The sequence below is a fragment of the Periophthalmus magnuspinnatus genome, chromosome 19 (assembly GCF_009829125.3).
Source record: "Periophthalmus magnuspinnatus isolate fPerMag1 chromosome 19, fPerMag1.2.pri, whole genome shotgun sequence".
NCBI lineage: Eukaryota > Metazoa > Chordata > Actinopteri > Gobiiformes > Gobiidae > Periophthalmus > Periophthalmus magnuspinnatus.
The window spans coordinates 19490637-19562337 of NC_047144.1; the positions used below are offsets into that span (position 1 = coordinate 19490637).

Genomic DNA, 71701 nt, shown 5'->3' on the forward strand with positions numbered 1-71701 from the left:
ATGAGTGTGTGTTGTATTTGTGTGTTACGTGTGTGTGTGTGTGTTACATGAGTGTGTGTTGTATTTGTGTGTTAAATGAGTGTGTGTTACATGAGTGTGTGTTGTATTTGTGTGTAGGGCTCAGCCGTGTTCTGGTATAACCTGTTCCCCAGTGGAGAAGGAGACTATCGCACTCGACATGCTGCGTGTCCAGTTCTGCTCGGGAACAAGTGGGGTCAGTCTCATCTTTACACATTTATCAGTTTAATCTATAATATAAACACAATTTACACTTAAGAAACATCTATTTTAAAACCTGCAAAGAGAAAATAAAAAAGCTCTGCTGCGTAACTTTCAAACAAAATATACAGTGATATTTGTGCTTTTGTGTTTCATGTCACTTTTCTAATATGACTGTTCATACTTCCCTCGTGCTCTTGAGCAACACACTTCAAATTTTATTATTAATTCTGCAAACTGAGGTTTTGTTCCTCTTTTTTTTCTTCCAGTTTCTAATAAATGGATCCATGAACGTGGACAAGAGTTCAGACGACGCTGTGGACTCAGAGAAACAGACTGACCTTCTCCTCCAAAATCATACACTCCTGTGTTACTGTAACAATGGTCAACCTGGACTAAGAGAGGACTAAACCGGGACTAAACCAGGAATGAACCGGGACTGAACTGGGACTAAACCGGGACTGAACCGGGACTGAACCGGGACTGAACCGGGACTGAACCGGGACTAAACCGGGACTAAACCGGGACTAAAGCGGGACTAAAGCGGGACTAAAGCGGGACTAAACCGGGACTAAACCGGGACTACACCAGGAATGAACTGGGACTAAACCGGGACTAAACTGGTACTAAACCAGGACTAAAGCAGGACTAAAGCAGGACTAAACCGGGACTAAACCAGGACTAAACCTGGACTAAACCTGGACTAAACCTGGACTAAACCAGGAATGAACTGGGACTAAACCGGGACTAAACCGGGAATGAACCGGGACTAAACCGGGACTAAACCGGGACTAAACCGGGACTAAACCGGGACTAAACCGGGACTAAACTGGTACTAAACCAGGACTAAAGCAGGACTAAAGCAGGATTAAACCGGGACTAAACCGGGACTAAACCAGGACTAAACCTGGACTAAACCAGGAATGAACTGGGACTAAAGCAGGACTAAACCGGGACTAAACCAGGAATGAACCGAGACTAAACCGGGACTAAACCGGGACTAAAGCGGGACTAAAGCGGGACTAAAGCGGGACTAAAGCGGGACTAAAGCGGGACTGAAGCTGGACTGAACCAGGGCTAAATCAAAACTAAACCAGGACTAAACCGGGACTGAACCGGGACTGAACCAGGACTGAACCAGGACTGAACCAGGACTGAACCAGGGCTAAATCAAGACTAAACCAGGACTAAACCGGGACTGAACCAGGGCTAAATCAAGACTGAACCAGGACTGAACCAGGGCTAAATCAAGTCTAAACCAGGACTAAACCAGGACTAAACCAGGACTAAACCAGGACTAAACCAGGACTGAACCAGGACTGAACCAGGACTGAACCAGGACTGAACCAGGACTGAACCAGGTCTAAACCAGGACTAAACCAAGTCTAACCCAAACCTCTCTTAAAGTCCATAGAGGAACCAGACCGCATGAATTTATAGAGAACAGACACTCCACATTTAAATCCTTGTGCCTTTAAGTGTCTCACTGCAGATTTATATTTTATCTATTACACGTTTGTCAATGACTGAATGTGAAACTGTTTTATGAACCCGGTTTTGTTAAAAGTTGCTGCAAAAACCAATGCAAAAGTATTAACCGCACTCCTTTAGTTTGTTAAAATCATATGAAATTTGACTGAATAAACGACATTTTTCACTGGATCTGTTGAGAAATTATTTGGGGATGAAATCAGACAGTGTTGTTCAGATAATCACATTTAAAACTCGATATCGATACTAAGGAATCGACTCAATACCAGTTCCAATACCATAGTGATAATAAACACACTAGTTATTCAGGAAAGGTTCTTTTCTGTCCTCTGAATGCGACTTTTTCGTATCGATACCTCCTCAAATAAACATCTAGTTTTAGTATCGATTAGTATCAGACTTTCAGGATTTTTGACAACCCTAGTCTGGAATGTTCCAAAGTACAGCATTACATTTAAACTGCTCAATTAGACGTGTTTTATTGCATATACATTCATGTTTCTTATTGTGATCTGGTCGCTTGTGAACCCTCTATCAGAAAAGTTCCACAGTGCATTATTTTGAGTAACTTTTTAAAGAAATTCTACTTTTCCAGCAGCATGTTTTTACTCCTAGTTCAGTCATATATTTATTGAAGTAACTAGTCTTAGTTGAGTAAAAGTTCTGGTTATTTTTCCCTCTGTGAGTAAGTTTACAAGTGACAAAAGCTTTATGTTGATTTAGTTTCTCTTGTTTTTATGTCTGTCCTTTGAAAATACCAGTTTATTTTGTGCATTATTTAATATTTTGTCCTTCCACTTACATTCTTTTCAAATTATAAATTATAAATCAGATATTGCGTTACTTTCTTACTTGAGTAGTACTTTTTCAAATAGTTTTTACTGTCAATTGAGTCATTTCTTGGGCCACTACTTTGTACTTCTACTAGTATTATTTTAAAGTAACATTACTCTTAGTTGAGTTCATTTTTTTGGCTGTTCTTCCACTTCTGACAAAGTTGAATAATGACCCATTGTAATTCTGCATGTCTCTGGCGCCCTCTTGTGGTTATTCAGCTCCAGTTCAGGCATAAATCATCACTAAAGTTTATAGAGAAACAAAATGTTGCTGCAAAAACTGTCAAAGTAGATGATGTAGAGGGGTTTTATCTCTGAACAAATAACATTTACTACTAGTCAGCAGTTCAATCCTGTGCGCTGTTGTCCTTGGGCAAGACACTTCACTTTGCCTCGTGTAAAAGTAGCGAGCGATCGAGCGAACACAAAAACGAGAAAAAACTAAATCATATCTGAAGAAACGGTGCAAGAAACACAAATGTTCCAATCATTTCAACTCAAAGCTTTTACTTGTATCTATCGCCGTGGAGAGCGGAGACAAACATGGAGATACACAGGTCAAACTACAGAGGTGCGATCTGTGGAGAGGCGAGCCCACTCACAGTAAGAATGAGTGTTTTTCAGTGTTTTTGAGCAATAAAAACACATGAAATAAATAAGATAATGGAGAAGTTTAATACCATATTGTGGAAAATTCCTTCACGTGATGGATATCCACCAAAAAAGTGACAAAAAGCACATTTAAAAAGCGTTAATTTTGTGTATTATGAACAGTTAGTAGCAGCTGATTTGGGTTTGAAAATACACGCACGACGTTCAGACCTAAACCGGACGTACAGATAATATTTCACCTGCTGCATTGTGTTATTTATCGCTGCGTTTCAGACAGTGTCACAGCATTCTACAGGCCAACGGATACTTTGCAGCTGATGCTATCCACATTCCCTGGAGGTGTGATGCTAACTGTGGGCACTGCTCTGTCTGAAGCTCTGCCACTCAAGTGAGACTTTAACTTTAGCTTTCAGTCTAACCGTAAAGAACTGACTGAGGCGGAGCTACGACACGTGAGCTGATTTGTGCTGTTAAACAAATCCCTCTCAAATAACGTTACAATCACAAGCTAGCTAGCGTTAGCCAACATTTTTCAGTTAGTTACTTTCATCTTTTTATTGAAAACGGCAGGACGATGAACCGCTGATCACAGGCTCCTGAAAATGTGCTGTATTTTGTATTTTTTCTTGAGTTTCAGACCATCTAAACACTTTTTTTTGCTTTTTCGTTTGTGTGCATTGTGTTTCCATGATAGCTGCTGAACATTACGCCATAGACATACACGTAGAACACCCCCAACATGATTTTACTGCAAAGCATCGATCATATTTAATACAGATGGAGGCAGCTAAAGCGAATATTGTTCAAAAGCAGCGAGTTCTTGGGTCAAGTCACTAATAAAAATGATCAGGTTCAACATTTATAAATAAACTTAAACTTAAAATAACTTCACTTAAACTTAAAATAAACTATATTTCAAGGTAAAGTACCACGTGATCAATGGGGAAATCTGCCCCAGTCTCGGAAATGCAGACCCCCCCCCCCCCCAGCGTCACTGAAAGCGTTCTGCATGGTTGTCTATGGCAGAATGTTCAGCGGTTACCATGGCGACACGGCGCACATGTTAGCAGCCAAAAAACAGTCTTAAGATGGTCTGAAAACTCAAGGAAAAAAATACAAAATGGATTAAAACTGGTCCTGTTTAGGTGTTTGATTTTCAACAGAAACGTGAGAGTCCGAGGTTCTGGTTTGTACTTTAGACAGAGCAGTGCCTCCAGTTAGCATCACACCCCCTAGAGAGCATTGTTGACATCATCCGCAAAGTACCAATACCTATGACTCTCAGGGTGTTTGTAAACTACGATGTACTTTTCTTGGATTGTTTTGCTGCAGTTTTGTGTCCTTCAGAATCTCGTCCGGTTTCGAAGGATGTGAAAATAAATAAACACGTCCTACTGGAGGAAGTGCGTCACTACAACAGGTGCTCTGCTATTTTCACACCGGGTCATCGAGGTTGCGGGTTACTCTCCCAGTGTGCGAGTGCCCCCCCGGTGTGGCTGTGGCAGAGTGGTTATCCTGAGGTTGTGGGTTAGACTCCTGATGTCTCTGAGTGGAGTGTGTAAAGTCCTCACTGTGTTACTGTGGCAGATCGGTTATTTATCCTGAGGTTGCGGGTTAGATTCCTGCACCCCGGTTTGGAGACAGGTGGTCTAAACGAGGTGCAAATCTGTTTTAATTTAAATCTTTTGGCGCAAAGTGAAACCGGAGCTGTTCACGTGTGAGTTATTTATGAAGACGACATTTGAAAAGAAACAAAACAACGTACGTGACAACAGATCCGCCCCCGGAGTCTAAGCACAAGGAGGCCGAGATATTTACTTACAACGGTGCACAAAAGGTATTTAAACAGCTGCTTCATGGACAGTTTGTGCAAAGAGATTTAGTTTAAAGAGGGAAAAATCATGCTCAAAATCAGGTACAGAGACTTTAAGTTTGTGTGAAATAAACAAATGACGTCAGAGAATTTCACTGAGTTTGACCCAGAGACACGTGTGACCTCGGCCTTCAACCCCGAGAGGAAGAGTTTACCACTAGAGACCGAAATAAGTCCAGGGGTTTCCCAAGTCCTGGTCCAGACCTGGTTTAGTCCCTGTCCAGATTTGGTTTAGTGCTGGTTTAGACCTTGTTCCGTCCTAGTTCAGTCCTGGTTTAGTCCTGGTTTAGTCCTCGATTTGTCCTGGTTTAGTCTTAGTTTTTGTCCTGGTTTAGTCCCGGTCCAGACTTGGTTTAGTCCCGGTCCAGACCTGATGTAGTCTTGGTTTAGACCTTGTTCAGTCCTAGTTTAGTCCTGGTTTAGTCCTGGTTTAGTTGTGGTTTAATCCTGATTTAGTCTTGGTTTAGTCCTGTTTTTTGTCCTGGTTTAGTTCTAATTCAGTCCTAGTTTAGTTTTATCCTGATTCAACCTGGTTTAATCCTGATTTAGTTTAGGGTTTGTCCCGATTTAGTCCTGGTTTAGACCTGGTTCTTGTCGTGGTTTAGTTATAATTTAGTCCTAGTTTGGACCTGTTTATTGTCCTGGTTTAGTCCTAGTTTAGTCCTGGTTTAATCCCGGTTTAGACCTGGTTTTGTCCTGATTTAGTTTTGGTTTGGTCCTGGTTTAGACCTGTTATTTGTCCAGGGTTAGTCCTAGTTTAGTCTTAGTTTAGTCCTGGTTCAGTCCTAGTTTAGTCCTGGTTCAGTCCTGGTTTAGTCCTGGTTTAGTCCTAGTTCTGTCCTGGTTCAGTCCTAGTTTAGTCCTGGTTTAGTCCTAGTTCAGTCCTGGTTCAGTCCTGGTTCAGTCCTGGTTTAGTCCTGGTTTAGTCCTGGTTTAGTCCTAGTTCAGTCCTGGTTCAGTCCTAGTTTAGTCCTGGTTTAGTCCTGGTTTAGGCCTGGTTTAGTCCTAGTTTAGTCCTGGTTCTGTCCTAGTTTAGTCCTGCTTTAGACCTGTTTTTTGTCCTGGTTTAGTCCTAGTTTAGTCCTGGTTTAGTCCTGGTTTAGTCCTGGCTGAATTAGGGTATATCCCATCGTTGATTAAATTGCATTAAAAAAAAAACCTGATTCTGTTTAATCTTTGGAAAATATATTATTTTTAAATCTCTGTCCCTGAAGTCTCGTGAGCTCATAATCCGACAACGTAACTATTCACAACACTGGAATAATCTGTTTTACCGTCAGCTGTCTCCAGTCTGAGGCTTTTTTTCCACTGGACTTTAGCCTGATGGGAACCACAGCGTTTAACCCACAACCTCCAGCAACACACTCCAATCACACACATCAGGAGTCTAACCCACAACCTCCAGCAACACACTCCACACACACACACATCAAGAGTCTAACCCACAACCTCCAGCAACACACTCCACTCACACACATCAGGAGTCTAACCCACAACCTCCAGCAACACACTCCACTCACACACATCAAGAGTCTAACCCACAACCTCCAGCAACACACTCCACTCACACACATCAGCAGTCTAACCCACAACCTCCAGCAACACACTCCACTCACACACACACATCAGGAGTCTAACCCACAACCTCCAGCAACACACTCCACTCACACACATCAGGAGTCTAACCCACAACCTCCAGCAACACACTCCACACACACACACACATCAGGAGTCAAACCCACAACCTCCTTACTGGAAGCAGGGTCCAGGATAAACATTCTGCTACAGTATGATGAGCTCACTGTGACCCTTGACCCCTGTATATAATGTGTTTAACCTTTGCCCTCTGTCGCCGGGCAGATTTCATCTTGTTGTGAAACTTGAACTTTAAGATGGACAGAGTCGGGTTTTATTATTCCTGGCTCAAGAGACACAGAGGTGAACCCGGATTTCCCAGCACAGGGACGATGAATTATTAATAAATGATCTATTCAAAATATTTAACTATTTTATGTTTTTTTGTAATAACGACTATTATTATTATTATTATTATTGCGTTTATTTTTTATTTATTTATTTTTTATTATTTTATTTTTTTCTGCACAACACAAGTGAGAGTAGCAGATTTTTTTTTTGTCATTTGTACCAAAAACAACCACGCTGCTGAATCCTATGTGTATCACTGATTAAGAAAATAAAACTGGAGAGCAAAGTAAGCACAGAGCAGTGGGGCGTATGTTGGTGGCGGTGAAAAAGAGCGTAGATCGGCAAAATGGCGTCTTGAAAATAAGCGAATAAAGATGCACGATGTAAGATTGCAACATGCACGAATCACTCAAAATGTAACTTTGGGTGAATACATAGAAAAACAGCTGTGACATGGTTAAAACCTCTGAAAAGTCAATTTTGTAGAATATGTCTCTTTTAATAAATAAATCCAGATATAACTTTTTCATAATTTCTCTGAGCATTGATGTGGGAGCGTTTGGACCAATCAGAAGAGGCGCTGTGGGGATGCTGCGCTCTGATTGGACAGCGCCTCAGTTTCAGCTGTTTCCAAACAAAAGGAGTGTGAAAGCTATAATTAGCTCCACAAATACAATGAGCTAAAGACTAACGCTAAAGCTAAGGCTAACAGGGCTAAGTTTAGAGCAGGGTTTTTATAGAAGCGCACAGCTGTGTTTTTCCAGCAGGTGGAGTCTCGAGCCGCGTCACTGAGGGGGATTCCGGTCTGAGAGGAGTCACTGAGTTTGACCCAGTGTCTCTGGGTTAAACCTGTATTTGACCCATTGTTCAGTGTCTCTGGGTTAAATTTGACCCGTCTTTCAGTGTATCTGGGTGAAACAATCAGGAGCAGGGGAACCGTCTCCAGATCTTGAGCTACTCTTTGTCAGGAGTACCTCACCTGGAGGATTTGACCTGTAAAGCGTTTGAATAACCTTGTGTATGAACTGCGCAGTACAAATAAACTCGCCTTGCTTTGCTTTGCCAACTGTGCATGTTTTGAACCCACTCAGACACAGGGAGAACATGCAAACTCCACCCAGACACGGGGAAAATGTGCAAACTCCACCCAGACACAGGGAAAATGTGCAAACTCCACTCAGACACAGGGAAAATGTGCAAACTCCACTCAGACACAGGGAAAATGTGCAAACTCCACTCAGACACAGGGAAAATGTGCAAACTCCACTCAGACACAGGGAAAATGTGCAAACTCCACCCAGACACAGGACGAACATGCAAACTCCACCCAGACACAGGGAAAATGTGCAAACTCCACCCAGACACAGGACGAACATGCAAACTCCACCCAGACACAGGGAAAATGTGCAAACTCCACCCAGATACAGGGAAAATGTGCAAACTCCACCTAGACACAGGGAAAATGTGCAAACTCCACCTAGACGCAGGGAAAACATGCAAACTCCACTCAGACACAATGAAAATGTGCAAACTCCACCCAGACACAGGGGAAATGTGCAAACTCCACCTAGACACAGGGAAAATGTGCAAACTCCACTCAGACACAGGGAAAATGTGCAAACTCCACCTAGACACAGGAAAAATGTGTAAACTCCATCTAAACTCAGGGAAAACATGCAAACTCCACCCAGACACAGTGAAAATAGAGATAGAGATGGACCTGGAAGACATCGAGGCCTGCCATCCACTGCCCACTGGAAATGGGAGATCACCAGCCGTCATTATGCGGTTCGTCAACCGAAAAAACAAGCTCGCCCTTCTGAAACAAGGACGGAAATTAAAAGGAACGAACGTCTTCATGAACGACCACCTGACGAGGAGAAATGCTGAAATTGCCAAGAAGGCACGACTGCTAAGAAGAGAGCACAAAATACAACACACTTGGGTAAGGAACTGCAAGATCTTTATTAAACTTAATGGGACTCCGGAGGAAGCAAAAGTCTTAATGGTGAGGAGTAAAGAAGAACTTGATAAATACTGACATGAACGCAAGGTAACTCACTACACATCCCATGCTCACTACACCAAGTAGTTTTTCACACTCAGTTGTAACTGAAAGCAATGGCATGGACACATCGCAAGAACTCCTTCAATTGGATCTGGACACTTTTGTAAATGAAGAAGACACAATTGATCCAGCTGCAGATATAGACCCAGATGCACATTTTCTCTCTTCTGTGTTTAATAAATGTAGTTATATTGATCAAGAACAGTTTGAAAACAATGTGGAAATAGAGGGCAAATTATCAATCATACATGTTAACAGCAGAAGTATGTATGCAAATTTTCCCTCTATCAGAGAATATTTGCAACATTTTAATTATCCCTTTAGTATTATAGCAATAACTGAAACATGGTTCAATATTGATAAAGGCATAGACTTTGATCTTGAAGAGTACAAACTTGTGTACAAAAATAGGGAAAATAAAACTGGGGGTGGGGTTGCTCTCTATATTCATAACTCACTCAGATATGTGGAATTAACCAACATGACACTTGCATTAGATGGAATCATGGAATGCTTAACTGTTGAACTGCTAAATGGAAAAAAGAAAAACATTCTGGTGAGCGTTGTTTATCGAGCACCCGGTTCAAATATTGACATTTTTAATGAATGGATAGAGAAACTTTTTTCCACTGCCAATCAAAAAACATTATTCATCTGTGGCGATTACAACATAGACTTATTAAATCCAACCAGACAGAAAAGTATAGAGGACTTCACAAATACTATGTTCTCCATGTCCCTCTACCCAACAATAACTAGACCAAGCAGAATAACTTCGCACAGTGCTACAGTCATTGATAATATCTTCACAAATGTCATGGATAATCAAATATCCAGTGGCATCTTTATCTGTGATATTACTGACCATTTACCTGTTTTTGCTGTTTACGATTATGATATAAAAAAAATGAGACGTGAGAGTAAATTAGTCTGTAAAAGAATTATAACCGAAGAAGCAACAAATGAATTGAATAATAGTTTATTGCTCCAAGATTGGAGCTCAGTCTTCAATGAAACAGATGTTGATAAAGCATATACTACTTTTTTGGATATATTCATGGTTTTGTATAAGAAACATTGTCCTGTTAAGGAATTTAAAACAAAAAGCAAAAACGCAGACAACCCTTGGTTGACAAAAGGAATAATGAATGCTTGTAAAAAGAAAAATAATTTGTATAGGAAATTTGTCAATTCTAAAACAAAAGAAGATGAAGAGAGATATAAGAAATATAAAAACAAATTAACAGACATAATTAGAACGAGTAAGAAGTTATATTATAGAAAACAGTTATATGAAAATAGAAGTAATATGAAAGGAATGTGGAAGACATTGAATAGTCTAATTAAACAAGAAGCTAGAAAGTCTGTATATCCGGATTACTTTAACAATACAAATGGTGAAATTCATAACATGAGTGATGTAACCAATAGCTTTAATCATTTCTTTATTAACGTGGGTTCACAGCTGGCTGCAAAAATTCATGATAATAAAGCTTGTCAGTGTAGGATAAGTATTGATCAAAATCCACATTCTATGTTTTTATCTGCAACAAATGTTCAGGAGGTGACAAGCATTGTTCTCAAGTGTAAAGGTAAGACATCCAGAGATTGTCATGATATTGATATGGCATTAATAAAAAAGGTAATAGATAACATAGCAAAACCTCTGACGCATATCTGCAACTTATCATTTCAGTCAGGTCAGTTCCCCCAAAAAATGAAAACCGCAAAAGTAATTCCAATATTCAAAAGTGACAACAAACACTGCTTTACGAATTACAGACCAATCTCTTTACTACCACAGTTTTCAAAAATTCTTGAAAAACTGTTTAATTCACGTCTCGAAACATTTTTAGATAAGCATCAAATTATCAACGAGAGACAATACGGGTTTAGAGCAAAAAGAACAACTTCAATGGCAATCATTGATGCAACAGAGGAAATCACAAATGCATTGGACCAAAAACAATATGCTATTGGTATCTTCATAGACCTGAAAAAAGCTTTCGATACCATCAATCATGATATTTTACTAAAAAAGCTTGAACGATATGGGATCAGAGGACTAGCCGGTAACTGGTTACGAACGTATCTCACAAAGAGAGAACAATTTGTACAGATGGGAGTGCACACTTCTGATATGCTTGGTATTGCTTGTGGAGTTCCCCAGGGCTCCGTTTTGGGGCCAAAACTGTTTAATATATACATAAATGATATCTTTAATGTATCCCCGTCATTAAAACTTATCTTATTTGCGGATGATACTAACATATTTTACAGTAGTCCAAATTACAATGAACTCATTTGTACTGTAAACAAGGAACTTGATAAAATAAAAAAGTGGATGGATTGCAACAAATTATCGCTTAATTTAAAGAAGACAAAAGTTATGCTTTTTGGAAATTTAAAAATTAATACAGAGCTACCAATCCTGATTGATGATGTTCAAATTGAAAGTGTAAATGAGATAAAATTTTTGGGTGTTATAATAGACAATAAATTATCATGGAAAGCCCATATTAGACAAATAAAAAGCAAAATCTCAAAAAGCCTCGCAATAATAAATAAAGCAAAAAACTACCTTGATCAAAATGCCCCACGTACTTTATACTGTTCCTTAGTACTCCCATACCTCACTTATTGTGTTGAAGTGTGGGGGAATACTTACCAATCTACACTTAATCCACTAGTTGTATTACAGAAACGTGCTTTGCGAATCATCCATAAAGTCGGATACTTGGAGCACACACATGCTTTGTTCATATATTCAAAGCTCCTAAAAATTCCTGATCTTGTAAAATATGTTACATTAACTATACTATTTAAAGCTTCCATAAACGTGTTACCGAGTAAGCTGCAAGTTTTGTTTACAGCCAAAGAGAGAACATACAATCATAGAGAATATGAGAAATTCAAATTGCCTAAAGTTAGAACTACTCGAAAAAGTTTCTGTGTATCGGTATGTGGTGTTAAACTTTGGAACAGTCTGGATATACACATCAAGCAATGCCATAGTATCAGTACGTTCAAGCATCGATATAAAAATATGATCTGGTCGCAGTATCTAGAGGAAGAGTCTTAATATAATTTCAGTAATCTTGTAATGCTGGCTTGTATCTGCCATTTCTTTACCATTGTTGGTATCTGTTGTCCATTACCATTGTTGGTATTGTTGTCCATTACCATTGTTGTATTTTGCTGTCCATTACTATTGTCGTATTTATTGTCCATTACTATTGCTGTATTGCTGTCCGTTACCATTGTTGGTATTAATAACTTTCCTTACCATTGTTGGCACCTTATCCAATATGATGTAACACATAAATTGCATGAGTTTAACTCATAGTCCCCAATGTAATCATGTAATACAATCATGAAAAGGAAGTAAAGTATGCTAAAATTAAGAAATAATAGCAGAGGGGGTGGGATTAAATAAGTTTTCTTCTTCCCACTCCTTTTTGGGCAATCGGAGATACTCTTTTTTTTGGTGTGTGTTTTGCTGTCTGTTTTTGTTTATTTTTCCTTGTCTCTTGTATCATGTTGATTGACATCGATTGTGGCTGCCTAGGCTATGCAAGAGAAAAGATGTCTATTTGCCCAAGACAAATAATAAAAAATAAAAAATAAAAAAAATAAAAATGTGCAAACTCCACCTAGACACAGGGAGAACATCCAAACTCCACCCAGACACAGGGAAAATGTGCAAACTCCACCTAGACACAGGGAAAATGTGCAAACTCCACTCAGACACAGGAAAAATGTGCAAACTCCACCTAGACACAGGAAAAATGTGTAAACTCCATCTAAACACAGGGAAAACATGCAAACTCCACCCAGACACAGTGAAAATGTGCAAACTCCACCTAGACACAAGGAAAATGTGCAAACTCCACCTAGACGCAGGGAAAACATGCAAACTCCACTCAGACACAAGGAAAATGTGCAAACTCCACCTAGACACAGGAAAAATGTGCAAACTCCACTCAGACACAGGGAAAATGTGCAAACTCCACCTAGACACAGGAAAAATGTGTAAACTCCATCTAAACACAGGGAAAACATGCAAACTCCACCCAGACACAGTGAAAATGTGCAAACTCCACCCAGACACAGGGAGAACATGCAAACTCCACCTAGGCACAGGAGAAAATGCAAACTCCACACCAATAATCTCAGACTCAGGTAAAAGTAGTGACACAGTGAATGTATTATTATTATTATTCATAATAATAATAATAATAATAATAATAATAATAATAATAATAATAATAATAATAACAATTAATTTTATTTTTCTTAGTTTTTTTCTCCTTTTTCTTCCCATCTATATTCTCTATATCTTCCTTTCTCACTTACATATGACTAGTACTAGCTCTGTCCTCTCACAAAATAAAATAAAATAAAATAAAATAAAATAAAATAGAATAGAATAGAATAGAATAGATTATTACTGATTATGTTTAGGGCAACTCCCATTGGGGACCGTCGTTTTCTAAAGCGGACGTCAGGGGGCTTGTTTCTTTTATTAAATCGTTTTAGATCAATATTGTGATTTAAAATGTCCAAATTAAAACGTAACAATCTGCGGGTGTCATAGATTATAACTATACAGCACAAAGAATAACAATATCTCCACTTTGACCAATCAGCCTCAAGTATTTTTGTCTTTTACTGGGAGAAATGCCAGATTAATAATGTGTAGACCTCCAATCCCTTGCAAATGCGTCATCTAGGTACTCCTGGATCCTGGCTCAGACTCTGCAGGTTGAATAGTACTCGAGTATTTGGTGACGTACTTTTGGACTTTTCTTGACTGCATTACAAACTCTGCTCATGACTGTCACAGAAATATGAATCAGACTTTCCCATCATCTGTAGGTCTAAAATAAACCACTTCCTCTGGACTCCAATCCTTTTTTTAATCCAACTACTTCCTGTCAGAGTAGCTTCACTTCCTGTGTGTCAAACATGGCCGCCGCCGCTCCTGACTCAGCACTTTTCAAAACTCTCACGTCCGACTCCGTGCTGCAGGAAGCAAACAGGAAATTATGGGATTATCTACGAAGAAAACAGCAACATAAAAACAGTTCAGTCCGTCCTTTAAAAGTGTCCCCGGGTCAAACCTGAGGAACTGTTGTGGTTTGGAGAGTTTCTGACCTGACCTTTGACCCTTGGAAAATGAGGTTGTTCTTGGGTTTTAGTTGGTTTGAGGTTTAGGCTCTTCTTGCGTGAACTTCGAAACGTCTTTGCCAGGACGCTACTGTGATTTTTTTTTTTTTTTTTTTTAATTCGGAAAATTGGCTGTGCACAGTGAGGTGTGTGCACGTTCCTGAGCGCACACGTGTCTGCCGGGCGTGGGTTATGTATTTGTGAGTGTGTGTGTTACAGTGTGTGTGTGTGGGGGGGGGTGTGGGGGTGTGTTGGAGTGTGTGTGTGTGTGTGTGTGTGCGTTTGTGCTTGTGCAGCTGGTTCCTCTGATTGTTGAACTGAAGATTTTCTCACACCTCTCACTGTACAGTCACTGCTCCTGCTCTCCTCCCTCTCCTCCTCTTCCTCCTCCTTTGCCCTTTCTCTTCTCCAACTCTCTTCATTCTAAAAAAAAATAAAATAAATAAATAATAATAATAGTAGTAATAAAAGAGTACATTTAAAAAACAAGGTAAACAGGCAAATACAGGCACAGTTATAAAAGCAGGTTAAACATTAAAAGCTCTTCTAAATGGATGTGTTTTGAGTCATTTCTCGAAGGTGGAGAGGTCAGCACAGTCTTGGTTTTGCTGAGGTAGGAAGTTCCAGAGGGTGGGGCGGCGATGGAGAAGGTGGTGTCTCCCCTAGTTCGCAGCTTGGTCCTGCAGAGGAGGGATAAGAGCAGAGACCGGAGCAGAGGAGGGGCAGGACGCGGAGGGAGAAGGGACGGACTTTGGTTTTGCAAGGATAGTTTTTTTTAATTCTCTTCTGCTCGTGTCTCCCTGCCTCTGCCTTCACTTGCCTCTTGGGCTACAAAGCCTAAAGGCATGATGGGAAACACAGTGCTGTAACACATGAGGGACAGTGGACTGACAGCTGATTTCCTCTTTCTTCATCTCATCTACAGTTGAAACCAGAAGTTTACACACACAGTTCATCCTTAGGTGCAATCTCCAGATGCTGAAGGTTCCACGTTCATCTGTTCAAACAATTATATGCAAGAATAAACACCATGGGAATATTAAAAGCCAAAAGTAAAATCTGTCAATTCGGCAAAAAGTTGTAGAAGTGAAGATGTTTTGCTGCTCATCCAGGCCGCTTCTTCAGTTCTGGTCAGATTACTGGTCACTGGACACAGTCTTATATCTGTCTGAAGGGAGGAGCTAGAAACACTGGAAACAGCTATTGTCTACAGTTTCTGTAAGTAGGCTAGATCTACTGAGCTACAGTAAGTGTGCACTGCACCTGAGTCATACTTATCACACTCCTTCAGCTCTTAATGGGCACTTTCACACCTACTGGCATCCTGGCCTGATCAATTGTTCTCTTTGTTTCATTTGTTTGCTTTGGATCTGAGGATGAAGTTATAGATGCGGGAAAGATGATGACTAAGCCCCACATTCCTGTTCAAGGAAGGATGGTCTCTCCTAACAAAAATTGCTCAAATTTTTTTTTTCTCTAGCTAAGATCTGTAGCTAACTATCTTCAAAAGAGTGGTTAGAGAATGAAGCTGTAGATGTAGGAGTCTGGGGGTTCAGAGGAGCTCTCACGACGATGGGAATGTCCAGCCATCACACCCCTCACAAAGGAGACAGGTTCTGTGTCCCAGAAATGAACGTGCTTTGGTCCAAAATGTGAAGATCAATCCAAAAACAAATCAAAAGACCTTGTGAAGATGCTGCTGAAGCTGGTGAGAGTGTGTCATTATCCACAGTGAAACTGGAGGACTGAACCGATATGGACTGAAAGGACACTCTGCCAGGAAGAAGACATTACTCCAAAAGAAATATAAAAAATGCAGATTACAGTTTACAAATGCAAACAAGGACAAAGACCTTACATTTTGGAGACATGTCCTGTGGTCTGACCAAACTAAAATCATTTCTTTGGCCATAATGAGCATTGTTATGTTTGGATGGAAAAGGGGGAAGCTTGTAAGCCCGAGAACACCATCCCAGCTGTGTAATACGGGGGTGTCAACATCATGTTGTGGGGTCGTTTTGCTGCAGGAGGGACTGGTGCACTTCACAAAATAGATGCATCATGTGGAAAAAAACATCATATGGAAATACTGAAGGTTAAAGCTTTGGGTGCAAATGGGTCTTCCAAATGGACAATGACCTGAAGCATATAGCCAAACTGGTGACAAAGTGGCTTAAGGATAACAAAGTCAATGTTTTGGAGTGGCCATCACAAAGCTCTGATCTCAATCCTGCTGAAAATTTATGCTCAGACCTGAAAAGGCATGTGCGAGCAAGGCGGCCTACAAACTTGGCTCAGTTACACCAATTCTTTCTGGAGGAATGGGCCAAAATTCCTGCTAACTACTGTGAGAAGCTTGTGGAAGGAAATCCAAAATGTTTTTGGGCAATGGGACCAAATACTAATGAAATGTATATAAACAACTGACTGTAATCCTGAGTGACCTAAAATGGGAAAAGTTTAGTCTGATTTCACGTGAGACAGTGAGAAAAAAAAAGTCTATGTGTCTTTGTATAGTGTCTTGATGTCAACTTTATTTATTACATCATCATCACATAAGTGTACAGCCGACATTTTGTGTTTTTGTCTGTGTAGTGTCAGTCTGTGGTAGGTGGGAAACAGGAGAATGCATTCATAAAATATGTTCTGTCACGTACTGATTGTGTTGTGATATCGCTCTGAAGGAGGAGCGACTCAGCGCGGGGAGCAACAGGAGGGAAGACTCAGAGCATTAGAGCAAAAGTGTTGACAGTTAATACCCCATAGAAGTAAAATACCCCCTCTTTAAAGACATCTATAATACCATTTTCACCTGTTTAGCGCCTCCCGCCGTAACTATTGTCCTATCAGCTTCAAAAGTGAGAGCGCTCCTGACCTCTGACCTCCAGCTTCACGTTAGCGTCCTGTTAGCTTCCCTTTGGCCGTGAGTGCTTCCTGTTAGCGTTGTTGTTGTTGTTAGCGCCGAACAGCTGTGAGGTTAAATTTAACCAGAATCCTCCAGGAAACGACAGACTACTTCCTCCCGAAACAGGAAGCTGATGCTACTGGAGTTTTTATGAATCAGAGCCGTGCACTTGTCTCTGAAGGACAAACACAAGATAAGACACTGAGATCATCCACATTTTACGAGGCTGCGGTAAAAATAATTCCACTTTTGTTTGTGTATGCGGACAGGGAAGACATTGAACTTTGTGCCAGTTTTTGTTTCATGCGGATAGGCCTAGTAATCATAGAGATACTGCCTCTTTTCTACAGGTTTTTGGGTTCATTTCTCAGCTTGGCGTGGTAGAGTTATGGTTTAAGGTGGATGCAGGCCTGTCACGATAACTACTATAGCTACTCATCATTTAATAAATGTGAAATGGTGACATATTTATACAGTTTTTCCACTTTCAAGGCACTTAAAGCGCTTACACAGACAGGTATTTGACTTGACAATCTTCGTATCAGAGGGAAAACACTCTACCGACTGTGCTAACGTTGCTTGATAGGTGATGATTTGATGGAACAATAATTTTTGGGCGTCAATATTCATCATTTTTGTACGAGTGGGCACATTTTGGTTATTTTTCTTCATTTGGTTAAAATTTGAACTGTGGAGGGTTGAATTATGAGCTACGACAAAATACCTACCTAAGTGCTGCATTCTGGACATAGCTAACCTGCTAGCTGCCGCGTTATAAACAATAGGAAGTGGTTATGGGGATGCTGTCCGACTGTCGCCCCTTTCTCTATAACTGCTGTTGTCAGACTTGTCATTTTGGTCTTTAACCGTTTGTATTAACCCGCTCTACGTGATCCTGGTGTTTTTATTTCATTATTGCGTCCGTAACTCAAGATAATAACAGACAAATCTTGCGCGTTCTTTCCCTTATTTTTGAGGAGGATTCTAGTTCATGGTTTGGTTTCATTATTATTGTTTATCATTTACGTAAAGAGCGGTACCTCAAGGTTTCACTGCTGTAACACAGACCGACACAGTTTTAAGAGGAAGCTGGCTGTGCGCCCGGGAGGTGGCAGTTTCCGCGGGAGGCCAGGTTATTTGGCGAAGCTACATGTGTGCGCAGTTGGTCGAAGTTATTGGTTAGTTTTTTTAATCGTTTTGCACCATTGTGAATGTTTTAATCGTGTTTTCTCTGTTCGATTGCCCACGCTGCTTGACCGTGGAGTTCCGTATGAGGCTCATGACCGTAGACTGTATATATAAACGGACAAAGCTAACCATGTTTCAAATAGGAAGTGAGCATGGGCGCGCTTTTGGCTCCCGCACTTTTGGCTCTAGTTCACGATGCACTGAGCCCCTCTCTGTAACTGCTGCTGTCAGGCTCGTCATTTTTTGGTCTTAAAATGTTCGTATTAACCCGCTCTACGTGATCCCAGTGTCTTTATGTCGCTATTGTTTCCGTAAATCAAGATATGAACATTAATAACAGACACCTTCTTTCCCTGAGATCGCTCCTGCTAGCATCAGCGATAAGTTTGATTGACAGTGTCGTTAGCTCCTTCAACCGTCTCGCTCCAAATTGGCTCTTTGTTTGCTATGATTATAATTCCAACTATCAAACTTGTCTCCAAATCCGCCCCTTTAACCTCTCTCGCCTCGATGAGCTTCATTTGACTGGAGCCGAACGCTGTGGGCGACGTCATACTCACTTAGTACTTAGTCCACTTCTTTATACAGTCTATACTCATGACGCATAGATAGCTTATATTTTTTAACAGTTTTAGCTTTTAAAATGTCTCCCAAGTATTTTTTTTTTTTTGATAATTTTGTATCTTTATGTTTGCAGTGATGGTCATTGCTACCTGTCGTCCTTCCGATGTGCGCGTGTTGTAAAGGCGGACTAACTGCATTATCCCTTTTTTATTTGTTTGTCCTTTGTTTTTTGGTCTCTTCCTTCCAAACCATCGAAAGTCCATGTACGAGAGAAAATTTATTGGAACCTGATCGTTTGCAGTTTTCAGTTGTGGTGATATTTACAGTGGTTATGTCTACGTGATTTCAGTGAGTCTGCCGTTTTGGTTTTGTGGTTTTGGCCACCGTACAACACCGGTCTCCGTGTATTGTATATCCATATAACCAACCTTTTTCATGTTTAATGGATAATTCAGGCTCATTATCCTTATTAGTCTGGCTATTGCATCTATATTTACTTAAGCTGAATGTCGCTCTTCAAAATTTGTTACCGTGACTCATTCAAAAACATGCACCAAACCCAAACGGTATTAAATATAAATTACTTGACTAAATGTGTTGAATCAATCATCGTCTTTCAGCTCAACAGAGGAAAAAACAAATAATCTAGACAACAACAAAAAAAAGTTGCCACCTGGATTGATTGATTGACGGATTTATTTATTTAAAGGACAATGTGCAGTTACATTAAAAAGATGGCTGCAGCAGATTTAGCATAATGCTACTTTCCATCTGTAGTCCTAAAGCAACAATTAACAATTAAACAACAATTGAAACAACAATTAATACGTACAATGTAAAAACAATACAAAACAAATCGGTGCAAGAATTCAAAAATACAAATTATTCAGTGTTCAGTACGGACTAATAAAACAAGTAATACAGCAACAATAAAATAGTAAAATAAAATTGCAGCAGTTACTTAAAGTGCAAGGGGTCAGTATTATTTAGAGTGCAAGAGGTAAGTAAAGTAAATTTAACTAAGCAAATATGTTGGTGTTGCTGCAGTTGGTCCGGTCTAGGTTCAGCAGAATGAGGTCAGCTGACACCTGAATATACTGAATGACCAGGTTATTCCATCAGTGGATTTTTTCTTCCCTGATGGCACAGGCATATTCCAAGATGACAATGCCAGGATTCATCGGGCTCAAATTGTGACAGAGTTGTTTCAGGAGCATGAGACATCATTTTCACACATGGATTGTCCACCACCGAGTCCAGACCTTAAGCCCACTGAGAATCTTTGGGATGTGCTGGAGAAGCTTTGTGCAGCGTCAGACTCAACCAGTATCAATGCAACATCTTGGTGGAAAATTAATGCGACACTGGATGGAAATAAATCTTGTGACGTTGCAGAAGTGAAATCGAAACAATGACACAGAAAATGTTCAATAGCTAAAGGCGGAACAACGAAATATTCAACTAACAACGACTTTTTTTGGGGGCCAGGCAGTGTATTTTGTGTCTGACTCTCGACATAAACATCATCGGTTGAGCGATCACATCCATTGACCCACAGATTGTCGGTGTGATTCCAGCTCCCACAGATGAATACTGTTGTGTGTTTCTTGAGCAAAGCATTTTGAGGTCCTTGAAGGTGGAAAGGTGCTGTATAAAAATGCATCTAATGTCACCAGAGCGCAAGGCAAATAATTAAAAGACCGTAACCTCTTCTTGTGCACCAACGCTACAATAATCATCCAGTTCTTTATACACGTGTTTAATAACATCAGATATTTAAATATAAAAGGTCATATTCATCTCAAGTGTGTCTTCACGTGACTGTCATTCAAACTGATGTTGTTTGTGAGACAAAGCACAAAGAACCAATCGGCCAATCCGACAGCAGCGGGGCAGGTGGTCACGGGTCACGGCCTGATCGCATTACCCATTTTGCCGAGGGTCAGCTAATCACAGAGTAGGAAGTGCTCACCTCTCGCCCAAATAAGGCCACGTATCCCGTGACTCCGGTTTCACGCAATCTGATTGAACACGAGAGCTCCTCAGTCACAGCAGCTCAGTGAGACACGAGGAATCACAAATATCACGAGGTTAGGGTCGCCTTTACGCAGATTTGACCTGTAACTTGACCTGGCGGACGACCTTATGACAGAAAAGTTACATTGCGGAACATTAAAGTCTCTGTATCTGATTGTTACTGTCTTAAAAAAACGTGAAAAAACAGATTTGCAGTGGCCCAAAGTTATTCCTCACTTACCTTATGCATCCCGAGCATCCTAATTATTCCCCTTGATGAGTTTATAAGCACTTTTTACAACTCTCAAAGGCAAGAGCGGAGTTTTGCCTTTACTGTGAACAACTAATAGCATGCTAACAGCGCACTTCCTAATTATCAGACAACAAAATGCTTTATTATTAGATGCAGACAGTCCACAGTAGACTTATTTTGACCTATTTTGATCATAAACAAAATTAGTAAACGACTTTTTTGGCACCTTATAAATTTGATGGACACTGTATGAGGAATTATGGGAGATGTGTTTATTATTATATTATGAGTTGTTTTTGTTGTCTTAAAGGTCCTCTATTATGCAAAATTAACTCTTGTGAGCTTTAAATCATGTTATAACGCTGTTACCTCCTCAAAAACATACCGTATTTTTCCAGCTGCACTTTTTTCATAGTTTGGCCAGGGGTGCGACTTATACTCAGATGCGATTTATGTGTGAAATATGTTTTTTTTCTTCATTATTATGCATTTTTGGCTGGTGCAACTTATACTCCAGTGCGACTTACTGTATAGTCCAAAAAATACGGTACTTGGAGTAACACTTTATTAGTCTGTCTACTTTGCAAAAACATAGTTTGACATTTTGGAAGCTTTGTTTGTGTCATCCAGCTCAAACCAGGGCTGTTGTTGTGTCCTTTGGCAAGACACTTCACCAACCTTCCTTGTGTATAAATCAGAATCTGAAGACTTTTACTGTCATTGTCAGTGAACAAACACAGCTCACAAACTAAGAACTTAAACATAAAAACACTGAATAAGCACAAATAAGGGCATGCATAAAGTTCAAAAAGATATGCTTAAAAATAAAATAAAATACTTATACTGTGGTGGTCCGAGAGTTTGATGGTGCAGATTACAGCCTCACTTGTGTCCATCTGTCCCAAGGCAGCTCTGGCTTGAAAATCGAAAAATAAAATTAATGTAATGAAACTTTGCTCGTGCAGGAAAGAACATTATTACATGAAATCACATCTATTCTGCAAACTGGACTTTTCAGAGCTTATAGTTAAAGTTGTTTCCTTCTCGTTGGCCCTGTGACATTTTATTTAAAGTGATTTGTAGATGTTTGAGTGATATTTATTCTCCCGTATTCAAGACGTCATTGCTCCGATCTACCTCTGTTTCACCCACTCTGACATACACACTTCCTTCTCCAGTTTTATTTAAGTCAGTGATACGCCTGGGATTCGGGAGCGTCACATAGTTGTTTTAGATCAATATTGTGATTTAAAATGTCCAAATTATAACATAATGATCCACAAAACAAACACAAGCACCATATGTCTGCTTTAAATGTATTACAATTTACATCTAATTAAGAGTAGAGCGGACGTGCTACATGTCGCTGCTGTTGTTTTGGAGCTGTTCTGTAACTGTTCCCGTCTCTCTCTCTCTCTCTCGCTGTGTTTACCTGTGAGGCGTTTCTATGGTGACCACAGGTGCGCTCCATTAGCCGCCGTAACGAGCCTGGTGTGAGGTCATCAATCAGGGACGTGTCAGCGGTGAGAAGCTAAAGAGGAGACACCGACCGAGGATAATGCACAAGCCAGTGACAAACAGAGCAAAGATGCAAGTGTGGGAGGGCATCTGACCCACGGGGATATAAGTGTGGGAGGGCATCTGACCCATGGGGATATAAGTGTGGGAGGGCATCTGACCCACGGGGATATAAGTGTGGGAGGGCATCTGACCCACGGGGATATAAGTGTGGGAGGGCATCTGATCCACGGGGATAAAAGTGTGGGAGGGCATCTGACCCACAGGGATACAAATGTGGGGGAGGGCATCTAACACATGGGGAGGGCATCTGGCGCACAGGGATACAAGTGTGGGAGGGCATCTGACACATGGGGAGGGCATCTGACGCATAGGGATAGCCTGGTGATGTAATCTTATGTAACTTTGGACAGATGTGTTTGTGCCATTTTGAGAATTGTGATTTTAGAGTCAGTTTGACGATATATTTGTATTATGAATATTAAGATACATTTCACAATGACAAGACAAACTAGTCATAAATTAAAAAAAATTAAAAAAAAGTCAAACATAAACTAGGATTGTAAAGGTCCACTATGTAACTTTTGCCACTAACTGCTTGTGTCCATGGAGATAGATAAGTTTAATACCATAATGTGCAACATTCCAGATTAAGCAAAATCATCCATGGAGACAAGCAGGTGATGGACGTTCCGCCAAAGTTACACAGTGCAGCTTTAATGACACCAGTTTGAATGTGGATTTATTCAACATAATGACTTTATAATGTTGAAATAACGTAAAAATCATACACTTCTCTGAACAGGAGTTTAGGGGGACAAGATTTTGGCTCTTGTACTTTGGCAGGTGCAGACGTCTGAACGACTGTCACGATACTCACATTTCAAACTCGATTTCGATACTAAGCAAAACACTCGATACTCAATACTCGTTCTGATCCAACTCAAGATCACTTTAAAGCTTTTCAGAAAAGGTTTATTTGTGTCTTGTGAATGTGCCTTTTTTGGTATCGATACCTGCTCAAATGAGTATCTAGTTTCGATACTAGTTTTAGCACCGATTTTCGATACATTTGACAACCCACGTCTGCAGGACCTTTGGCAGGAGCAGACAGGAGCACACGGGTGTAATGTGATATCATCTTCTTCTTCTTCCCTGGCACTTCCTGTTTTCCCTGTGGAGTGTTTTAGCTCTAAACATTAGCGCTGCGTTGCTAGCGGCTGCCTCAGGTGAGTGTGACTGTGTGTGTGTGTCTCCACGGCGACGGCAGGTAAACAACATGTGAGAACACGGCTCACCTACAGGAGCACCGAGCCGCTCATGTTATGTCACAGGGACTTTGCTTTGTGCCGGCTCAGAGTGTGTAAGAAGAAATACAAATCTTCATACGAGTTAGACAGAAATACATGATGAAAACAGATGGAATTGTTTGAATATTTTTGATAGATTTGACTTGTCGCTTCAAAAATTCAAAAAGCAGCACAATAGATTTTCTGTGCAAATGTTACGTTGTTAGGAAAACTTTAGAAAAAGTTGCATTTATTGCACTGAAAAACAATACTTTCTTATTGAGCCTGGAGAAGTGCCTCCTCCTGCGTGGTTCCATGGAAATGTTGTTGCTTTGGCTGTAATATTCCACAGTGTGGCATAAAATGTATCTCCATGAAGTCTGGTTTTAACTTTTTTTTTCCACAGAATCATGCAGCTGATGCACCGCCTCCAGAAAGTTGCACATTGTAGCTTTAAGTGGGATAAATTTGACTACTAATGCTGCATTTCAGACATTCTATAGTCCAGGGGTGCCCAAAGTATGGCCCATGGTCCAAATGCGGCCCTCAGAACAATTTTTATTGTCCCTCAGGCCTTCGAGTGAACTGGGCCTATCTATCTATCCATTTATCTATCTATTTATTTATATATATATATATATATATATATATATATATATATATATATATATATATATATATATATATATATATATATATATATATATATATATATATATATATATATATATATATATATATATATATATATATTTTATGTATTTATTTATTTATATATATATATATATTTTTGTATGTATTTATGTATTTATATATATATATATATATATATATATATTTTTTTTTTTTTTTTTTTTATTAGGACAGTGCATATTAATCAACATGTCAACAAACAGCATCAATGTAAATATGCCGGAATCAGCACAATAGCTACTTTACATCCGTTGTCCTAAGGCAGGTCAGAAACAGACAACATTTAAAATTGATCATAATAATCCTACCAATATAACCTAAATAACACCACATTGTATTGTCAAATAGACCCAAAATTGTATTGACCACTGTCTCTCCATGTCAAATATTTTTAAAGAAATGGCCCTCAGTGAAAAGAGTTCGGGCGCCCCTGATATAGGTCAATAATAATTAATACACATGGGAGCAGCCAAAGTGAAAAAAGTATTGTTCAAATGCAGATGTTTGTTATGATATAAAGAGTTCTTGGATCTAGTCACTAATCAAAATAATCAGGTTCAACATTTGTGAATAGTCTCCGTGCACGTGTGTTCATCGCCCGGCAACCCCACTGTTAGCGTCACTACTTCCTGTTTAATTTTATCTCTATGACTGTGTCCAGATGTCCACACTGATCCCAACTTAGGATGCTATTTAGGGATCACGCCGTTTTTAGCGCTGACCGAACGATCGAGAAGTGAAAAAGTAGTGCACACAAAATTTCCCAGCATGCACCTTGAAAAGCGGTGCGTGTCGGTGGCCAATATAGACCACAATGCATTGCGAGAGTCAGAAAAGCAACAACGTGGCAACAGGTTTTTAACTGGAAACGACACGGCTAAATGAAAGCAGAGAGAAGCGCCGGTTTATCGCACTGTTGATCCTCATTAAAACACTATTAAATAAGCCGTTGCTCCGTAAAGTTGCTAATGTTAGCCGCTTATCTTAGCATGAGCTGTTAAAAGAGCGATAATTTCCACATTTCAGACAAAAAGTTTAAATATCCAGTCCGTTCCAGCTTGACAAAAACTTGCACAGTTATTATTAGTCCATAAATACATGTGTGCCAGTCTGATTTGATCATTATTGAAAGTATAAATCAAGTTTTAGTGGATTTTAGCGGACTTTTTTTCATCTGATCCAAGTGTCCGCTAAAGAGTGAGGGTTTTAGGGACTAGGGTGGACATTCGGACACAGTCTATGAGGATAAACTGCGGGTAAATGTCACTGAAAACATGTTAAAAACTACACAAATAAAAAAAATACTTGACTTCAGTGTATCTTTTGTATGTTTCATGGTAAAGTACAGTGTAATCAATAGAGAAAACTGTCTCTGATCCCGTCTAAAAGTATAATATCATCACGTTTCTGGAGCAGGTTTCAGTGAAGTACTTAAGTGAGGTACTCCTGATCCTGGCTCAGACGTAGATTTCACACGTGGGACAGGAAGTTAATGGGCGTCACTTCCTGTTGTGTCGGTTTGGTTCAAATAAAAGTCTTTTATAAAAAACTGTGATTGTTTAGTCTGAGAAAGATCCGGTTTCACACGACACAACAACAAAAGGACTAAACCGGGTCTAATGCACGTCTAAAGCAGGATGAAAGTAGGACTGAACCAGGTCTAAACCAGGTCTAAAGCAGGTATAAAGCAGGATGAAAGTAGGACTGAACCAGGTCTAAACCAGGTCTAAACTGGGTCTAAATCAGATCTAAACCAGGTCTAAACAAGGTCTAAACTGGGTCTAAACCAGGTCTAAACCAGGTCTAAACTGGGTCTAATGCACGTCTAAAGCAGGATGAAAGTAGAACAGAACCAGGTCCAAACCAGGTCTAAACCAGATTTATCCCAAGGTCTAATCAGGTCTATCCTAGGGTCTAAAAATGTCTAAACAAGGGCTAAATCAGGTCTAAACCAGGTCTAAACCAGGTCTAAACCAGGTCTAAACCGGGTCTAATGCACGTCTAAAGCAGGATGAAAGTAGGACTGAACCAGGTCTAAACCAGGTCTAAACCAGGTCTAAAGCAGGTATAAAGCAGGATGAAAGTAGGACTGAACCAGGTCTAAACCAGGTCTAAACTGGGTCTAAATCAGATCTAAACCAGGTCTAAACAAGGTCTAAACCGGGTCTAAACCAGGTCTAAACCAGGTCTAAACCAGGTCTAAACTGGGTCTAATGCACGTCTAAAGCAGGATGAAAGTAGGACTGAACCAGGTCTAAACCAGGTCTAAAGCAGGTATAAAGCAGGATGAAAGTAGGACTGAACCAGGTCTAAACCAGGTCTAAACTGGGTCTAAATCAGATCTAAACCAGGTCTAAACAAGGTCTAAACTGGGTCTAAACCAGGTCTAAACCAGGTCTAAACTGGGTCTAATGCACGTCTAAAGCAGGATGAAAGTAGAACAGAACCAGGTCCAAACCAGGTCTAAACCAGATTTATCCCAAGGTCTAATCAGGTCTATCCTAGGGTCTAAAAATGTCTAAACAAGGGCTAAACCAGGTCTAAACCAGGTCTAAACCAGGTCTAAACCAGGTCTAAACCGGGTCTAATGCACGTCTAAAGCAGGATGAAAGTAGGACTGAACCAGGTCTAAACCAGGTCTAAACCAGGTCTAAAGCAGGTATAAAGCAGGATGAAAGTAGGACTGAACCAGGTCTAAACCAGGTCTAAACTGGGTCTAAATCAGATCTAAACCAGGTCTAAACAAGGTCTAAACCGGGTCTAAACCAGGTCTAAACCAGGTCTAAACCAGGTCTAAACTGGGTCTAATGCACGTCTAAAGCAGGATGAAAGTAGAACAGAACCAGGTCCAAACCAGGTCTAAACCAGATTTATCCCAAGGTCTAATCAGGTCTATCCTAGGGTCTAAAAATGTCTAAACAAGGGCTAAACCAGGTCTAAACCAGGTCTAAACCAGGTCTAAACCAGGTCTAAACCAGGTCTAAACCGGGTCTAATGCACGTCTAAAGCAGGATGAAAGTAGGACTGAACCAGGTCTAAACCAGGTCTAAACTGGGTTTAAACCAGGTCTAAACCAGGTCTAAACTGGGTCTAAATCAGGTCTAAACCAGGTTTAAACCAGGTCTAAACCAGGTCTAAACCAGATTTATCCCAAGGTCTAAATCATGTCTATCCTTGGGTCTAAAAAGGTCTAAACAAGGGCTAAACCAGGTCTAAACAAGAGCTAAATCAGGTCCAAACTCGGTGTAAATGAGGTCTAAACTCGGTCTAAGCCAGGTCTAAACTTGGTCTAAGCCAGGTCTAAGCCCGCCCCTCTGGACCAGCTGCATTAGTAACATGTTTGGCTCAGGTCTGGACTCTATTTGTGTCAAGTTCAATGTCAAAACCAAGGTCCCGCACACAACAAACAAACAAACAACAAATCACCAACTGTACACAGCCAACTGTCCTCACGCTCAGTCTGCAGTCACGTTATTTTAAAAACTACAATAAACAACAATAAAAACAGTTATACACTTTTAAAGAAATTGTACTTTTCAGAGTACTTTTCCGGCACCATACTTTAACTCATACTTGAATACTCTTTTTATTGAAGTAACAGTACTCTTACTTGAGTAAAAGTTGTGGTTCCTTTTCCCACTGTGAGTAAATCTGCAAGTGACAAGAGCTTTATGTCGACAATACGAACCGATTTGAACATTTGTGTTTCTTGCGTCGCTCCTTCAGATTTGATTTTGTCTCATTTGTGTGTCTATCCTTTGAAAATTCCAGTTTTTATTTAAGTTTTATTTAATATTTTTAAATTTAAAACCAGATGTTACGTCTCGATAGTTACTCTTTAAGTTACTCTTACGTGAATAAACATTTTTTGGGATAATTTTTTTTGGATATCCACATCTGCCCAGCTCCCAAAATTCTACAAACACAAAACCGATGGGTGGACAGGTGGACATCAATATTTAGTTGAAAACAATTTAATAATGTCACTTTTTATACAGACTACATGATGAATGAGTGTATTTATTTTTATTGACATTAAATACATATATAGTTAGTCATTTGGAGTTAAGTTAGAGAAGCCTAGTCCTGTCTGGGCTATTTGTTTCTTCACAGATTTGTCCGACTTCTACACCTCATTTATAGACTTTAGACTTAGACCAGGGGCGTCAAACTCATTTTCACAAAGGGCCGTATCAACAAAATTGTGACTCTCAAAGGGCCAGATGTAACTAACTGTAAGATAAATGTCACTAAATGTAACCAAATTTAATTTAAAATAAATGCAACTACTTTTGAATCGTGTTAATTAACCGTTTCTATATTTATTATTTATTCAAGTTACAAATACTGCAGATGGATTTGTATAGATATGAAAAAATGGCTGTTTAACTGTGTATCTAATGATAAACTGACATTTTAAAACAGTCATACCTTTTAATTTACTTTGTCACGGGCCACATAAAATGATGTGGCGGGCCGCATTTGGCCCACGGGCCTTGAGTTTGACACATGTGACTGTGACATGTGATTCCTTTCCACATACACAGAGCTTATTTGACATATACACAGATAAACATCAAACATCACAGTCACATAAACACATTACAAAACAGACATTATACCTCAGCGGGGCCTGTTAATAATAATAATAATAATAATAATAATAATAATAATAATAATAATAATAATAATAATAATAATAATAATAATAATAATAATGCATTTTATTTATAAGCGCCTTTCAAAACACCCAAGGACACTGAACAACAATAAAACATGACAAAAAACTGATTGATAAAAGATGTGTGATTGGTTACAAGAGACAGGACAGTCTGAACAGGTGAGTTTTGAGTCTGGATTTGAAGAGTGGAAGAGAGTCTAAGGTGCGGAGATCAGGAGGGAGAGAGTTCCAGAGCTCAGGGGCAGAGCAGCTGAAAGCCCTGTTCCCCATGGTCACAAGTCGGGCAGAGGGTACAGTGAGCTGGGGAGAGGAGGAGGAGGAGCGGAGAGTGAGGTCAGATATGTATGAAGGGGCGAGGTTGTGTGTTGCTTTGAAGGTGGTAATTAGTATTTTGAAGTTAATTCTCTGTTTTATGGGGAGCCAGTGGAGTTGTTGTAGGACGGGGGTGATGTGGTGGATAGCGGGGGTCCGTGTTATCACCCGGGCTGCAGAGTTCTGAAGGAGCTGCAGTTTCTGGAGGGATTTATTGCGGAGACCAAAGAGAAGAGAGTTAAGAAGGCAATGGCTGCTGGGATCAGGCTTCTACCAAACCGTGCCCTCCTGCCCCTGTACCTGTACCCTGTACCTCCGTCCTGAGGGCAGAGGGATTAGGTGGTCCTGGAGGGGGTGAGTGGAGTCCTGTATTATGGCGAGTGCGAAGCATCCAACAGCCCGATTATTTAGATCTGTGAGATTGGGTGTGGGGAGTCCTATGATTTTAGCAGCTGTGTGTGTTACGTTTATGAGTTTGGTCCGATTTTTAACAGTAAGCGTGTTATAGAAGCAGGTGGAACAGTACAGTAGGATGGGCTGAATGATAGATTTATACAGCAGTAATAACAGGCGTGGAGAAACATAGAGTCCAATGTGTATCTGGAAGCCGTATGAGTGACATATGACAGCTCTGCAGATGTGTAACGCACTTACTACACAAAATCTACATTCAGGAAGAGGACAGCAACGGTGCACTGGTCTGACAGGTGCACTGGTCAGACCGTCGTGCGTGTAAGAATGTTTGTTTGGAAATGTTGTTGCTTTGGCTGCAATATTCCACAGTATGGCATAAAATGTATCTCCATGAAGTCTGGTTTTAACTTTATTTTTCCACAGAATCATGCAACTGATGCACCGCCTCCAGAAAGTTGCACATTGTAGCTTTAAGTGGGATAAATTTGACTACTACTGCTGCATTTCAGACATTTTATAGTCCAGGGGTGCCCAAAGTATGGCCCATGGTCCAAATGCGGCCCTCAGAACAATTTTTCTTGTCCCTCAGGCCTTCCAGTGAACTGGGCCTATTTATTTATTTATGTATTTATTTATTTATTTATTTAAATTAGGACAATTCATTTTTAAATTAGTTTCTGTTATAAGTGTCACCAAGAGTCTGAAACATAAAGTCAGAAGGGTTTTAATGAGTTTCACACAGGTAAACAAACAATGAAGCAACAATGAAGCATCTTCGTGAGCCTCCACACATCCACACGTTTTTCCACTAACGCTTTGGCTTCATAAACAGACGGGCTCCTCTCCAGCCGCTGTCGCTCCACCGCTCCGTCCAGATCCTCCATTTCCTCCACCAGGCTCACTGTTTGACTAAATGATTGTTTGTATTTGTAATTTAACATCTAATCCGTACAAATGAAGCTAAAAGTGAGTTATTTCAGTCACTCGTGTTAAAAGTCGGTGCTGCTGTCGTCGTCTCCTACACTCACTATGTTTGATTCGTCCATGTGTTTATTATGGGGTTTATTCAGCGCTGTTTGAGCCTCTGAAACGACCTGCTGCCCTCTCCGGTTATGATGGAGTTTCTTGAGTATCCTGGTTTTGTGTGTGTCCATGTTTACACTGTGTCCTGATTTCAGTATCCTGGATAAAACAGCATCCAGGTTATGAGAAACCAGGATACTCTCACTGGGATATTCTGATAATATCCAGGATACTGTGGTATGTTCACGCAGTATCCTGATTTCTCACAGTGGTGCTGTACTGAGCATGTGTGAACTGAAGTAACAGACACAGTAAGAGAAGCAACAAAACAACTCAACAACGTTCAATTCTAAAGAAAAAAAACAGGTAAAATCAGTGAAGTATCAGCGTTATTTTTTTTTAAACATTTTTTGCAATTATTCGATATGTTTTTGGCTGTAAAACCCCTCACCACACACTTTATACACTTTTCTCACACAGGCGTTAACACTTTCTCTGGGTGAGGTGCAAGTCTGTGAAGGACAAGGAACTTCAACCATGCTTCAAATAGGCACACGGGAAGGAAAACGCTATTATTTGGATATATTTCGTAACTATTTAATGATACTTTTGACACGTAATGATTTTAGATTTTACTGGAAAAGCACTGCTCGCCTCGATTGAAAAGTTCTTTACAGCCGCTCAGTTCAGATAATTAATAAAGCTAACCCTAACCCATAGAAATAGGAAGTTAAACGCATACTTCGGAACATTCTCCATAAAGATAGATTTTGTGTGCCGTACTGTGGAAATGTCTAGGTTTAAGGAGCAGCGAGGCCTCACAATAAGGATGTTTTTGTATGTTTTTCAGTGCAATAACATCCAGAAGGAAAAACAAAAACTAAACATGCTTTTATTTTAGTCTTTAAACATTCCAAATTCTTGTTAGAATATGGAAATGTGACTAAAAATGTGTTACCTGACTAACTCTATGAACCTGTTATGTCCACACACTTTAGACTTTAGTGAAAAAATAACTTGACTTTTATTTATTTGTCCCTCGTGTGCTCCTCCCGGTCGAGTTATGTTGAGTTATGACCATAGAATAACATTATTTATTTTTTTTTTTTTATCATTTTGGGCTCTATTTCAGCCTGACGTCAGACTAATGCACTGATGCCACATTTACATTTATATATTTAGTGAAAATAGGCCTTGATTCTGTGAAAAAGTCAAGTAAAATGTTATTTTACATTATAAGGCCCTGTAACACTGAAACTGACTGCACTTGGACAAAAATATCTGTTGAATTAGACGATGGGAGGAGTCTAAATTTAGTGTGGGGACTGTTTTTAAATATGTGAGATTTTTTTAGTGACACTAAAGTTCCAGTGACCCCAGTCATTTTCTCATTTTTATTTAGCTAAATGGTGTTTTTTTTCCTCACAAATCCACATTTATATTTGAAAAAAAAAAAAAAAAGGTTTTTAGGTCCATTTTTTTCTCTTTTTTTTTGCCTGTTAATGTGTGATGTTTGAGTAAATTATTGAATGTTCAGATCCATTTAACTCTGTAGATAAACAGACCAGCTTGTGTTTGGGGCCATGTAAGTTTATGGACAGTGGAACGAGGGTTTGTCTAAAACAGGATCAGGACTAACACAGGATCAAATCTCACTCTAAATTTGTGACTGGAGCTTTAGATAAACTAAAAACACACTATTCAAGCCCATGGACAGAGCTCCTCCTCTGGTCATCAGCAATGTTTGAAAAACAAAACTCCAAACAGTTTTTCTCAACAGCATCAGCTCCTGTATTACAAACTTTTTCTTTTACAGGTTTTTATGAGTTTATCAACATTTATTTAGTTTTTGAGTTATTTGTGTAGAACCTCAGTGTTTCTGACCATAATTACACATTCTGAGCCTGTGTTCTCATCACACACAAACCACTGTGTGTGAGACAAACAGCTGTTTACCAGCAGAGTCAAACGGCTCTAAACGTTCGATCATTTCACCTCAGATCATAAATTCTGCTCAGAATAATGTCTGAACAGATTATCATAAAAAACATAATTTTTCAGAAATACTTTTTCATTTAACCTGAATTTGGAAGAAGAATCTGTCCAATGACAAAGGAATTTGTTTTTCAATCTAAGGAGTCAATCATAGGAAGGTTAGTTTTCAATTTTTACATAAAACACATATGTATTTATATTTTACTTATTACGTGAACAAAATGGTTCTGTAGGACATGTCTCTGTAGGACATGTCTCTGTAGGACATGTCTTATGGAGGTACTTTATGGCTGTTCTACTGTGACAAAGTGGCTTTTGGGTCATAAATGACTCCAGGACAACATAAAGTTTAAACTCACAGAGAAAACGTTGACAGTTTTTGTTTCATGTGGATCAGAGACTTTAACCATAAACAGGTCACACATCTTTTAAATCTATAATTCTAAAATATTCATTTGACACTAGAGAAATAAAGAAACACAAAATTACATTTGTTCCTATTTTATTGGAAAAGCAAAGTACTTTACAAACAGTTGATATAAAATCTGTACATGTGACGTTTGGAAGACTGAAAAACAGAGGCACAAAAACCTCAAAAGCAGAAAGTGAGAGTGCAACTCCTCTGTCTGCGCGACTTTACTCCAGACATATTTAAACTAAAACATGAGGCGAAAACATGAGACCAAACCCAGCGCCGCCACGTAACACCGGGGACAAAGACCACTCAGCTGCGTCAGGTTTAACGAGGGGGTATTTGACTTTCAGGAGGTGTTAAATACAAACACATAACAGATTTAGATCATCATGTTGCTTTTAATTGTTTTGAAAATGCTATAACTGCCCAAATCAACGTGTTAACAGAGCGACATCACAACACAATCAGCGCAGAATGATACCCCCTCTTTAAACAGATTCTCCACTGAAAACAAGCTCATTAACACTTCTGGCATTTAATATTTTCAGCAATTTAAAACATTACATTTTTGTCTAGAAAAATATTTTTAAAATGCATGAAACAGATGGTGATTTGTTTATAGTTTGTCTTTTCAGCGGCTCAGTTCAGATAATTAAAGGGCTCATATTACGTGGTTTTCTGATCTGTGTTATAATGCTTCCTCATCACAAACAGACCTGGAGTTGTGTTTTGTTTCATATTTAAACAGAAAACGCTCAGTTCCACTTCGTGATGTCATCGTGTGGTGATACAGGAAGTGCTCTGCTGTGTTTTTAAACTTCACTCACCTTCGCTAGAATCATTTGGATGATTTCAGCCCAGGTTTTGTGCATCTGAACGGCACTAAAGGTAAAAGAAGGTGAAAACTACCACTCGATGACATCACAAGGTGGAACAGAGCATTTTGAGGTTTGGACAGACTAATAATAAAGGGTTAATCAAACATATGTGAATGAAACAAAACACAGCTGGAGAATTTGAGGAGGTAACAGCATTATTACACAACTTAAAGCTCACGAGTCAGTTTTATGTAACATGAGCCCTTTAATAAATATTCCAAATAACTCGCTGTCCGAACGTTTATGACTTTGTTGTTTGCAGAATTCATGAGTTTTAATTTCAAACTTCACTCGTCTGCGCTGTTTTTCGTTGCCGTTACATTTAAGGCTTGAATTTTTTTTTAAACATCCAAAATAAACGTTACAATAAAAACATTAAAGCCATAAAAACTGTACAAACTCCGTACCAGAAGTCGTCAGCCTTTGTTATAAACGCTAAAATGACATTAATAATAATAATAATAATAATAATAATACTGTTTGGCGACAGCATTAGCAGCACAAAAGCTCCTATAATCTACACGCTTTAGGATTCTGCGTTAGGGCAGGGCATCTGGAGTAAAGGCGTGGTGTAAAGAGCTCGTCTGGACTGTGTGGAGCTCCGTGCGTTACACCCGAGACGTTCACAGATGCTAAATTCTGTCTCTACGACGTGATCACGCAACACGAACGTTCCCCCCAGAGACGAACGAACGGTGAAGCCAGTCCCCGAGTTAAAGTAAATGTCACATGTAAAAGAGGAGGTTTAGTGTCACCAGATGTTCACTAGAGCCACACAAGTTCACAAATCTCACCTGAAAGTGTCACGATTATGAGCTAAAATAAAGATTTACACACTCAATGCTTTAAACGAGGCTCCGTCCGAGGGTTGGTACCAGCCGACACCCTCTGGATTATTCAACAGCTCGCCTGATTTTTCGCTAATATCTATATGAAACAACACAGGGGACTGGCTCCAGTGTTCTGAAATCTTCCCGGACTCGCCGTGAAGCTGAGATGGACGATAGCATTAGCATCAAACGCGGCGTCTATTGATTATAGGTCTATGGATTCCACCTGCACACGTGTACCAGCGGGGGGCAGTCTAAATCCACTTTAAAAGAGCTTTAAAACATTCAACTGAAACGTTAAAATTCAAAGTTTGACCCTGATGTCAGTTTGCAGCGTGCTTCTGTCAAAATCTGCTGTTTCACGTGAAAAAGAATCATTTTGGAGCATTTTAAAACACGGAAAGCAATGGAATTTAAAGGTTTTTTGGAGTGAATTTGTGAGACCTGCTCAGAAGAAACTGAAAATATTTGGTATTTTGACGGATGAGGATTTACAACAAACAAGATTTGTAAATTGCAGTGTACTTTTTAAACTCTTTACAATCCTACGTCATCAGAATGTTAAAAAATTCCAGATTGGAGGCGACTGGAGGCAAAATGAAATGAGATCAAAATACAAATAGTTTTAAATCTTTATAGCAAAAAAGAAGCTAAAATCCATTTTAAAATATAAACTACTTTCTAGCCTCAAAATTGTACTTAAGCTGCACAAAAAGTATAATTTGTGGAAACTGGTGAGGGTTTTTTTTTCTATAATAATCTGAGAATAATCTGAGTTTCTCCAGTGAAATTCCATAATTCTCATTTCACTTTTGCCCCAATTCTGTATTTTTTTTTTTATGTTTTTGGTTTTAAAGTTCTATTATTCATTGTTTTGTCTGCACCAAACCACCACAGGTAAGTTTCTAGTTTGTTTTTACTGATAGAAAATGGCAAAAAAAACCCAAAAAAAACCCCAACAAAAACAGTTATTCTGATCCTGACAACCCGCTAAAAAGAGAGTATAGATTCAAAATGTCCGCCTAAAAGCGCTCATCAGTTATGGTTGGAAATCTGTGTTTGTGTGTGACCCACGGCCTCCAGGTGACCTTTGACCTGCGCTTAGGGGAGGTCCAGACTGTAGACGGATGAGGCCACAGTCACATATCTACTGCGCATCCTGTAAAGTCTTTGAGTCATTTAACCAGTTGATAGATCGTAGAGATAGTTGATTATTTGAGAGCTTTTGTCACACCCCCTTTTTAGTCGACGAATCGATGAGCAGCTCGACTTTAGTCCAACGAGAATTAATTTAGTCGAATACAGAATTAGCGCCACAGATCTGCTTCTGTCCAGAGACACTTTTAGAGCAGAATTTAAGGTATTTTGCATCAAACAGGTGCTCGTCCATGACCCCTCCCCCTTCTGTGTGTGTGTGTGTGCATGTGTGAGGAAGGGAGGAGTGTTTCTGTGTGTGTGCGTGAGTGTGTATCTGAAAGGCGGGGGCGAAGGAGTCCAACTGTTCAACAACTGCTGCTGAAGAGACCCAAAGACTCAGGACTCGCTCTTGAATAAACTGCATTAAAATATAGAGTTGTACTTTTTTAACAGGTTAAACTAAAAACTGAACGCTAAAGTTGTGGTTTGGTGTGACTCAGATCAGGTTGGCAGATTAACCCTGTCTCTTGTGTAATAAAACATGAGACTGTGCTCACTTTGACTTAAAGCTGCACTAGGTAACTTTTCTGGTGAAGAAGTGAGTCTGTTCGCTTTAAGAATCCTGTTTTTCAAAGTATGTCTGAGCAATAGACGCACTTGTTAAATAAAGGCACGTAGATACTTTTAATGCCATACTGTGGAACCTGCCAGGCAGAGCACCAACATCTCCATCCACCAACCACCAGAAGTCACGCATTGCAACTTTAAGCAACAAGCTCCAACAGTAAAACAGATTTTCTCCATGTGAAACAGTGACAGAAGCATGGCCCCGCCCCCTTTTTCTCAGGCTCCGCCCTCTCATCTTAGACCCTGCTCCATTAACTCAGGCTCCGCCCCCTCATTGAGCCGTACCGTCAAACGCCCCTTTAAGAGCTTGCCGCCCCTTTAAGAGGCAGAATTTTATTTAAACAGTCTGAAACAGTCTTTAAACGTCAAATCTGTGATTCCCTCCGCAGTGACCGTGGGCTGGGGTCAGAGGTCAGGTCTGTGTTTGGGGTGCTCTCTGGTGCCCCCTCTGACACAGTGTCTGTTTGACCCTCTGTCTCCTCCCCCTCATCTGTCTCTCTTTCCTCCCTCTCCTCCCTCTCCCCTTTTTCCTCTGATTCCTCTGGTCCCTCCCTCTCCTCCGTCTCCTCAGGCTCCATCTCATTCTCGTAGCAGAAGCTCGGCTCGTGGAGGAGGTACTTGCCCTGGGCCAGGTCTTGGTCCAGGTCCCGGGCGCTGCAGTGGGGGGTGCTGGGGACTTCGTAGGTCTTATGAAACCTGGAGTAGTCCACTCTGTAACAGTTTTTGTCCTCAAAGAGCACCGGCTCAAAGCGCTGCCCCCAGAGGATCTCGTGTGCGAGGTAGGAGCTCCTACACTGTGTGGTCATCGCTGTGGCCTCCACCATCCCCTCCAGAATAACCACCACCTCAAAGTCCGCCCCTTGGAGGCCGGCGCGGCTCAGTGCGTACAGCGGGCTGTTCTCGTCAATTACATGCACCACGGTGATGGGCGACACGAGGAAGAGTCTGTCCACTCCACTGTCAAAGCCCACGTTTATGTCACTCTGATCCAGAGGGATGAACTCTCCCTCCTCCGTCACACGCGAGCGCAGCAGCTGCGCACGCACGTGCGCTTCCACTAGGTGGCTCCTGCGCAGGTTCCCCACTCTCCACATCAGACAGAGCCGACCATCACGCAGTGCGATCACCGCGTTCTCGCTGAACACCAACGTCTCGTTGCGCTTCTTGGGTTTGGCCATCTTAGCCATGACGGCACCGATGATGAAGGCGTCGATGATGCATCCCAGAATGCTTTGCAGTACTACGGCGAACACAGCCAGCGGGCACTCGTCCGTCACATACCTGTAGCCGTAGCCAATAGTCGTCTGCGTCTCCACGGAGAACAGAAACGCGGCGGTGAAGGTGGTCACATTAGACACACACTTCCTGTGATCTCCGTCCTCCAGATCGCCATGGAGCAACGCCAGGAGCCAAAAGATAACGCCGAAGAGGAGCCAGGACAGGACGAAGGCCAGGCAGAAAATGAGCAACATGTACCTCCAGCGCACGTCCACACAGGTGGTGAACAGGTCCGCCAGGTACCGCTGGCCCTTCTCGCTCACGTTTACGAAGTGCACATTACAGTGGCCGTCCTTTTTCACGAAGCGGCTGTGCAGCTGTGCGGGTTTAGCTTTACCATTAGCCATATTAGTGGTTAGCTTCATCTCGTCCGAGGACACGGTGCTGTAGCGACTGTTGCTAACGTGTCGACTGTTGACTCGGGCGCTTCCCATCCCCTCAACCTGGAGCTTCTGAAGGAAGCGCTGCGCCACCTGCCCCAGAGCGAAGTTTAAGAGTCTGCCACAGAGAGAGAAACAAGATGTCCGACGAAGGAGGGGGGGTCACTGAGGGGCACTAGTCATCTGTGAAGAGAGAGAGAGAGAGAGAGAGAGAGAGAGAGAAGGGGAGAGGGTAAATATATCTGTGAGTGTTTGTGTTAAGAGTTTATGAAAACCCTACTTAAAGCAGAATAAGACCCACATGGGAACAACAAAGTGAACCTGAGTGTGACCAGTGTCACTGATCTCCTCACCTGCTCAAGTCAGGTCTTTGTCCTGGGTCAGTCCTGGTTCAGTCCTGGTTTAGTCCTGGTCTAGTCCTGGTCCAGTTTGTTTTGGCCTGGTTCCTGGTCTAGAGCAGGTCTCATGAACTCCTGTGAAAGTTCATATCTGAGTCTTTACATAAGAAACATGATGTTATGTAATCATCATTCATAAATGTTTCTCACAGAATATACTGCACTGTGTTTACTCAGATCTACTCGGATTGTAACCGGACTATAATCAGATCATAAATGGATTATAATCAACTCCACTTTGGGGTCCTGGACATCACAGAAATAACTGAGAAGTCAAAACAGCAAAGTTCTGGGTTAGTCCTTGCACCTGGTTTAATTCTGGGTTAGGTCTCAAGCCTGGTTGAGTTCTGGATTATTTCTCAGACCTGGGTCAGTTCTGAGTTAGTCCTCAGACCTGGTTCAGTTCTGGGTTAGTCCTTAGACTTCTGGGTTCATCCTTGTTTTGGTCTTGGTCTTCGGAGGTTCGATCTCTGCAGAGAATTTCCTCATTAGAACTGTTGTCTAGAAACACCTCTGTTTACTCCAGAGAAAAGTACTATTCCTACTACTGCTACTATTGCTACTACTACTGCTAGTACTACTGATAATACTATTAGTAATATTACTGCTAATAATAATATGCCTTACACTTTACAGGCTTCAAAGAGCTAAAGTGCATTCTTCATTCACGCCACACTCAGTGAGTTACTGTTGTAGCCACAGCTGCCCTGGGACAGGCTGACATAAGTGAGGCTCCCAATCTGCACCATCAGTCCCTCCACCAACATTCACACACCACATTCTCACACGTGACCACCGCCGCCCTGCTACTGTTAATGAACCAGGACTAAACCAGGACTGAACCAGGACTAAACCAGGACTAAAGGAGGACTGAAGCAGGACTAAACCAGGACTGAACCAGGATTAAACCAGGACTAAAGGAGGACTGAAGCAGGACTAAACCAGGACTGAACCAGGATTAAACCAGGACTGAACCAGGACTAAAGGAGGACTGAACCAGGACTAAACCAGGACTGAACCAGGACTAAACCAGGACTAAACCAGGACTGAACCAGGACTGAACCAGGACTAAAGGAGGACTGAACCAGGACTAAACCAGGACTGAACCAGGACTGAACCAGAACTAAAGGAGGACTGAACCAGGACTAAACCAGGACTAAAGGAGGACTGAACCAGGACTAAACCAGGACTGAACCAGAACTGAACCAGGACTGAAGGAGGACTGAACCAGGACTGAGCAGGACTGAACCAGGACTAAACCAGGACTAAACCAGGACTAAACCATTGCTAACCAAGTACTAAACCAGGACTGAGCCGAGACAAAATCAAGACTAAACCAGAACCAAACCAGTGCTAATGTAAGACTAAACTAGGAGTAAGTCAGAACTAAACCCTGACTAAACCAGTGATAATGCAGGACTAAACCAGGACTGAGCTAGGACTAAACAAGGACTGAACCAGCATTAAACCAGCGCTAAACCGGGACTGAGCCTGGAATAAACCAGGATTAAACCGGAGATCCAGAGCAATCAGGGTTTTGAGGAGCAGACAGGAGCAGACAGGAGCTGCAGCTGAAGTGAACGAGACAAATGTGTAACAGGTGCAGAGCTAAAACAGAGCCTCTAAATCCAACAACAGGCTCTGTATACCAGGCATATGCACGTACACGAGTGCACGAGAGACGGGGCATACGCACAAATACGAGCGCGCACGAGGGACGGGGTGTGCACGAGGCCGGGGGCGTGCACGTGTGTGTAATAGAGACATTGTGTGTTGAGATTTAGCTTCTGTTGTTGGGTATTAGACTCTTGGACCTACTGCAGAGAGAGCGTGCTGAGCTGGAGGAGACCAGTGCCCTGAAGAGAGGTCAGAGGTCACCCAGGCTCGCCACAGGTACCAGCGCACACGGGGCCAGGTGCGTGCACTAGAGATCGTCCAGTATGGGTATTTTCATGGCCGATACTGATTGTTTACCGATTGCAAAATAATTAGCGTCCTCATTTTAGATACGTGAAACAATGACACTTTATGGAAGAGTATTGTCTTTGTACCGCTATGATACAGAAATGCACTGTCAGATGGTTTATTCTGGCCCGATAAGCTCTGCCGATTATTTTGGGTGATATGTAGGGACCAATTTTGATTATTTTCCTCAAATAATGTCATTTTGATTTACTATAAAGTCACCCACAGCTGTTTTTTTACCACAAACCTTTAAAAGAACTGTGTAAATGTGTTTTGCGTGGTGTTTTCTTCTCACTAAAGTGTTCAAATAAAGCATTACAAGTATTCTTCAGGCAGCTGGTTGAGCCAAAACTAAATATCGGCAATTTAAGGCTGTTAGTCAATACGTTAAAAAGTGCAAATATCGGTCTCTAGCTCTAACCTTGGAACAGTTACAGTCTGCGTATGACAGGTTTGATGATTCTCTATTTACTACTTATGTTGGTGCTGTGAATATAAATTATAGTTTACAGCAATCACAATCAAGAGGAAATGTGCGAAGAAAAGCTGAAAAATGTGTTGAAAATTACAGAAAGTAGAAAGAAAGTTCAATTTTAGAGAGTTCTACATTAATGCTAAAGAGAATTCTGTCCAAAAGTTACACACAATTTGATACTTTAACCATTTTTTTTTAACAAAATAACGGCGTTTTCTTGTCTGCGTACATGATAAGAGCTTTGGCGCAGTGTACAATATGGTTGCTAGGTAACACTTTTCAAAGTCTCTAATCTGATGTCATAATTAGCAACCAGGAAGTACAATTTGAAATCTAAAAATATTGTCATAACTGTGAGGAAAAACGCAAACATTTTGAGCTAAATATTGAATGTAGTCATCTTAAGTGTGTTTTAAACATAGACTGTATGTATAAATGGACATAGCTAACCCGCTAGCCGCCACGGTACAAACAGGAAGTGAACATGGGTGAGATTCTGGCTTCAATTCACTTTCTACTGAAAACTGTCAGCTTTCTCTCTACAACTGCTGCTGTCAGGTTCTTCATTTTGGTCTTACAATGTTGATTTTAACCCATTCTGGAGCTTTTATTTCACCATTTTGTTCCTAAATTAAGATATAAACACTAATAACAGACCAATCAGGCACCTTTTTTCTTCACTCCCTTAGTCCACGTCTTTATATAGTCTATAGTTTTAATAAAATGAGTAGTTCAACCTGTCGTGAAACCTGTAGAAGCAAATCTGGTAGGTCAGGAGTACCTAAAGGACCCCCCTCAGGTCTGGTTATGACCCTGGTCAGGAGTACCTCACTGGGGAATTACTGTACATGTGCAGGTTAGTGATGACTGAAGGTGTCGTCACAGAAACATTTACTATTATAACGTAGGTAGGAAGGAAGTTGTGGCTCTGGCCTGGTTTAGTCTGACCTCTTTGAATCGTTTTAAGATTTAGCGCCAAAACTGAACACTCGGCGGTTACTGTAAAGTGCAGAAAGTTCTGTTTAGTTTTCATGTTGTAAGTCACATGGTTAAAACTAATTTATTATTTTATCTCCATGGCTTCTGGAGATAAAATAAAAGTACTTTATCTTCAGAAGCCATGGAGATAAAGTACTTTGCTTAGAATTTTGGTTGAGACCTTGTTCAGGTTCAGCTCTAGGTTAGATCTGCCCTGGTTTAGACCTGGTTTAGACCTGGTTTAGACCTGGTTTAGACCTGGTTTAGACCTGGTTTAGAGACCTGGTTTAGTCCTAGTTTAGTCTGGATTTAGACCTGGTTTAGCCCTTTTTAAGTCCTGGTTAAGTCCTGGTTTAGACTTGGTTTATTCCTGTTTCAGTTCTGTTTTACTCCTGGTTTAGTACTGGTTTAGTCCTCATTCAGCCCTCGTTCAGTCCTGGTTTAGACCTGGTTTAGACCTGGTTTAGTCCTCGTTCAGCCCTCGTTTAGACCTGGTTTAGACCTGGTTTAGTCTTGTTTCAGTCCTGTTTTAGTCCTCTTTTACTCCTGGTTTAGCCCTGTTTTAGTCCTGTTTTAGTCCTGTTTTAGTCCTAGTTCAATCCTGTTTAGCCCTGGTTTAGTCCTGGTTTAGTCCTGGTTTAGTCCTGGTTTAGTCCTGGTTTAGTCCTAGTTCAATCCTGTTTAGTCCTGGTTTAGCCCTGGTTTAGCCCTGGTTTAGTCCTGGTTTAGTCCTGGTTTAGCCCTAGTTTAGACCTGGTTTAGTCCTGGTTTAGCTCTAGTTTAGACCTGGTTTAGTCCTGGTTTAGACCTAGTTTAGACCTGGTTTAGCCCTAGTTCAGTCCTGTTTAGTCCTGGTCCAATGACCTCTGTGTCTCCTCTGTTTCCTGTCCACAGACGTTGCATCAGACATTTCAGAAAACGTTCTGATGAAATTTCAACACAAAAACTCTTTCTCAAAATTGTGATTTGTTTTGGAAAATTACTAGAATTATTTGACTAAAACAGAAGTGAAGACTTTTCCGGTGTATTAATGTCTACATTGCACTACAAGATTTTTACAGATATTACATCAGACGAGCAAAACTGGAGTTGTGTTTTGTTTCATTCACACATGTTTAACACACAAACCCTGCATATTTACACTGAGCTCTTCTCTCAAACAGAAAACACTCCACTTTGTGATGTCATCATGTGGTGTTACAGGAAGTGCTCCACTGTGTTTTTAAACTCCACACACCTTCACTAGAATCATTTGGATTATTTCAGCCCTGGAATTGCCCATCTCTGCTGAACTAAAGGTAAAATGTAGCTCTTGATTTGAAAACTGCCACTTCATGACATCACAAGGTGGAACAGAGCATTTTGAGCTTAGGAGATGTATAGAGACTAATGATAAAGGGATACTTAAACATGTGTGAATGAAACAAAACACAACTCCAGGTCTGTTTTTAAGGATTATAACATGTCTTAAAGCTCTCAAGAGTCTTTTTGTGTAATATAAGACCTTTAAACAAAATTGTGGCTTGATATTTCCAGTCAGGAATGTAATGTCATGAATCTAATCTGTGTTGATATATTAGTCTGTGTTAAATTAAAAGATAATTATACAAATAAATAGCCTAAATCCAAAAATGCATTTAAATCTGAGCCTTGAAAGTTGTGTTTTGTTGAATAATTGAACCACACACATCACACGCGCCTGTCCCGGGACCCACCTGCCGCTGCGTCGCTGCGTCATGCTCGTAAATTCCGCTCGTGCCGTGCGCTGTGGCTCGTGCCGTGGACCGTGCGCTCGTGTCCGTGATGTGTCGGTGTGAAAGAGTCTCGTGCGTGTCCGCTCCTGTACCGGTGCGTGAATGTGAACCGGAGCAGCGCGCGCAGCCATTATAAAGAGAAACGGCACGCCCCCCCGGTCTGAGGCCGCCCCCGAGAGCCCCCAGCCCGGGTACAAGGAGAGAGAGGGCCCGGAGAGAGGGCCCGCTGTCACCGCCACAGTGGAGCTGGACCAGAGCTGCTTTAGACCTGGTTTAGACCTGGTTTAGTCCTGGTTCAGACCTGGTTTGGACCTGGTTTAGTCCTGGTTCAGACCTGGTTTAGTCCTGCTTTAGACCTGGTTTAGTCCTGGTTTAGTCCTGGTTTGGTCCTGTACTTTTTTTGTCATTGTCTTTGTAATTAAACTGTATTTTCATCTGATTGAATTGGAGACACATGTGAGATGTGACAGCGCCCTCTACTGGCTCAGGCCGCACACTGACACTGCTCCTGTTCAGCTCTGTCAAAAATATCAAAAATCAGACACTAATCGATACTAAAACTAGTATCGAAACAAGATACTCATTTGATACTAAAAACACACATTCACAGGAGAGAAATGAACTGAAGAAAGGCAAGGAGGAGAGAGAAATAAAGAGAAGAAAAGGAGAAAGGGGGGAGAGAAAGTGAGAGAAAGAAGAGAGGAGAGTTGAAGACATGGAGAAGAGCGGGAGAGAGACAGGTGAGGGGGGAAAGGGAGAGATGGAGAGAACAGTAGAGAAGGAACGATGAACAACGGAGATGAGAGAGGAAGAGAGAAGGGCAGAGGAGAGAGAGAGAAGGAGAGAGGTACAGAGGAGAGAGGAGGAGAGAGAGAGTGAGAAGGAGAGAGGAAGAGAGGGGAAAGGAGAGAGATAGAAAGGAGAGAGAGGGATAGAGAGAAGGAGAAAGTGACAAAGGAGAGAGAGAGGAAAAAAGAGAGAAGGAGAGGTGGACCGAGGAGAGAGATGAAGAGAGGGAAAGAGGGATGGAGCAGAGAGAGAGGGAGAGAGAGAAAAGGAGAGAGACAGATGAGAGAGAGGGAGAGAGGAGAGAGAGGGATAGAGAGAAGGAGAAAGGGACAAAGGAGAGAGGAAGAAAGAGAGAAGGAGAGGTAAAGAGGAGAGAGGGAGAGAAGGAGAGATTAACAGTAGAGAGAGAGGAAGAGAGGGAGAAGGAGAGTGATAGAAAGGAGAGAGGGATAGAGAGAAGGAGAAAGGGACAAAGGAGAGAGACAGGAAGAAAGAGAGAGGGAGAGAGAGAAAAGAAGAGACATAGACGAGAATGGGAGCGAGGTAGAGAGGAGAGAGGGATAGAGAGGAGCAAGGGACAAAGGAGAGAGGGGAAGAAAGAGAGAAGGAGAGAAGCAGAGAGAGAGACAGAAAGAAGGAGAAAGGGAAAAATGAGAGAGGAAGAAAGACAGAAGGAGAGAGAGGAAGAGAGAGAGGGATAGAGAGAAGGAGAGAGGGAGAAAAGAAGAAAGTGAGAAAGAGGCAGAGAAGAGAGAAGGAGAGAGGGACAAAGGAGAGAAAAGGAGAAAGTGAGAAAGAGAGGTAGAGAAGAGAGAGAAAGAGATGAGAGAGAGGTATAGAGGAGAGCGAGAAGGAGAGAGAGAGGTAGAGAGGAGAGAGAAGGAGAGAGAGGGATGAGAGAGAGGAGAGAGAAGGAGAGAGAGGGATGAGAGCGAGGTAGAGAGGAGAGCGAGAAGGAGAGAGAGAGGGATGAGAGAGAGGTAGAGAGGAGAGAGAGAAGGAGAGAGAGAGGTAGAGAGGAGAGAGAGAAGGAGAGAGAGGTAGAGAGGAGAGAGAAGGAGAGAGAGGTAGAGAGAGAGATGAGAGAGATAGTGGAGAGAGAGAGATGAGAGAGAGGTAGAGAGGAGAGAGAGAAGGAGAGAGAGAGATGAGAGAGAGGTAGAGATGGCCGAGCTCTGGGTTCATAGTCTCTGGACTGTTCAGTGGAAAATTCATTAAAATGTGGCTTTAAAACTTATGAAATAATTTTATATTTTTCACCTGCATCAAAAAAAAAACCTTCATCCTTTCAAAGAAGTCTTAAACTTCACAAACCACATCCTGATCAGACCATTTCAATAAAAAACAAACAGGATTAACAGGTGAAACATTTGGCTGTTTCCATTTTGTGTCACTGTTGGTTTGTGTTTTTTTGTTTTGTTCTTTTGTAAATATTGAAATTAAGTAACACAACATTAACACAAAAGTAAATGTACTAAATGTTGTATATGTGAGGGGTCCACTCATTTGAAGGTTGACGGTGTGATCCCCGCTCTGCCCTTGTGTCCTTGAGTAAAACACTCCACCCACGTCACATTTATTAAAGCCAAACACTCATATTTCATATTTTCTATTACATTTTACACCAACTCTGATTTAATCTTGGTTTAGCCTTGTTTAGTCTGGGTTTAAGCCTGGTTTAGCTCTGTTTTTGTCCTGGTTTAGCCCTGCTTTAGTCCTGGTTTAGTCCTGGTTTAGCCCTGGTTTAGCCCTGGTTTAGTCCTGGTTTAGTCCTGGTTTAGCCCTGGTTTAGCCCTGGTTTAGTCATGGTTTAGTCATGGTTTAGTCCTGGTTTAGCCCTGGTTTAGCCCTGGTTTAGTCCTGGTTTAGCCCCGGTTTAGCCCTGGTTTAGCCCTGGTTTATCCCTGCTTTAGTCCTGGTTTAGTCCTGGGTTAGCCCTGGTTTAGCCCTGGTTTAGCTCTGGTTTAGCCCTGGTTTAGTCCTGGTTTAATCCGATTGTTAAATGGACCTTGTTTTGCTACTTCAGCTTTATTTTTAGTCTTTTATTTAAATAAAAAGGTTAAATTTAGCTTCAGTCATTTGTTTGGTTTAAGCTTAATTAAGGTTCAATTCACTGAACATGAAAATAGGACACACAGAGGAAGAGAAAGAGAAGAGAGAAGAGAGGGGGGAAAAGGGGAAGATGCAAAGAGGGGGAGAGAAAGAGGAGAGAGAGGGAAGTAGGACATGTTGCCAAATGTGTATTAATACGCATTTATCTGGAACGGATCTCACAGAACGAGATCGGGAAACGGCGTAAAGTCAGGACTGATACTTGAATCTGATTGGTCACCACAGCAGAACAGACATCATTCCCTCCACACATGCACGAAAACAACGCTGTTCTGTGATTGGTCCGTGCGTTGCTGGCCGAATTTGAGCAGGAGACAGATCAAGATAGATCCTCGTGAGTTAGAGACAGAGGGAGGACCACACGCCTCTTCTTCACTTCAGGATAAAGTTATAATTGGGGGAGAGATTATGGAATAAGGGCCTGAGACAGTAGGGCCATTAAAGGTCGAGTAGGGCCATTAAAGGCTGAAATAGCTGTTTACAGTTTCAGTGTAGTTAGCTCTTCCTTTCAGACAGACATAAGGCAGTGTCCAGCAGAAATATGACCAGAACTGACGAAGCGGCTTGGATGAGCAGCGAAACGTCTTCACTCCTACAACATTTCGCCCAATTGACAGATTTAATTTAGTTTTTTGTGAGAGAAGGAAGCAAGAGAATGCTCCAGACACATGAGGTATCACAAATGTCAAATGTTTTAAACTTTATCTGAATATAAGTTAAAAATGCCCATTATTTCACATTTACACTCCAAAACTGACACATATTTAGCTCAAAAAACAACTTCAAAACCTTTAGATATGTATAAATTCACAGCAACAGTTACTCCCACACTAAAATAATATACGCCCAGGTAGAACTCGTTACAGAAGTTTCAGTAAATTTTAATTAAAGAACGACCGATATGAGTTTTGTCCATGTATAGAATCAAGAGAAGCCGATAAACTCGATATTTTTGGGCTGATACTTTGGGTAGGGTCTTTCTTTTTTCTACAAGTTAAAGTGCGTATGACAGGTTTTGATGATTCTCTAATTTTGACGTAACCTGGAGAACACCTGTTGTAAATATAAATTATAGTTTTGCACAAATTAAGATGCAACTCATGACGAAAAAGAAGAAAAATATGTTGAAAATGACAGGAAGTAGAATTATATTTACACACAGACGCATAAAAACGCATTTCCTCAGATATTATAAACAGTATTTCAACAAAATAAAGGTGTTTTCTTATATTTTTATCCGTCAGATAATTTTTTTCTGCATTAGTGGATATGGTTGCTAGGTAACAGTTGCGTGATGTCACTGATGATCAATGATGAAACTGAAAAAATGGGCAAACTGGGGGGGAAAAAATGGAGATTCTTTAATAAAATCTTAAATATAATGATGTTCACTGTGTTTTCATCCATCCTGTCAGAGGCACTTTAAGTACTCGTTCTTTTACACACCTGTCGTCCGCTCAGGTTTGTAGAGATCTTTTCATCTGATAAAAAGCGCAAATATCGGCCCACTATATCCACCAATCGATATCGGTCGCTCTCAAATTTTACAACAAACCCCATTGTCCGTGATGGATCGATATTGTTGTACTTGCCAAAATATTACTTAGTGTCACTAGCTCCACCCCTCACTAGCCCCACCCCTCACTACCCTCGCCCCTAACCGACCTCACCCTCTTTAGTCCCGCCCCCTCCCTTCACATTTCCTCTCTCTTGGCGCTCTCTTCTTCTGCTGTGTTTCCGCTCGAGTTTAGACTCTCTGGATTCTTCTTGGTCACCAGCTCCTCAGTGACTCTGGGAGGTTTCAGGAGGGGCTCGCTGGTCCGGTTCTGGTTTAGATCCTGGTTCAGACTCTGACCCAGACCGGGTTTTGACCTGGGTCCAGGGGAGGGTCTGGGGGAGGGGCGGGGTCTGGGGGAAGGGCGGGGAGAGTTTAATCTCAGCTGTTTCTTCTGTTCATAGTCGGCAGCGCTCACGATCGGTACCAACACCTGGAAATACAAAAGACTTTAGTCCTGGGTTAGTCCTGTTATAGACCTGGTCTAAACTTGGTTTAGCCCTTGTCCTGGGTTAGTCCTGGTCTAGTGCTGGTCTAAACTTGGTTTAGCCCTGGTCCTGGGTTAGTCCTGGTCTAGTGCTGGTCTAAACTTGGTTTAGCCCTGGTCCTGGCTTAGTCCTGGTCCAGTTTTGGTCTCGTACCTTGGCAGTCTGGTTAAACAGACTGTAGTCCACCCTGTAGTTCCTCCGAGTGACTCGGATCATCTCCTGGAACAGCGCTCCCCAGAGGATGTCGTTGGGAGTGTAAGAGGAACGTGTCTGGTGCAGGATTCCCGTGGTGTCGTCCGTGTATGTGAAGGTCACCACAAGCTCGAAGTGGTCTCGGCGCAGAGCATCGAGGCTGGTGGTGTAAAGTGGGCTTGTGGCGTCCATGTGGTGCGTGATGGTGGTGGGCATGGCTAAGATTATATGACTCTGTTCTAACACCAGGTCCTGGTACGTGACGTCGACCTTCCCAGTGGAGTGCACAGTGGAGCGTACAATCTGAGCACGTGCAGTGCCCTCCACCAGGTGGTTGCGGCGGAAGTCCCCGACTCGCCACGACAGACAGAGGATGCTGTTCCGCAGGTTTACCACGGCACAGTGACTGAAACCAATGGTCTGCGCCCGTTTCCGCGCAGACGCCATCTTAGCGACCACAATGCCGATGACGAAGGTGTCGATGAAGCAGCTCATCACGTCCTGCACCGTTACCACGACGATCGCCAACATGCAGTTCTCTGTCATCCCCCGGAAACCGTAACTATGAAGATTTAACTTTTGGATTAGATATTGGAACATTGTTTGAAAAAAATAAAACAATGGAGGAAAAATAGTGACAAAGGTGTGCATGACTCCACATGTGTGCGTGTGACTCCACATGTGTGCACGTGACTCCACATGTGTGCACGTGTGTGCGCGTGACTCCACATGTGTGCACGTGACTCCACATGTGTGCACGTGACTCCACATGTGTGCACGTGTGTGCGCGTGACTCCACATGTGTGCACGTGACTCCACATGTGTGCACGTGTGTGCGCGTGACTCCACATGTATAAATATGTAGGTGTCATCCGGTCTGTGTTTTGAGCGAGAGGAACAGTATATGTTGTATATGTATATATATATGTGTGTGTGTGTGTATATAAATACAACGGTCTTACCCGATGGTGGTCTGCGTCTCGAGTGAGAAGAGAAACGCTGCGGTGAAGCTCCTGACCTCGTACACACAGGGAATAGAGGTCGTGTTCTGGACGTCGCCGTGGGCGATGGCAATGACCCAGAAGAAGATCCCGAAGAACAGCCACGAGAGAATGTACGACAAAGCAAAGAGCAGGAACATCACCCTCCATCGGATTTCCACCAACGTTGTGAAGATGTCCATCACCAGGATCAGCCACTCCTCCGGAACGTGCCGGAAAATCACGTTCCCAGAGCCATCTCTGTGCACAAATCGTTGCCGATTGCAGGAGGCTTGGTCAGACTTGAGAGAGGGCGGGGCATCGGAGGGCACAGAAGAGTACTCAGCCAGAGGCATCCTGGAGGAAGATGTGGAGATACAGAGGAACCTGTGGAGATATAGAGGAACCTGAGAAGATACAAGGGAGAATCTGAGGAGATACAAAGGAGAGAACCTGAGGAGATACAGAGGAACCTAAGGAGATACAGAGGAATCTAAGGAGATACAGAGGAACCTGAGGAGATACAGTGGAACCTGAGGAGATACAGAGGAACCTGAGGAGATACAGAGGAACCTGAGGAGATACAGTGGAACCTGAGGAGGTGCAGAGGAACCTGAGGAGATACAGAGGAACCTAAGGAGATACAGAGGAACCTAAGGAGATACAGTGGAACCTGAGGAGATACAGTGGAACCTGAGGAGATACAGAGGAACCTGAGGAGATACAGAGGAGAACCTGAGGAGATACAGTGGAACCTGAGGAGATACAGAGGAGAATCTGAGGAGATACAAAGGAGAGAACCTGAGGACACACAGAGGAACCTGAGAAGATACAGAGGAGAACCTGAGGAGATAAAAAGGAAACTGAGGAGATACAAAGGAACCTATGGAGATACAGGCAAGAACCTCAGGAAGCAGGGCTATTGGCCAGGGCTCTCCGCCGAAAAAGGGAACAATGTGTCACGACTTTTAACTCAATTTGGGGTCGCACAAAATCTCTCCAACATTAGATCTGCTTCAATGGCTAATTTGTACATTGAACCAGTATTAAACTAGACTAGTACCAACCAGGTCTGAACCAGGACTATCCCAGACTTAAAGGTCCTATATTAGACACAATCGATTCGGGCAGAGATAGACCAGAAAACGGTGTAATATGAGCCCCTTAAACTTTATAGAAGCTTTTATAAAGTCTGGGCAGAGTTTGATGTAAACAGTTGTGATTTTTTTTCCCGTAAGACTGAACCTGAGTTTACCACAAAAATAATAATTGAGTGTAATTTAAAAACAACTTCCCGATTTCCGATTAGACGATTGGGTTTGGTCTGAAACAGGCGAGGGTTACAGTAAACCAGGAAACGCCCAAAAGAGGGGTCCAAACCTGGTTTAGACCTGGTTCAGACCTGGTTCAGTCCTGGTTTAGACCTCATTCAGTACTGGTTTAGTCCTGGTCTAGATCCGCTTGAGTCTTGGTTCAGTCCTGGTTTAGAACTCATTCAGTACTGGTTTAGTCCTGGTTTAGATCTGCTTCAGTCTTGATTCAGTCCAGGTTCAGTCCAAGTTCAGTCCTTGTTCAGTCCTGGTTCAGTCCTGGTTTAGATCTGGTCTGGTCCTGCTTCAGTCCTAGTTCAGACCTCGTTCAGACCTCATTCAGTACTCGTTTAGTCCTGGTCTAGATCCGCTTGAGTCTTGATTCAGTCCTGGTTCAGTCCTGGTTCAGTCCTGGTTCAGTCCTGGTTCAGTCCTGATTCAGTCCTGGTTCAGTCCTGGTTCAGTCGTGGCCTAGACCCGGTCTAGACCTGGTTCTGACCCTGCTGAAGGTCTGGTCTTTGGTTGAAGATGTCCTTGTGGTTTGGATGTTTCTTTTCCATAATTTCTTTTTTCCGGTTTCATTTGAATTTTCATAAGTCTCCGACGTCAGAGCGATTTGTCCTGAAATAAAACCACTTCTTTAGGAAACGCCCGAAAAGATGGACAGAAGATTCAGCCTGGGAAAAGTAACTCTAATCCTGTTCTAATATGAGGAAATGTCCCGCAGTGGAGCTTTAACCCTGTTCTAATATGAGGAAACGTCCCGCAGTGGAGCTTTAACCCTGTTCTAATATGAGGAAACGTCCCGCAGTGGAGCTTTAACCCAGTTCTAATATGAGGAAACGTCCCGCAGTGGAGCTTTAACCCTGTTCTAATATGAGGAAACGTCCCGCAGTGGAGCTTTAACCCTGTTCTAATATGAGGAAACATCCCACAGTGGAGCTTTAACCCTGTTCTAATATGAGGAAACGTCCCGCAGTGGAGCTTTAACCCTGTTCTAATATGAGGAAACGTCCCGCAGTGGAGCTTTAACCCAGTTCTAATATAAGGAAACGTCCCGCAGTGGAGCTTTAACCCTGTTCTAATGTGAAATTCTAATGTAGTGTCCTTCTCAGTACCATCCCTAGAGTTGCATTTTTTTTATTCAGGTTTCAGTAATCCTGTGTCCTATTTTCTTCTACTTCTTCTTCTTATACTACTACTACTACTACTACTACTACTACTACTACTAATACTTCTACTACTACTACTACTCTCCTTATTCCTTGTTTCCTACCTCCTTGTTTCCTTGCTTACTATCTCCTTGTTTCCTTTCTCCTTGTTTCCTCTCTCCTTGTTTCCTAACTTCTTGTTTCCTCTTTCCTTATTTCCTCTCACCTTCTTTCCTAACTCCTTGTTTCTTCTTTCCTTGTTTCCTTTCTCCTTGTTTCCTCTCTCCTTGTTTCCTAGCTTCTTCTTTCCTCTCTCCTTGTTTCTTCTCTCCTTGTTTCTTCTCTCCTTGTTTCCTAGCTCCTTGTTTCCTCTCTCCTTGTTTCCAGTCTTCTTGTTTCCTCTCTCCTTGTCTCCTAGTTCCTTGTTTCTTCTCTCCATCTTCTTGCCTCTTTTCTTGTTTCCTCTTTATTTGTTTTCTCTCTCCTTCTTTCCTGTCTCCTTGTTTCCTCTCTCCTTCTTTCCTAGCTTCTTGTTTCCTCTCTCCTTGTTTCCTAGCTCCTAGTCCTCTGCTCATTTGACCTTCTCCTCCTCTGTTACAGATTTGCTTCTTCTGTTTTTCCCACAGCTCGTTTTTCCTTCAGTGATTTTTGTTCATCTTAAAACCACAGAATTATACTCAGAGGAAGGTTCCTTCACTATGTCCTTCTCTCCTCTCCTCCCCCAACCTTTTATCTCATCTTCTCTCCTTCTGTCTCCCTCTTCCTCATCTCTTCATCTTTCCCTGCTCTGTCTCTTCCTCCTCATCTCTCTCTCTTCCTACCCCCCACTTTTATCTCTCCTCTCACTCATGTTTGTTATTTATCTACCTCTTTCTCTCTCCTCATCCCTTCCTCCCGCCTCCTCTCCTCTTTTCCTCTCTCTTCCCATTCTCTCTTCCCTGCTCGACTCTCCCCCTCTCTCTTCCCCTCCCTCCTCTCTCCTTTGCTCTTTCTACTCACCCTCCTCCTCCCCTCTCTCTCTGTCTCTCATCACTCTCTCCCTCCTGCTCCTCCTCATCCTCTCTCTCACCCTCCTCCCCTCCCTCTCTCCTCTCTCTCTCTCACTCTCCTCCTCCCCTCTCTCTCTCTCTCTCTCTCTCGTCACTCCCTCCCTCCTGCTCCTCCTCCTCTCTCTCATCTCTCTCACCCTCCTCCTCCCCTCTCTCTCCTCTCTCTCTCTCACCCTCCTCCTCCCCCCTCTCTTTCTCTTGTCACTCTCCCTCCTGCTCCTCCTCCTCTCTCTCTCATCTCTCTCACCCTCCTCCTCCCCTCTCTCTCTCTCTCTCTCTCTCTCGTCACTCCCTCCCTCCTGCTCCTCCCCCTCTCTCTCCTCTCTCTCACCCTCCTCCCCCCCCCCCTCTCTCTCTCTCTCTCGTCACTCCCTCCCTCCTGCTCCTCCTCCTTTCTCTCTCATCTCTTTCACCCTCCTCCCCCCTCTCCTCTCTCTCTCTCTCGGCTCTCTCCCTCCTCCTCCCCTCTCTCGTCTCTCTCTCTCTCTCTCTTGTCCTTTCCCTCTTTCCTCTCCCTCTCTCTTGCTCTCCGTCCCTCCCTCCGTTTTGTCCTTTCCCTCTTTAACTGTTCTGCTCCATTAGATTCCACTTAACTCTTAATGGCGGCTTGTTCCCTGTGTTTCATCCGTGTTTTTCCGTGTTTTTCCGTGTCTGACCACAACAGGCCAGGCCCCGAGGCTCAGAGGCACAAGGGCAGAGCAGAGGAGAAAAGGAGAAAAGGAGAAAAGGAGGGGGAAAGAAGCCCAGAAGAGAGAGGGAGTGAGAGAGGGAGATAGAGAAAGAGGGAGAGAGAGAAAGGAGGAGGAGGGGAAAAGGAAGGGAGGGAGAGAGGAAAAAAGATTGAGAGGAGTGGTAGTCAGGAAAGAGAAAGAGAGAGAGGAAGGTAGAGAGGAGAGGGAGATATAGAGAGAGGCGGAGAGAGGAGAGGGAGATATAGAGAGCGGTGAAGAGAGGAGAGGGAGATATAGAGAGCGGTGAAGAGAGGAGAGGGAGATAGAGAGAGAGGCGGAGAGAGAGAGGAGAGGGAGATATAGAGAGTGGTGGAGAGAGGAGAGGGAGATATAGAGAGATGAAGAAGGGAAAGGGTGAGGGGGGGCAGAAGAGAGAGTAGCGAGAGAGGGAGGAGGAGGATGGGTGAAACCCAGAAAAGAGATCAAGAAATGGAAAGAGGAAGAGGGAGAGAAACAGGAAAAAGACAATGGGAGAATCATGGAGAGAAGTAAAGAGAGAGAGAAAGAGGGAGGGGAAGAGGAGAGAAGATTACTTTCTCGTGTCCCTTGGCAATAAAAGAGAAGTGACCCACAGTAAAAGTACACAGAGCGTGAAGTGCTGTTGTGAGGTGTTCAGTGGCACACTCCTCAGTTTGTTCTGTCAACACTGAAGCACAGGGCACAACACACACAGTACACACACAGTACACACACAGTACACACACAGTACACACACAGTACACACACAGTACACATGCTATTCTGCTGGAGTAATACCACCACCACCACCACCACAACCACCACTACTACTACTACTACTACTACTACTACTACTACTGCTGCTGCTGCTGCTGTTACTACTATTACTACTGCTACTACTACTACAACTACTAACATAAAAATATGCTTTAGTCCTGCTTTAGTCCTGCTTTAGTCCTGCTTTAGTCCTGCTTTAGTCCTGCTTTAGTCCTGCTTTAGTCCTGCTTTAGTTCCTGTTGTTGCTTTGATCCTCAGACAAAGGACATTTAACTTTTGTTTGTGTAAATTCTCTGAGCGACACAAACGAAACATGAAATCTGAGAAAAGGTTTAACACAAAGAATAAAAACAAAGCCAGGACAAAACCAGGTCTGATCCAGGACTAAACTAGGTCTGAACCAGGTCTGAACCAAGTCTTTGGGACCTAATAATACTCGCCTAAAGCTTTCCCAGTAAAATACAGGCGATAGGATAAATATTTTTTAATAGTTTTGTATATTCCGAAATTATGCACAAATTTTACCAAAGCAAATGTGACTAAATCTTGTTTTTGGTTTTCACTTTTTAAAATAATTAAACTGTGAAAATTGTGAATTACACTTTGCAAGAAATACAAAAGACGTGAATATAGAGACAAACCTGAGCCATGACTCTTTGCTCAGAGCTGTGAGACCAGTCCACCTGCTTCACTTTTGTAAAACTGTTCTAAAACTGTTCTAAAGTTGTTTTGAAGCTGTTCTAAAGTTGTTCTAAAAGTGTTCTAAAGTTATTCTGAAGCTGTTCTAAAACTGTTCTAAAGTTGTTCTGAAGCTGTTCTAAAACTGTTCTGAAGCAGTTCTAAAACTTTTCTATACAGCCATTCGAAAGCTGTTCTGAAGCTGTTCTAAAAATGTTCTATAAAACCATTCTAATGCTCTTCTAAAGTTGTTCTGAAGCTGTTCTAAAACTGTCCTGAAGCTGTTCTAAAACTGTTCTATAAAGCCATTCTAAAGCTCTTCTAAAGTTGTTCTGAAGCTGTTCTAAAACTGTCCTGAAGCTGTTCTAAAACTGTTCTATAAAGCCATCCTAAAGCTCTTCTAAAGTTGTTCTGAAACTGTTCTGAAGCTGTTATAAAGCTGTTTTGAAGCCGCTCTAAAAACTGTTCTATAAAGCCATTCTAAAGCTGTTCTAAAGTTGTCCTGAAGCTGTTCTAAAACTGTTCTATAAAGCCATCCTAAAGATCTTCTAAAGTTGTTCTGAAGCTGTTCTAAAACTGTCCTGAAGCTGTTCTAAAACTGTTCTATAAAGCCATTCTAAAGCTGTTCTAAAGCTGTTCTGAAGCTGTTCTAAAACTTTTCTATACAGCCATTCGAAAGCTGTTCTGAAGCTGTTCTAAAACTGTTCTATAAAACCATTCTAATGCTCTTCTAAAGTTGTTCTGAAGCTGTTCTAAAACTGTCCTGAAGCTGTTCTAAAACTGTTCTATAAAACCATTCTAATGCTCTTCTAAAGTTGTTCTGAAGCTGTTCTAAAACTGTTCTATAAAGCCATTCTAAAGCTCTTCTAAAGTTGTTCTGAAGCTGTTCTAAAACTGTCCTGAAGCTGTTCTAAAACTGTTCTATAAAGCCATCCTAAAGCTCTTCTAAAGTTGTTCTGAAACTGTTCTGAAGCTGTTATAAAGCTGTTTTGAAGCCGCTCTAAAAACTGTTCTATAAAGCCATTCTAAAGCTGTTCTAAAGTTGTCCTGAAGCTGTTCTAAAACTGTTCTATAAAGCCATCCTAAAGATCTTCTAAAGTTGTTCTGAAGCTGTTCTAAAACGGTCCTGAAGCTGTTTTAAACCTGATAATTCATGCATGTGAATTCTAGTGATGTGCCAGAGGTTTGTGGGGGACAGGGAGTAGTGAGAGAGATTTACATACAAACTTTTCATAGTTTTAAAGGCAGATACCTCTGCATTAAAGATACATGCAAAATGTTATTATCGAATGTTCCTATAAAGTTGGTTTAGTGCTGCTTTAGTCCAGCTTTAGTCCTGGTTTAGTCCCACTTTAGTCCTGCTTTAGTCCTGCTTTAGTCCCGGTTTAGTTCTGGTTTAGTCCTGGTTTAGTCCCACTTTAGTCCTGCTTTAGTCCTGGTTTAGTCCTGCTTTAGTCCCGGTTTAGTTCTGGTTTAGTCCTGGTTTAGTCCCACTTTAGTGCTGCTTCAGTCCTGGTTTTGTTTCTATTGTTGCTTTAAACCTCAGACAAAGGACATTTCACCTGTTTTTGTTTGGTGTGCTTTTAATCCACTGAAATATGAAAATACCTTATCTGTTTATTCAAATCAGACAACTCAGCTTAAAGAGGGTCTTACCTGCAGCCTCAGTCCAGACTTAGTCCTGGTTTAGACCCGGTCCAGCCCTGATCCAGTCCTGGTTTAGTTCTAGTTTCGACTCTAGTGCTCTTGGTTCTGTCTCAGGTGAGGTGAACAGGTGAGTCTCTGGATCGTCCTCTTCTGTCTGACACTGGAGTAAACTGGTGAGTAGGACCGGTGAGACAGGTGGAAGCACAGGTAACTCAGCAGGTGACGGAGGTGGCTCCGAGGGAGACAGGTAACACTTTACAGGTCCTTTAAATGCACAGGTGAAAAGTCCAGGTGAGTAGCACAGGTGGGGGCGTGGCCAAAGCAGAAGGAGGAGGGAGAAGAGGCGACGCTCTGTCCTATAAACCATGAACAAGTTAAAGTTCAGGTGAATCTTCAGGTGAATTGTACATGTTCTCTCGATAGGAAGAGAGGAGAAGGGGGAGGAGGAGAGAAGAGGGGAGGAGGAGAGGAGAAGGAGAAGGAGGAGGAGTCATATGAACTGAGTCTGAAACACAAACACTTAATGTTTAGACACAAACTGGACTCAGACTCAGAGGAAAATCACAGAGTGAGGGCTGATTAGAAACATTGTTAAGATGATAAAGATATGCTGCAGGTATTTGTGGAGAAAGGATTGATTTGGTTTGTTTTGTGCAAACTGCACTATATTTACTATTAGTACAATCAGTTCGATACAATATGAACAGAATATGTATGTCTGTGTATGTCCTTGTGGACTGTTTTATATTCACACCTTTAACTCCACAGACTGGCACAGTTTCTCTAACCTGCCTCTGCTTTTAAACCCTCTGCAGCCAGATGAATTATCTGATATTTGTGAAGCACAAATAGAGCAGCGTTGTGTTTTGGACAGAGCCAAAAGTGAAGCACTTCAAATTAACAAAAAAAAAACAACCCAAAACACGGCAGCGCAGACAGACAGATCAATCTGAGCGAGAACCATCTCAGATAAATGTCTGACTGATGGTATCAGTCTGGTGTGAGCTGGTATCTGCTCCACCTGCTCCTCAGAACCACACACCACAGATCTGTGATTTCAGTCTCTTGGATCTATGATCTATGATCATATTCACACGTCTAATTAAAACAGACCTGAAGAGCAGGATCTTGGTCCACATCCAAACAGACTCTGGAGAGGTTTGCTTATGGTTGAATACAAACAAGCACCGAAAAATGAACTATTGTGGGCCTGATGATGCACCATCAGGACAGAGAGACGCACCAGGACACAGTGCATCTGTCCAGATGCCTCATGGTCAAAGGGCCCCTCACCACCGGCCCCGAGGGGGTGTGGGCTGTTCACGCATGAGCACGACAGGTGAAAATGACGTTGCTGTTGGCTAAATGTGGACATACATTCTGCTTGTATCCATCACATAACACACTTTCATGAGCACTAGTGCTGCCTGTGGTCGGCTCAGTTTGGACCGGAGCAGCTTATACTTTATATACATCACTCACACACTGACAAACAGCATGTCATTAAGACTCTTCAATACAAATACAAAAATAATGGGCTGCTACTTTATAATTTCCTCTTGTTTTATTTACATTTATCATAGCCTCATGAAGTCCTGGCCTCTGATTTTCCCCGCCCCCGTTTGTTCTGTCCAATGTGTGCGCTGTTTGTCACACACGTGCATTTGTTTACTTTTTATATTACACTTGCCAAATTTGCAGTGAGAATACAATCTGAACCATCTGAAAAAAATTAAGTGTGCATTCAATCCAGATCAAACACGCGGACTTTAGCACTTTTATGGTGTAAATACACCCTATATTTTACAGTTTATGATCCTAATGTTTTTATAACCACCGTATTTCACAAAGTGCTGAACTGCAACTGACCGATTCAAACCATACAACGAGTCCTGGGTTGGGGTAATGCCTCCTTTAGTCCGGGTTAACTCCTGGTTTAGTCCTAGTTTAGACCTGGTCTTTGTTTAGTTCTGGTTTAGTCTGAGTCTTGGTCTGGACTAGGCTTCACTCAGATATGGTCTTGGTTTTAGTCCTTGTTAAACCCTGGTTGAGCCTCAGTTTAGTCCTGGTTTAGTCCTGGTTTAGACCTGGTTTAGACCTGATTTAGTCCTGGTTTAGTTCTGGTTTAGTCCTGGTTTAGACCTGGTTTAGACCTGGTTTAGTCCTGGTTTAGACCTGGTTTAGTCCAGGTTTAGACCTGATTTAGTCCTGGTTTAGTCCTGGTTTAGACCTTGTTTAGTCCTGGTCTTAGTCTGGACCTGGTTTCACTCAGATTTGATCTCTGGGTCTCTCTGGGCTCAGATCATTGTTGTCTGTGCATTGTCTGTGCTGAAGTGGGTTAGTCCTTTGTCTAGATTTAAACCAGGACTAAATGAGACTAGGGACCAGTCTGAGGTCTGAGGTCTAAAACATTAGTCTTATATTGATACACTGACATCACGCTGGGAGAGTTCAGCCTGTATGTCTATGGTAGAATGTTCAGCAGTTACCATGGTGACCCAATGCCCAAAGAAAAAATACACAACTTATTTTGAGGAGCCTGTGATCTGAGCACTCGTGGTCCTTTTAGGTGTTTGATTTTCCATAAAAAGGTGAGAGTGACTAACTGAAAAACTGTTGGCCGATGTGAGTGAGTGACTGTAAAGTGATTTGAGAGTGAGTCTGTTTAAAACAAAACAGATCACCTGTTGTAGTTCCAGTCCTTTATAGATTATCATTCAGATTGTGTTAAAACAAAGCTTAGGTTAAAGTCTAACTAGAGTAACAAAACTTCAGACCGAGCAGTGGCACGAGTTAGCATCACATCTCCAGGGAATATTAATGACATCAGCTGCAAAGTATAAATAGACTGAACACAGACATAGACTAAACCTGGACTGTCCCGGGACCGAAGACTGAACCCCAGACATAGACTAAACCTGGACTGTCCCGGGACAAAACTTTGGCGCCTGATTGGTCAGTTATTAATGTTCATATCCTGATTTAGGGACAAAATAGTGAAATAAAACCCCAGGATTATAGCAGGTTAAAAACTAAATTTTAAGGTCAGAATGACCTGACAGCATTAACCAGACTCTTAATTACAGATTAAGTTTAACGGCTCTTCACCACAAACATAAAACCTGCTCAGATGTGCCGCTCGCTCCACTTCAAACACAAACATATTTATATCATGATGTCACCTTTTATTGTTTGGAAAATGCTATTTTCGCCAACAATGTGAACAAGTTTTACAAGATTCACTTTCATTTTTGACGCTCTGAGTCGCCCCTCCCTTTGCTCCCCGCACAGAGTGACATCACAGGACAATCAAGTCAAGTTTGTGTCATGTTTTTGTATATTTATGGAGAATTGTCACATGGGAGCAGGGATGACGTAGGCTTGATGACGTAGGCTTGGGTGGAGTCTTGTACAGGCTCGTACTGCTGACTGCTGTAAGGAGGGTTTGAAGAGAGCCCTGGAGAGATGGCTAAAACACTACTCAAACATGCACGGATGACATCTAAAACCTTTCAGCCATGTTTTTGATGAGGGACCAACGTTATAACAAAATCAATTTTGCATAATACTCGTTCTTTAAAAATAGTGGAGCCTGAACGTTTGGGCAGAGTTCTGACGATGACCTCATTTCTGTTTTATGATTTTCTCCTGGTTTGTTTTATTCACACCTCCAAGTCCGACCCAACGAGTTTATTACAGAAATAGTCACTTTTAGACCTGGTTTAGAACTGGTTCAGACCTGGTTTAGTTCTGGTTTAGACCTGGTTTAGACCTGTTTTAGACCTGGTTTAGACCTGGTTTAGTCCTGGTTTAGTTCTGGTTTAGTCCTGGTTTAGATCTGGTTTAGTCCTGATTTGGTCCTGGTTTAGACCTTGTTTAGACCTGGTTCAGACCTGGTTTAGTTCTGGTTTAGACCTGGTTTAGACCTGGTTCAGACCTGGTTTAGACCTGGTTTAGACCTGGTTTAGACCGGAGCAGACATTTTGGTGAATCAGCACAATTCTAAAGTTCAACATTATTTTCAATAAACACAAACTGATCATTTTACAAGAGACAATGTTGGTACCAAACCAGGACTAAAGTAGGACTAAAAGAGGATCAAACCAGGACTAAAGTAGGACTAAAAGAAGATCAAAGCAGGACTAAATCAGGACTGAACCAGGTTTATATTCAGAAATGTGCAAGTGCATTTTTGTTGCAGATTTGTATTTGTACAAAATTATTCCTCAAGAGAAAAAAAAAACATGATTCTCATCCAGGTCTCAGTCTCCCATTGAGTTTCTGCAGAAATTCAGACAAACAAGACACTTCATAATCCACTGGTACTCACTGCATCAGCTGCTCCTCTGGCTCTGCTCCTCTGGCTCTGCTCCTCTGGCTCTGCTCCTCTGGCTCTGCTCCTCTGGCTCTGCTCCTCTGGCTCTGCTCCTCTGGCTCTGCTCCTCTGGCTCTGCTCCTGTCTGCTCCTGTCTTTAGCTTTGACAGAAGAACTATTGACGTGTGAAGAGCAAAGTCCAGAGGCTCAAATGACCAAAATCTGACAATTATTAAAAACAGAAAACGAACACATGAAAGACGCACACGAGAGACACAGGCAGCACAGCACTGAGCACATACGCCTCAAAGTCTGCCTGTTTCTGAGTAGAGTTTGCATGTTCTCCCTGTGCTGAGCGGTGTACAGGAGTAGCTCACTGCTCCTGACACGACGCACTGGTTGAAGGAATGAATTATATATAAAGTACTTTACCTCACACAGGTCCTCGTGTGTCCTGTGTCTCTGCTTAGACAGAACATGCTAAATACACAGAGGGAGTGGGTTTATGACTGTTAACCACATTTCAGCTCTCACTGGACCTAACTGGGTCAAAGGTCACAGTGATCTTTAGTTACACAATGTAATTCTTTAAATTTTTTATAAAAACTGTTCTTGAAGTTTTTGTAGTTTGACTCATCCAGGGTCCAGCTCCTCCTTTGTTCTTTATTTGCATTCTCATTAGGCTGCTAGTCTTCCTGAGGTTCATAAAATACAAAAATTGCAGTATAAATTGTATGTGTACAGTGAACAATTTAAAGGTAGAATGAGGGGCTGCAGCTCCTCTATAGAGAATAGTTCTTTTCATTGTTATGCACTTGACATTCAAATATTTGTGCCAGTGCCCTTCAGTGACAGCCAGACACAATCAAAAATCTGCAGCACTATGCCAGGAATGTGCAGACTGGGCTGCAAACAAACTTCCTGAACTTAAAAACAAAGTGTTTGTCCAAACTGACCTTCTTGAACGTGACAGTGTGATTGTTCCTCTGTCCTCTCATTATCGTCCTGTAGTGAGGCTGATCATGCAGCTCATCCACTGACTAAAGCTCAGAGATGAGATGCACATCAGGCCTGTGCAGCCTGCACTGGCTCCTTTTTCATATTGTCAGATTCTCAGAGTCTTTAACACAGTTTAAGACTAGACTGACACTCCACCTCTTCTCCCTGGCATTTAACACTAGCTAGACAGGATGTTGTGATGTTTTATTGTTCTTTTCATATGTATCGTGTTATCTGTATATTTGTTTTTGTTGATTTTCATGTGAAGCACTTTGGGCAGCTGGGACAGTCATGTAAATGAGTTAAGGCCAGACTTTCAACAGCTCTTTCCAGAACAGCAGGTGGACAATAGACAAAGCATTTTAGACATGTCATATCTTTCACCAACAGTTTGATCACCTTAATCTGCCCAAGACAGTGACTGGTCTAATCTAATGTAGTCCAGGACCAGGACCAGGCTCAGACCGGGTCAGAGCCTTGATGCTCTGGGTGTCATCACAGCTGTGAGCAGCAGACACATAGAGCTCTTATAGACACGTATGGGACACACACAGAGGTCATGTGACTGCAGGGGGTGGTCATGTAACTGTATTTGTGAGGGGGTCATGTGACCTGTGCCACAGTGATCATGTGACCTGCACCCCTCCCACAGTGGGGCACAGTGTGGTTCTGTTTTCTCAGCTGTGACTGGAGCCGGGTCACACATGGACAGAAACACTTATAAAACATGTTAGAACAATCAAATGTTACATGATCTAAACATGTTACGAGAGTTAATAATGACCACGAGTATCATAGCAACCAAAGAGCCAATCTGGAGCGAGGCTGTTGAAGGTAATGCCACTTTCCTCCCACTACAGGGGAAAGAAGGTGCTAAACTTAATATCAAGATCATGTACAGTGAGTAAATACGAACATTTTAGGACCAAAATGACGAGCCTGCAGCATTTACAGAGAGAGTGCCGACCGTTTTTCAATACAAAATGAATCGATGGAGCCCATTCTCACTTTCTATATGTGAAAAGCACTTTTAAACTCATCGTGGTGAATAATTAGGATGCTCAGAATGCATAAGGTAAGTAAGGAATAACTTTGGACCACTGCAAACTGTTTAAAATCAACTACCTCTGTTTTTCATGTTTTAAGACATAAAAATGTGGTACTGAACTGTTGCGAGGTTGCGTTTTGGATTTTTGAGTTCGAATTCCTGTGACTCGTGCTTTTGAGCAAGACACAAACCCACCTGGATGTGTGTGAGAAAGAGTGACGTGTGTAAAGGCTCAAATAAATGATTGTTTTGGTTTTAGATCAGACGCTCTGAGTTCACGACCTCCTCCTGACCCCTCCCCTCCCTGTCTCTGGTTCATTCATAATTCTTTCATTTCCTCCAAACATTTGTGTTGATGTAATCGCGTCTGGATCCACTTAGCCACTTCCTGTCTGTGCGCACGCTGAGCTCCGATTGGCCCACGTTCTGACGCCATGCTGTGATTGGACAGTTTTGGCGGGAGATCAGAGCATCGTCCAACAGCAGACCAAACACACCTGCACCGGCCAATCACGCGCCTCCGTTCACACGCAACTACAACCAATACTGCAAATGCTACTAATACTACAACTACTACTAGTACTAATACTAATACTGCTACTACTATTACTACTACTACTACTATACTAGAACCTCTACTACTACTACTACTATTACTATCACATAAACACCTTGGTTAAGATTTAATTTAATTCTTGTTTAGTTCTGGTTCAGACCTGGTTCAGTCCTGGTTTAGTCCTGGTTCAGTCCTGGTTTAGTCCTGGTTCAGTCCTGGTTCAGACCTGGTTTAGTCCTGGTTCAGTCCTGGTAAAGTCCTGGTTTAGTCCTGGTTCAGTCCTGGTTCAGTCCTGGTTTAGTCCTGGTTTAGTCCTGGTTCAGTCCTGGTTCAGTCCTGGTTCAGTCCTGGTTTAGTCCTGGTTCAGTCCTGGTTCAGTCCTGGTTCAGTCCTGGTTCAGACCTGGTTTAGTCCTGCTTCAGTCCTGGTAAAGTCCTGGTTTAGTCCTGGTTCAGTCCTGGTTCAGTCCTGGTTCAGACCTGTTTCAGTCCTGGTTCAGTCCTGGTTTAGTCCTGGTTCAGTCCTGGTTCAGTCCTGGTTCAGTCCTGGTTTAGTCCTGGTTCAGTCCTGGTTCAGTCCTGGTTCAGACCTCGCCTTGGCCCTGGTCTCTTGTATAACTACAGTGGATTCCTGTATTGTTTTTCCCACAGATTCTGGAGCACGCGAACGCCTCACGCCACTGCCACGCTCTGATCAGAACAACATGAGACTCATTCACAAAAACATCACAGGAATAATATTTACAGAGGCGGAACACGCCACGGGCTCTGGGTTCTGCTCGGGAACGCAGGACAGGAGAAGTATTTAAGGTGACGATTTTACACATTAGACACAACATTTTACATTTTATCTGTTTATAGTTTAACCTGAGACTGAGGCTCATTCTCAGCTGGAATCTGCTGTTTAAACGTCAGGTTATGGATTTATTGGCCTGGTTAATGGTTAAAATTGTTGGGTCTATCCATGAAACAACAACTGCTCCTCTGGCTCTGCTCCTCTGGCTCTGCTCCTCTGGCTCTGCTCCTCTGGCTCTGCTCCTCTGGCTCTGCTCCTCTGGCTCTGCTCCTCTGGCTCTACTCCTGTCTGCTCCTCTGGCTCTGCTCCTCTGGCTCTGCTCCTCTGGCTCTGCTCCTCTGGCTCTGCTCCTCTGGCTCTGCTCCTGTCTGCTCCTCTGGCTCTACTCCTCTGGCTCTACTCCTCTGGCTCTGCTCCTGTCTGCTCCTCTGGCTTTGCTCCTCTGACTCTGCCGTGAGATTAGAAGTTCCCCTCAGTTTGGTACACTTGGAGTTCTTTGTGCATGTAATTAGTCCTGGTCCAGTCCTGGTTCAGTCCTGTGCATGTAAACGTTGTGATTGTGTCTCTGGTCCATTAACGCTCAGACCCTCAGGACTCACATCCGTCACATCTGCAGAACTGAAGGAACCGTGGAGAACCGTATCGGAACATTGCGCCTAAATGAGACCTGAACCCAAACGTGACTCAGGAACTAAACTGTTTCAACTGAACATCACAAACTGCTGTCCCCAAGAGAGAGACACATGTGTCTGGGCTCCAGAACACGCACTTCTGAAGATGTAAATCTGGTCACCAGTGAATCTTCCCGAGCTCAAACGGGCGTGATTGGCAGGTGGATCAGCCAATCAGGGACAAGCAGGGTCCATTCATATCAAAACAAATATGGCTGATTACAAGGAAAAAAGAAAGAATAAAAATCCTCATCACAAGTTGTGTTTTGTTTCATTCACACACAACTGACATACAAACCTTACATATTTAGGATAGTTATTTCAATCAATATTTTCAAACAGAAAACGCTCTGTTCCACCTTGTGATGTCATGTGGTAATACAGGAAGTGCTCCACTGTGTTTTTAAACTTCACTAGACTCATTTGGATGATTTCAGCCCTGAAATTGCCACTCTCTACTGAACTATGACTGAACAAGGTGGAACAGAGCATTTGGAGCTTTGGAGATGTAGACAGACTAATAATAATAATAATAATAATAATAATAATAATAATAATAATAATAATAATAATAATAATAATAATAATAATAATAATAATAATAATAATAATAATAATAAAAGGTGTCTCAAACATGTGTGTGTGAATGAAAGAAAACACAACTCCAGGTCTGTATTTGATCATGTGAGTTGTATGGTCTATTATAATGATGAATCACTCTTCAGCTGTCTAATGTAAAATCTAAACCAGACATGGCCCGTCCAACGTGACCAAATCATATTGAAATAGGTGAGGGTAAACCTTGTTCAATTTACATTTTCCACAAGTTGTTGATCTTTTGGCACTTGATAAAACTGAATGTGAGTTTATGTGTTTATTTAACTGAAATTGAATGAATGAATTATTAATTTAATTAATGCTTTTGGAAAACAATTTGCACAATGAGCCTTGTATATTCATGTTACAGGCCAAATCTGTAATGTAATGTACACACATATATATGTCCTGGCCCCTCTGTCACATTTTAGAGCCCATTGTGGCCCGTGTGCCAAAAGGTTTGCTCAGCCCTGATTTAAACTGTGTCATTTACTTTAGCTGCAAGTAAAACACTGAATTCGGCTCAGACCAAGTTCTGTCGTTGTGTCCTTAGGCAAGACACTTCATCTACATTGCCTAGTGTGAAAGTGGTGTATGCACGAATGATAGGTGGTGGTCGGAGGGGCCGATGGTGCAGATTGGCAGCCTCGCTTCCGTCAGTCTGCCCCAGGGCAGCTGTGGCTACAGTAGTAGCTTACCATCACCAAGTGTGGAAATGAATGAATAATGACTATAGTGTAGCGCTTTGAGAGGCTTTAAAAAAGCGCATTACAAGTGTAAGCCATTATTATTTGAATTATATTAGATCCGGTTTCTCTTTAAATAAACAGAGTTGCATAAGTTTGACCTAAAGTACGAAAATGTACGTGTCGTCCACACCTGATGTAAGCTGCATCACTGTCAATGGTTTAGACCTGGTTTAGACCTGGTTTAGACCTGATTTCAGTCCTGTCTCAGACCTGGGTAAGTCCTGCTCCTGACCTGTTTCAGGTTTTGTTGTGCTGTAGACCTACTCCAGACCTCGTTTAGACCTGATTCAGTCCTAATTTAGACCTGGTTTAGAGTTGGTTTAGTCCTGTTTTAGACCTGTTTTAGTCCTGGTTTATTCCTGGTTTAGTCCTGGTTTAGTCCTGGTTTAATCCTGGTGTAGTCCTGGTTTAGTCCTGGTTTAGTCCTGGTTTAGTCCTGGTTTAGTCCCGATTTCATCCTTGTTTAGTTCTTGTTTAGTTCTGGTTTAGTTCTGGTTTAGTCCAGACTTAGTCCTGATTTAGTCCTGGTTTTAGACCTGTTTTAGACTTGTTTTAGTCCTGGTTTAGTCCTGGTTTTAGACCTGTTTTAGACTTGTTTTAGTCCTGGTTTATTCCTGGTTTAGTCCTGGTTTAATCCTGGTTTATTACTGGTTTAGTCCTGGTTTAGTCCTGGTTTAATCCTGGTTTTTGTCCTGGTTTAGTCCTGGTTTGGTCCCGATTTCATCCTTGTTTAGTTCTGGTTTAGTCCTGGTTTAGTCCTGGTTTAGTCCTGGTTTAGTCCTGGTTCAGTCCTGGTTCAGTCCTGGTTTAGTCCTGGTTTAGTCCTGGTTTAGTTCTGGTTTAGTCCTGGTTTAGTCCTGGTTTAGTTCTGGTTTAGTCCTGGTTTAGTCCTGGTTTAGTTCTGGTTTAGTCCTGGTGAAGTCCTGGTTTAGTCCTGATTTCATCCTTGTTTAGTTCTGGTTTAGTTCTGGTTTAGTCCTGGTTTAGTCCTGGTTTAGTCCTGGTTTAGTCCTGGTTTCATCCTTGTTTAGTTCTGGTTTAGTTCTGGTTTAGTCCTGGTTTAGTCCTAGTTTAGTCCTGGTTTAGTCCTGGTTTAGTCCCGATTTCATCCTTGTTTAGTTCTGGTTTAGTCCTGGTTTAGTCCTGGTTTAGTCCTGATTTCATGCTTGTTTAGTTCTGGTTTAGTCCTGGTTTAGTCCTGGTTTCATCCTTGCTTAGTCCTGGTTTAGTCCTGGTTTAGTCCTGGTTTAGTCCTGGTTTAGTTCTGGTTTAGTTCTGGTACAGAGAGTCTTTGAGGTGTTGGGTCAGACAGAGTTTATTGTTCTTATTTTTATTTCTTTCCTTAAATTGGTAAAACTAAACCTGATGCCTGTTCTGTAGACTAAACCTGATGCCTGTTCTGTGAGTAAACCTTTGGGGTCCAGTCCAGTTTCACCTGTCATAGTTTCCGAGCTTCACTTTTTCCACTGTCGACTCCAAACGCCTCAATATTTAAAGAGGGGGTATTATGCAAAATCGATTTTTTTGGCTTTTTACCATGTTATAATGTTGCTCCTTCATCAAAAACATCCCTGAAGAGGTTTTCAATGTCACGCTTATTTGAGTATTTTAGCGATCTCTCCCAGGCCATATTTGAACCCTCTTTTCACTTAGCAGTACGATCCTGTACAAGGTTCCGCCCCCAATCCTACGTCACCCATGCTCCCACGCGACAATTCTCCAAAACTATACAAAAACATGACACAAAACTGTACACTACAACTTCACAAACCTGATGTTATGTGCAGTAGTTTATGTTAATATGTTGTTTTGGTCGAATTTAACATTTTCCAAATAATGTTGATCTAAATATGTTACGTGTTAGTGGTTAATTCTCCACAGACGTAAAATACCTCCTCTTTAAAGACGGTTTAAAGGCCCTGTACCTGATATTTCACATATATTTGAGCAAAATGTGTCTTGCTCAAGTACGGATATATTGTATAAATTGCTCTTGAGGTCAAAATAAGTCCTCTGTGTACTGTCTGCATCTAATTGTAAAGCAATTTAATGTGCGAGAATCGGGAAGTGCACTGTTAGCTTGCTAGCTGTTGTTAACTTTGTTGTCCAGCTCTGTTCCTCTGGCTCTGTTCGGTTTAGACATTTTTCAGTCCTGCTTTTGACCTGGTTTACTCCTGGTTAATGTGTGGTTTAGTCCTGGTGTAGTCCTGGTTTAGTCCTGGTTTAGACCTGGTTTAGCCCTGGTTTGGTGGTGGTTTAGTCCTGGTTTAGTCCTGGTTTAAACCTGATTTAAACCTGATTTAATCCTGGTTTAGTCCTGGTTTAGTCCTGGTTTAGACCTTGTTTAATCCTGTTTTTGTCCTGGTTTAGTCCTGGTTTAATCCTGGTTTAGACCTGACTTAATCCTGGTTTAGTCCTGGTTTAGTACTGGTTTAGACCTGGTTTAGTCCTGGTTTAGTCTTGGTTTAGACCTGGTTTAGACCCGGTACAGACCTGGTTTGTCCTGGTTTAATCCTGGTTCAGTCCTGGTTTAATCCTGGTTTAGTACTGGTTTAGTCCTGGTTTAGTCCTGGTTTAGTCCTGGTTTAGTCCTGGTTTAGACCTTGTTTAGTCCTGGTTCAGACCTGGTTTAGTCCTGGTTTAGTCCTGGTTTAGTCCTGGTTGAGTCCTGGTTTAGAACTGGTTTAGTCCTGGTTTAGTCTTGGTTTTGACCCGTGAATCTTTGAGGTGTTGTTGGTTTATTTCTCTTATTTTTACTACTACTGCTACTGGTGTGATCCATTTAAACACTCGTTATTGATCTGATTTATGAAACTAAACCCGATGCCTGTTCTCTAAGATTAAACCTGATGCCTGTTCTTTAAGATTAAACCCGATGCCTGTTCTTTAAGATTAAACCTGATGCCAGTTCTCTAAGATTAAACCTGATGCCCTTCTGTAAAGACGCAGCCCGTCTCACCAAACCTGTCCGACTGCTCACCTCAGACCCAAAATATTAAATAAAATGATCTATAAAAGCCTCTGGATGTTTGTCTCGGGCCAAACTTCGGTCCAGCTCATATAAAGTCGGCTCATATTTTCCATGTCACGTTCGATCACCAGAACGAGCTCCAGATTTACGACCTCCATGTTGGTTCTTAAACTGTAGTGAGCTATTTCCGACTGGATTTGTCAATGGAAAAGTTTCAAATGGTCAACAAAAGCTCAACGATTTGGGAAAAGAGATCTAATTGTGATTTTTCATACATGGATTACAATTGATTTGTGATTTACGGTATGTTTTAATAATTTTACTCTGTTCAAAGGTCAACGTTTTCAACACGTCCTGAAGAATTCGCACAAAAAACTGAAATCTGAACTGAAAAACTACAACAAAAATTGCATTTCAGAACATGTTTGTAGAGATCTAGAATGAGGGTATCTGACACACAGGGAGGGCATCTGACACACACAGGGACATTTCAGACTCGATTTGTACAGATTTAAACTGCGGGGTTAGTGGTTTTTATGCAGAATAAGGCCCCATGGAGACACAGGGAGGGAATTTGACACAAAGGGAGGGCATCTGACACACACCGGGAGGGCATCTGGCACACAGGGACATTTCAGAATCTATTTGTACAGATCTAAACTGCAGATTTAGCAGTTTTCATGCAGAATAAACCCCTATGGAGACACAGTGAGGGAATTTGACACAAAGGGAGGGCATCTGGCACACACAGGGACATTTCAGAATCTATTTGTACAGATTTAGCTGTTTTTTTATGCAGAATAAGAGACAAGAGAGACAACAAGAGAGACAACAAGAGGCACCCCTGAAACCGCAGCCTTTGTGATTCACTAATGGGGTCGATTCAAATTGTGGTCGTCGCAGAGCGCACAGACAGACAAGAGTGTGCGGAGAGTGAGTGGAAACAGCGGATTTGTGTTTACAGTAAATCTAATCTTGTCTCTTGTGCAGTGCACCACAGTCACTCTAGGGGCAGTAGAGAGCAGAGTGTAGTTTAATTCTACAGCATACTTAGATTACCATTATTGTTTTGTTTTATTGTTTTGAAAATGCAATATTGGCCAAAAAAAACGATATTAACATGTTTTTAAGTCAATTTTTTATTTTTATTTTATTTATTTATTTATTTAAAAAAAATTACATGGTTGAGTCTCCATTCATTTTTATTTATTTTTTTCGTTTTCCTTTCTTCCCTTTTCTACTTCCTTTCCTTTCTTCCTTCTTTTTCCTCTTTTCTTTTCTCCCCTTCCTTTTCTTCACCCCTCCTTTCCCCCCCTTTCTTTTCCTTTCTTTTTCTTTTTCTTTTTTTCCCTTTTTCCTTTTCCTTTCTTTCCTTTTTTCCCTTCTTGCTTTTTCCTTTTTCTTTGAATGAATAAAGTGCATT

At 41.8% G+C, this 71701-nt stretch overlaps 3 protein-coding genes across 6 annotated transcripts in view; 1 reads left to right on the forward strand and 2 right to left on the reverse strand.

The window, feature by feature from the left end:
- LOC117387163 (prolyl 4-hydroxylase subunit alpha-1-like) overlaps positions 1 to 1880 on the forward strand; it is a 13344-nt gene extending 11464 nt beyond the window's left edge. For 2 of the 3 annotated variants that reach the window (XM_055229681.1, XM_055229680.1), the window contains 2 exons: positions 118 to 214; positions 489 to 1869. In XM_055229681.1, coding sequence (XP_055085656.1) covers positions 118 to 214; positions 489 to 559 — 168 coding nt within the window. In that variant the 3' untranslated portion in view covers positions 560 to 1869. Of the gene's footprint in view, positions 1 to 117; positions 215 to 488 lie in introns of all 3 variants that reach the window. The other variant, XM_033984590.2, reaches the window with a different exon arrangement.
- A 35197-nt stretch (positions 1881 to 37077) lies between these two features.
- LOC117386900 (inward rectifier potassium channel 2-like) lies at positions 37078 to 44243 on the reverse strand. Its single transcript, XM_033984276.2, has 2 exons — positions 44122 to 44243; positions 37078 to 38773 (listed from the first exon to the last, which is right to left on the reverse strand). Exon 2 carries the CDS (start codon positions 38642 to 38644, stop codon positions 37298 to 37300), a length of 1347 nt encoding a protein of 448 aa, XP_033840167.2. The 5' UTR covers positions 38645 to 38773; positions 44122 to 44243; the 3' UTR covers positions 37078 to 37297.
- Positions 44244 to 47738: 3495 nt separating this feature from the next.
- Positions 47739 to 57822, reverse strand: LOC117386901 (inward rectifier potassium channel 16-like). Of its 2 annotated transcripts, none has more exons than XM_055229683.1 (4): positions 57587 to 57822; positions 50259 to 50663; positions 49258 to 49858; positions 47739 to 49049 (listed from the first exon to the last, which is right to left on the reverse strand). In XM_055229683.1, exons 2-4 carry the CDS (start codon positions 50630 to 50632, stop codon positions 48756 to 48758), a joined length of 1269 nt encoding a protein of 422 aa, XP_055085658.1. In that variant the 5' UTR covers positions 50633 to 50663; positions 57587 to 57822; the 3' UTR covers positions 47739 to 48755. The 2 variants fall into 2 exon arrangements, with proteins under 2 accessions (XP_055085658.1, XP_055085657.1); XM_055229682.1 differs by lacking the exon at positions 57587 to 57822 and adding an exon at positions 54381 to 54443.
- Positions 57823 to 71701: the final 13879 nt, after the last annotated feature.

Excerpts from the sequence above, each read along its gene's own strand:
- LOC117386900 (XM_033984276.2), bottom strand. The coding sequence starts at position 38,644 with ATGGGAAGCGCCCGAGTCAACAGTCGACACGTTAGCAACAGTCGCTAC.
- LOC117386901 (XM_055229683.1), bottom strand. The coding sequence starts at position 50,632 with ATGCCTCTGGCTGAGTACTCTTCTGTGCCCTCCGATGCCCCGCCCTCT. Across the intron at positions 49,859-50,258 it reads GAGACGCAGACCACCATCGG|TTACGGTTTCCGGGGGATGA; the intron begins GTAAGACCGTTG and ends AAATCTTCATAG. Across the intron at positions 49,050-49,257 it reads TGTTTAACCAGACTGCCAAG|GTGTTGGTACCGATCGTGAG; the intron begins GTACGAGACCAA and ends TTGTATTTCCAG.